The sequence below is a fragment of the Ochotona curzoniae genome, unplaced genomic scaffold, assembly GCF_017591425.1.
Source record: "Ochotona curzoniae isolate NIBS_2020 unplaced genomic scaffold, NIBS_Ocur_1.0 contig_3520, whole genome shotgun sequence".
Taxonomy (NCBI): Eukaryota; Metazoa; Chordata; class Mammalia; order Lagomorpha; family Ochotonidae; genus Ochotona; species Ochotona curzoniae.
The window spans coordinates 32,161,420-32,222,367 of NW_024465894.1; the positions used below are offsets into that span (position 1 = coordinate 32,161,420).

At 53.0% G+C, this 60,948-nt stretch overlaps 1 protein-coding gene across 1 annotated transcript; it reads left to right on the top strand.

Annotated features, from left to right (window-relative positions):
• Window positions 1-32,301: 32,301 nt before the first annotated feature.
• On the top strand, window positions 32,302-46,869 carry MAVS (mitochondrial antiviral signaling protein). The gene is made up of 6 exons (XM_040981275.1): window positions 32,302-32,723; window positions 34,162-34,336; window positions 39,586-39,722; window positions 40,066-40,216; window positions 41,548-42,017; window positions 42,850-46,869. Exons 1-6 carry the CDS (start codon window positions 32,607-32,609, stop codon window positions 43,276-43,278), a joined length of 1,479 nt encoding a protein of 492 aa, XP_040837209.1. The 5' UTR covers window positions 32,302-32,606; the 3' UTR covers window positions 43,279-46,869.
• The last annotated feature ends 14,079 nt before the right edge of the window (window positions 46,870-60,948 follow it).

Sequence of the window (60,948 nt, forward strand, 5' to 3'; positions counted from 1 at the left end):
GGGACACCACCTCTGCTTCAAGCTGCCCTAAGTCACCCTCTGACCTGGACCTCTGGTACATGTGGCCAAGCTACCAAGTATCCCACAGGCCCCAGGAGGAACCCCTGCTCAGCTGGACCTCTTAGTGCTCACTCAGGCCCAGTGTGGAAGGTTTAGCTTGCTGAACCTTAGCAAGGGGTGGAGCCCCTATTTCCTGGAAGTGGGGGCATCAGGCGTACTTGGTGGCCTTGGTTCACAGCAGGTGGAAGAACCCTACAGCGAGTGGCTGAGCCTGCAACCATCGCCGGGCCACTGCAGCTCAGCTGCCTCTGCTGAGCGGCTGCCCAGTGCCAGCATTGCTTTTGCTTTTTGCTTTAGAGATTTGTCTTTATGTGAAAGGCAGATTGTACAGAGAGCGGTGAGACAGACAGATCTTCATCTGCTGGTCACTCCCCAAATAGCAGGAATGGCCAGAGCTGAGCTGATCTGAAGCCAGGAACCAGGAGCTTCTTCTGGATCTACCATGTGGGTGCAGGATCCCAAGGCTTTGGGCCATCTTCCACTGCTTTTCCAGGCCGCAAGCAGGGAGCTAGATGGGAAGTGGAGCAAATAGGCCGGGACATGAATCAGCACCCGTATGGGATGCTGGCACCACAGATAGAGACTTAGCCTCCTGTGCCATGGTGCTGGTTCCTGTCCCAGCATTCCTTGAACCTGTCCCCCTTCTGCACTCTCCCACTTTTGTCCCAGCTCTTCTGACTAGGTTCCGCCATGACTGTCATTCTGTTGGGTCTGCCTCAGCCCTGACTGCGGAGCTGTGCCCAGGGTCTAGGGGAGACCATGGTAGACCAGTTGTGGCACAGGTCTGCTGCTCCAGCACTGTGGGTTCAGAGTGCTGTCAGCATCTGGGTTGGTATAGATGCCATGGCACCTCCCGCTGCTTCACTTCCCATCTAGTACCCTGCTAAAGGTCTGGGAAGGCAGCAGAAGGTGGCCTAAGGATTTGGGTCCCTGCACCCACATGACAGAACTGGAAGAAACTGGCTGCTAGCTTCAAATCAGTCCAGTTGCAACCACCATGGCCGCTTCCGGAGTGAATTAGTAGATAGATCTCTGTCTCTCCCTGTTTGCAACTCTGCTTTTGAAATAAAATCAATCTTTTTTTTTTTTTTTTAAAAAACACATTATCATTTATATTAGCACTCCCTCTGCCCCTGAAATGCAAGGCTTAGTTATAATTTAACTAAATAGGTACAAGATCTGTATCAGGAAAACTATGAAACTGATGACAGAAATCAAAGAAGAAATAGTGACACCCCATGGTCATGGACAGGAAGACTCAAATGCTAAGAATCCAGTTATTACCAACATAACTTACAGATTCAAGGAAATTGTAATCAAAATCCCAAGAAGTAATGTTGTGGATATCAACAAACCATTTCTGAAAGTTGACAGACAAAAGATAGAGGAATAGCCAGCTTAATACAGAAGGAGAACAAAGCTGCAGGACTGACGTGAAGGCCTCCCGTGTGTGCACAGTTGGCCTAGCAGTTATGTCACAGGATGCCAGTGGTTTCAGTGGTAGCGACTCAAGCAGCTGGATTCCTGTCATTTCTGTGGGGGACCTGGATTGAGTGCCCAGCTGGGACATTTGGGGCGAGAGTAGAAGGGAGTCGTCAGTGTGTGCGTACACGTGTCTGCCTGCCTCTCAGATAATTTTTTTTTATTACAAAATCAGATATGCAGAGAGGAGGAGAGACACAGAGGAAGATCATCCGTCCAATGATTCACTCCCCAAGTGAGCACAACGGTGCTGTGCCGATCCGAAGCCAGGATCCAGGAACTTCTGGGTCTCCCACACGCGGGTGCAGGGTCCCAAAGCTTTGGGCCATCCTCAACCGCTTTCCCAGGCCACAAGCAGGGAGCTGGATGGGAAGTGGAGCTGCCGGGATTAGAACCAGCGCCCACATGAGATCCTGGCGTGTTCAAGGCGAGGACTTTAGCCACTAGGCCACGCCTCCAGACCCCTCAAATAATTTTTAAAAACGTGAAGTCTTCTATAAAGATGAATTAGTCAAGATAGTGTGGTGGAGTGGGAGCGTTGGAGAAAGTGGAATCCCAGATTGCCGAGTTGCGATGCCTGCGTCCTGTGTAGGAAGCCGTGGGTTCGAGTTCCAGTGCTGGTTTCCTGGTGATGTGTGCTCTGGAAGGTAGCGATGGTAACAAGTGGCTGGGTTCCTGCTACTGCCGTGGGAGACCTGGCTGGAGCCCCGGCTCCTGTCCATAGCCCAGGCCAGCCCCACAGTTGTGGCCAAGTGGGAATTGAGCCAGAAATTGGGAGCTCCGTCAGCTTTTTTCTCTTCCTCTTAAATTATTTTGAAAGAAAGAAACCTAATTGGATGAGTTTATTTTTAATTTACATATTTGAAAGGCAAAGTGAGGGAGGGAGGGAGAGACAGAGTCTTCCGCCCACTGGTTCCTTCTGCAAACGGCTGCAGTGCCTGGGGCTGGGCCAGGAGCTCTCCCTGGGCCTCTCACATGGGTCAGAAGTCCAAGTGTTTGCATCAGGTTCTACTGCCTTCCCAGGAGCTTCAGCAGGAACTTGGATTAGCAATGAAACAGCCAGGATTCAAGTGGGATGTCTGTTGCAGGTGGTGGCTTAACCTGACGTGCCACACACTAGCTGTTAATGGAGTTTTCGGAAGGAAGGAAGGAAGTGGCATACAAGCAAGGGAAGGAAGGTGAACGGTACTGGGCGAAGAACAGGTGAATAGATCAGTGGAACGGAACAGAAGAAAGGGAAATAGGTACAGTGGAGAAAATATAAGTCTTTACAAAGTTATTTATTTTTAGTGGAAAGTCATATTTACACAGAGGAGAGATCCCCATCTACTGGTTACTATCCAAATGGCTGAGCTGATCTGGAGCCAGGAGCTTCTGGGTCTTCTTCATGGGCGCATGGTCCCAAGGCTTCGGATCAGTGCAGCTCCAGCTATTGCAACCACCTGGAGAGTGAATCAGCAGATGGAGGATCTTCCTCTCTGTCTTTCCTCCTCTCTGTATATCTGACTTTCCAATAAAAATAAATGAATCTTCTAAAAAATTTTTAAAAAGAAAACTCAATGGACAGAAGACCAAACCAGATACTTTATCAAAGAAGATACCCAGTCAGCAAGCAGGCACATGGAAAGATCTTCACATCAAATATCGGCAGAAGGGTGTGAGCTAACCCTAACCCTCCACACCCATTGGGATGGCCAAAACACTAACTACCAGGTGCTGGCCAGGGTGGGGGCAGCGGGAGCTCGCCTTCATTCCCGATGGGAGTGCAGAATGCTGTGGGCACTGTGGAAGGCAGCTGCCCATTTCCGACAGAACTGAACACACCCTTGCCCTGTTAGCCACAAGATGTTCTTGGTATGTCCCCACAAGAGCTGCAGACTTACGGCTAAAAACCTGCACACGAAGGCTCCCAGCGGCTCTGGCCAAACTTGGCTCTCAATAGGGAAATGCATAAGGAATTGTGCATTGTTCAATGAACCAGTTTTCGGCAATTTTTAGACATTATCCTTGGGGGTCCAGTGTGGTGGTATAGCAAACTAACCCTCCTGCGGCATGGATGCTGGTTTGTGTCCTAGCTGCTCCACTCCCTGCTGCCTGGGAAAGCAGTGGAGATGGCCCAAATACTTGGGATCCTGCTCCCACGTAGGAGATCTGGAGGAATTTCCTGGCCCAGCTCTGGCTACTGTGGCTATCTGGGGAGTGAACCAGTAGGTGGAAGATTTCTGTCTTTCCTTCTCTCTAAATCATCCTTTCAAATAAAAAATAAAAAAAAAAAAAACCAATTTGAATCCATGAAAAGACATGGAGGAAGTTTAAATCCATATTACCAAGAAGCCAATCTGAAAAGGCTACATGTTTAAAATGTGAGTGAAAAATATAGGAAATCTTACTTATTTTCACCTCTTTAGAAGAAATAAAAGATGTTTCTCATATCTTCTCCAGTTCCTGTTAGTGTCTTTGGCAAATTGATAATCGTTGCACAGTGGCTGAAAAGCATGAATACTAAAGATACAGGAATATATGCAGATGTGTGAGTGTATACAGGTGTGTATGCTGGTTCTGGAAACTGCCATATTTTGTTCCTAGCAGAATCAACTCACTGTTTAAGACTACAGATGTATTAAAAAATAACACAAAAAGTTAAAACTCGTTGAACTGAACATTAATTAACTAAAACACTGCATGCTGATTCCAGCTCTGGCATTCTGGAGGTGGGGAAATCACGTTGGGGCAGACACTGCAGAGGAGTGCCAAGGATGTGTAGGGTGGCGAAGATCCCAAGGCACACTTGCCAAGACCCATCAGGTGGATCCCAGGGTGGCCTGGTGCCAGTTATGGACTAGACGGTAGCCATGTACCAGCATAGGCCCATCAGGTTCACATGCTGGAAGTGGAAACACCTATATGTATGTAGGGGGTGCATGAAAAATTGTCTTCTGCTCAATTTTGCTATGAAACTGAAACTACTCTTTAAAAATGAAGTCTATTGTAGAGCCAGCAGTGGGGGGGTCACGGGTTAAGCTGCCACCTGCAACACTCACACCCCTTGTTTGAACACTAGTTCAGGCCTCAGCTGCTCCACTTCCCATCCAGCTCCCTGCTAATGTGCCTGGGAAGGTAGCAGGAAGTGGCCAGTGTACCTGAGCGCTTGTCATCCACCCAGCAGACCCAGCTGGAGTCCCAGGCACCTGGATCCAGCCTGACCCAGCCCTGGCTGTGGCAGCCATTTGGGGAGTGAATCAGCCAGCTGGAGTTTCTCACCTCTGTTACTGTGGCTTTCAAATAAATAAATGAATTGTTCTTAAAAATGAAGTTTATTTTTTAAAAAGCAAAATATCAGGCTACTTAAAAAAACTTGAAAAAGAAATGGAGAAACAGAAATCTTCCACCCACATTAATATTTTTTTTCTGTGTCTGGGAAAGGGAAGAGATAAAGGGAAAAGCCCCACCCAGCCTCCCACCCATCCCAGGTCCCCAGCGTGGGGCTTGCTCTGAGGGTCCTGCTCAAGCAGTTTTGATAGTTCAACAGTTCTGAATTACTGCTAATCTCGCTGCTCCAAGCGTGATCAAATCTTTTCAGAATCCACTGGCTGACATAGTCTCTTCATGGTTGGGGTTCTGAGATCATCAGTTAAGTTGGAGGGATCCCCAGAGAAACTTTGAAGTGATCCCAGACCTGATTCTTGTGTGTGCTTGCCAGTACAGTCGGTCGTCCCAATCAGCTTAGGCATTATGCTGCTGGTTGCAATTGCTGGGTCAGTTCTGTTTCCAGCCCTGTCTTCCACTGGAACCAATGGTGTTGCAGTCCAACCTGATTCTGCCCAGCACACACTTGGCCCTCACATAAACCAGTGGGAGCTGCATCCTAGTTGGGGTGACTCCCCACAACCCCCACCAGGCCTGCCCCTTCCCTGGTTCCCATGCTTGCCAGTATGTACAGCAGACTTGTTCTGTCTGTCCCACATCCCATTTAGCTCTCATACGTATCAATGGGCATTGAAGCCTAGTGCAACCCAACCTGCCGTATTATCCAGCCCACCCACATGCTAGTGGGTGCTATTCTGTCTAGCCATATCCTGGTTTTCATGCTCTCCAGTGGGAGTGGTAACCCACCAGATCAGTTGGTGTAAGAGCCTAGCTTGGCATGTGCTCCATCCTGATTTGTGCTCTTCCTTGTGAGTTGAGGTTTGTTTGGCCCTGCCTGGTCTGCCCCCTTCCAGTTGCAGCTCGGCCCACCTCACATCCTGTTTGAGGATGCACATTTGGGTGCTGCTGCCTTGACCTGCCCAGACTGTTGTCAGTTCCTTTACCCATAAGTGATGGCAGGTTCCATGATCACACCTGGCTCAGCCCATCACCACCCTAACTCGTGTGCTAGCCAGCGGGAGTTGTATTTCCACAGGGTTCGGCCCACATTTCCCCAAAGAATCTACCCCTGGATCTGGTTCTCTCACTGGTTAGTGTCCTGACCCTGCCAAGTTTGACCCATCCCCTGTTCCGCCACTCGGTCAGGTACTGGTACCTAGTCCTGCCAGATAAGCCCCCAGCCAAAGCTTTCGTGTGGACTGGTGTGTGGCAGTCAGTGATGCTCCACACTAACAGCCCATCTCGGTATTCCCATGTGGGTTGGGGAATCAGTCTGGCCCAAATAGAACGGATGGAAGCTCCCTTCCAAACCCTCAGATATCAGTCCCCAGGCTTGCAAGCAAGTTCTGTGGCCCCATCGCTAGGAATCATGCAGAATTCATTCCTCACCTACACTCACACTAGCCTCATCCCTCGATGTCTCTTGGCAGCAATTACATACCCCCAAAACCCTAGAGCTTGCCACCAGGCGGCCAGCAGGCAGGACTCAGTCACCACGTGGTGACAGTGCCCATGGGTCGAGTCCTGGGCATTGGATCTGACCTGGCTTGGGTATTCTCCACAAGTGGGTCGCCACCATTGCAGAGGGTTGCTGTCACCCGAGCCACCAAGGTCGAGCTCCTATTAGCTTGAATCTTAACAATCTTGCTATAATAGCTTATCTGTGCAAGTAATTATTTTGTTGCTGTCATGGTGGTAGCACTTGTTTTTATTTGTTTTTGGTCAAGTCTTTTCAGTTTTCTATGTGTCCAGGGACTGCCAGTGGTGTGATGTGGTAATGCAGTGTTGAAAGGAGACAGTTTGGACTTGGGAAAGCGTCTGGGTTTACAGCCACATGTAGCCACATGTATAGGGTATCAGCAAGGAGGGGGGCCAGGGCTGGGGCCAGGAGCAGACTCGGGTTTCAGAGGCTGTCCCACGAGGGCTTAAGTGTCATCGCTGTATGCGGGAGGGGCCCCAGCACCAGGCAGCCGAGACAGCTGAACAGGACGCTGAAACCTGAATAGAAGGATCGCCCCCCCAAACTCTTGCTGTGAGCACACTGGTTCCCTGCTTCTCAGGCAATTTCTTCAGGGAACTCCTGCCTTTCCACCGCCTCCTTTTCCATTTGTTTTCCTTTGTCTTTCCCTCCTGCCTTGCTCTTCTTTTGAAGATTTATTTATTGAGGCTGGCACCATGGTATAGCAGGTTATACCAGCTATATATACCTGCAGCACCAGCACCACGTATGGATACCGGTTCCAGTCTCAGTTGCTCCAGTTCAAGTCCAGCTCTCTGCTTATGGCCAGGGAAAGCAATGGAGGATGGCCAGAATCCTTGGGGCTCTGCACCCATGTGGAGACCCAGAAGAAGCTCCTGGCTTTGAACTGGCTCAACTGCATTTGTTGTGGCCATTTGGGGAGTGAACAAGGGGATACAAGATTTCTGTAACTTTGTCCTTCAAATAAAAATAACTAATTTTTAAAAGATTTTATTTTTACTGGAAAGTCAGATGCACAGAAAGGAGGAGAGATAGGAAGATTTTCCGTCTGCTGATTCATTCCCCAAGTGGCTGCCACAGCCGGAGCTGCACCAATCTGAAGCCCAGAACCCAGAGCTCTTCTGGGTCTCCCAGGTGAGTGCAGGGTCCCAAGGTTTTTGACCATCCTTGACTGCTTTCCCAGGGCACAAGCATGGTGCTGGATGGGAAGTGGAGCAGCTGGGATACGAACTGGCACCCACATGGGATCCTGGCACGTTCAAGGCAAGGATTTTAGCCACTAGACTACCGTGCCAGGCCCAAAATAACTAATAAATCATACATATATATATATACATACATATATATATATATTTTAAAGCAGAATGATGGAGATAGGGAGGGACATGAAAAAAGAGATTTTCCCAGAGCACCCCTGCCTTCTGGAGCTGAAGCAACTTCCTGCACAGATGGGGTGTGGGGAATGGCCTGGTTGTGAGCAACCAACTGTGTGTGGGGACCAGCCCGGGTGTGGGGAATGGCCTTCCTCATCTCTTTGGGGGTGTGTGGCTTTCTGTGCTTTGTCTAGAAAAAAGAGAAAACTTGACAAGAAGTCTAGTCCTCTGAACAACTGGAGAAAAGTTCTCAGACCTAAGGTTGAACTTGTCTGTGGGAGCAGCTTGGCTAGCATACCCACCCCTTCCTGATTGCACAACTGCTGTTTCCAGGAATTCTGGGGTGGGTGGGGTTTCCAACATGGCTAACCTGGAGGCCCAGTCAAGCTGCCCAGAGAGTAACTTGGCTCCCCGGTAAGGGGCCAGCAAGAGGCCACTAGCCAAGTTAGGGTCTAACCAAGCTGAGGGAGGGACCTTGGAGGTGGGAGTGGCCAAGCCACCCCCAGGAAGAGGGCCAGGGGCAAGAACCTGACTGAAGATTGACAGAGCTCTGGGCATTCGATTGGCTGGTCATGATGAAATGCAAATCTACCCAAGAGATAAAAAAGAGGAGGAAAATGTGGCTTTTGCTTAACACTAAAGCCAGGTAGCCTGTGTTGAAAGTCTCTCTCTCTCTCCTCTCTTACACACACACACACATACACACACACAGAGTGTAATATTGAAGGCCTGTCAGTGACAGGAGTTAGAGTTTTTGGGGGGGTCTGAGCAAATCCCTTGGAGGTGGGGTGCAGGAGGCAAGCAGCAGCCTAGGCTGCTGGCCTGTCCTGTGGGTGGTTCCTGTGTGTCCTGACTCACTCCCAGGAAGAGACCTGCTCCTTGCAAAGGAGTTCAGATCAAGGGGAAGTGGAAATTTCAAGGAGCCAGTTGGAAGAATTCTGGGCTCCTTTTCCATGAGGAACCTGCAGATTCCAAAGCCAGTCGAGGAAGTATTGGAGCTCAGCTTAACCCCGGGTCAGGTGGGACTCACTGGCCGTGCTCCACCTGGGAACAGAATCGTGAAGCAGACAGATCTGCTCTGGGATCAGGCAGTGTCCTCCTAGCTCTGAAGCATCAGCTGAAGTCCTGCTCATTTGAAACAGACTCTTCAGGCAGGGGTTGGTCAGGCCCTGTAGGCCTCCTGTGCCAGACCTGGGCTGCCTGTTAGGAGGCACCAGACTGGTGGGGTGCGGTGGTACAACAGCCTAGGCTGCCACTTGCACTCCTGTATCACGATTCTGAGTGATGTGCTTCTGATCCAGCTTCCTGCTGTTGCGTACCCTGGGAGGTAGCAGGTGGTGGCTAAGTCCTTGGGTTCCTGTGATCCACAGGGGAGACCCTGCAGTGTTCCTGGCTCCTGGCTTAGTCCTGGCTCAGCTCCCGTTACTGCAGGTCTTTGGGGAATGGACCAGTGAACAGAAGATTTCTTTGTCTCTTCTCCTTTCTATGTCATGTTATGTTCCAAATAAATAATTAAGCAACTAAATAAGTAACTAAATGAATAAATATTTTTGGAAAAGAAATGCTAGTCTTATAAATACAGTTCTGTATAGGAGTTGCTGAACATGAATAAAGCAGCTTAAGACATTCATCCCATAATACCCAAACTCTATATTCTGCTGGCCCATTTGCCAGAAACAATAAATATTATGGTGTCTTTTTTTCAATAGATTTATTTATTTATCTGCAAAGCAGAGTTAGAGAGAGAAATGTTCACTCGCCAAATGAGTGTAATAGCCAGGACTGGGCTAGGCTGAAACCAGGAGCCAGGAACTGTGTCTAGATTTCCCATGTGAGTGTGGGGCCCAAGCACTTGGGCCATCTGCTTTCTTCGGCCATTTGCTTTCTCAGGCCATTAGCAGAAAGTTGCATTAGAAGTAGAACTGCTGGGACTTGAACTGGTGTCCATATGGGATGCTGGTATCTTAGGCAGAGGCTTAACATGTTGCTATGCCAACAGTGCCAGCTCCAAGATACATTCTTTTATATTCCCTTGGACCCTGAGACCCAAGAGCTATTTGCCTCTTAGTGGGAAGACCCCAGAAGTGACCTAAAATGGCAGTATTGCTGGCCTATTCCACCTCAAGGATTTAAAACACTACAATGTTGAAATTGTGTGTAGTGAGTTGAGAGAGCTACAGGTAAAGGAAGCAGCAGCATGAGAGCAGCACATGTGTGGTGTTCTCGTCACTGTTGCCCGCCCTCTCCAGGGACCCTTAATGAGAGCAATTCCATTCAGACTCTGCAGTGTCTGGCACAGTAGGGTGTCAGATATCAGAAGAAAAGGCACACATTTCTACAGAAACTGAAAACTAAGTAGGGCTTCTAGCACCCCAGGGACCACTGGGCCTGCCCCAAGACCACAAATCGGCAGTCTGTGCTTGGCTGTACCCAAGGCCTGGAAACAATTCTAAAGATTCCTGGGAATGGCTGGCACTTCTTGGATTTGGGCCCGTGCGTAACAAGGCAAAAGGAAGGGAAACTGACCCCTTTGAATGGGGAAGCAGTGGCAGCAGGGTTTGGGAGATGCTGGAGATGCTCCTGCTGAGCGCCCCACTGTGGGACTGCAAATGTCGACAGAGTCGCAGCAGGGTCGAGAGCAGCCATGGGGACCTTTGAAACGAGTGCTGGACAGTTGGATACAGTGTCCTGCGGACGGTCACTCTGCTTGTAGGTAGTTGCAGCCAACTGTTTGTTGAGCTGGGAAGCAGAAAAACTAACTGTGGGACAGCCCCTAAGTGTCTGCCCCCCACACAGGTGGAGAATATTCTGGAAACAAAAAGGCATCATTGGTGGACAGGTTGTCAGAGGCCATGGGGATCAAACCTGGCTGTAGGCTCTACAGAAGCCACTCTGCAACCCCATCAGACCCTGTGACCTGCAGCAGGGCTGCCAGCGTCTCAGGATCCCCTACCAGGACTGCTTCCAAGAGGAATGGTGCAGGAAGGAGGCCTCTGCCTCACACAGGAGTGCCGGCGGCAATAGCGCGGAGTAAATGGCCAGTCCTGGCAGGAATGGCAGATTTACAGAGAGAAGGAAAGAAAGATCTGTCCACTGGTTCACTCCCCAAGTGGCTGCAATGGCTGGAGCTGAGCTGATCCAAAGCTAGGAACCAGGAGCTTCTTCTGGGTCTCCCACACAGGTGCAGGGTCCCAAGGCTTTGGGCCGTTCTCGACTGATTTCCCAGCCCACAAGCAGGGACCTAGATGAGAAGCAGGGTGGCCGGGATCCATAGGGGATCACAGTGGTTGCAAGACAAGGATTTAGCCATAAACCATCAAAACGATTTATTTATTTTCGTTGGCAACTGTGTGTTAACATGGGTCTGCTAAAGATGAACATCTCTCCTGGGATGTGTGTAGAGGAGGCAGGAAGAACAGCCCTGAGTGCAAACTGTTGGGACTGGCGCTGCGACGTAGCAAGTTAAACTGCTGCCTGTGGTGCCAGCATCCCAAATGGGCACCAGTTCAAGTCCTGGCTGCTCCTCTTCCAATCCCACTCTCAGGTGATTGGTCCCCTGTTACCCACATGGGAGACCTGGAAACAGCTCATCACTCTGGCTTCAGCCTGGCACAGCCTGGCACAGCCTGGCTGTTGCAGCCACTTGGGGAGTGAAGCATTGAAAGCAAGATCGGTCTCTCTCTTTCTCCAACTCTGCCTTTCAAATAAATAAATAGATCTTGAAAAAAGAAACAGCCGGAGAAGCCCATGTTGATGCTGGCTCCAGGTGTGCTCGTGGGGCCATCTGAAAGGAAAGAACCCCCTGATGCCAAAATGACTGAGGCGGCTCGAGGCACCAGGAGAAGTGAAGGTGGTGGCTTTGGACATTGCAGAGGCAAAAGAAGATGATGGTGCAGCCGGGGGGGAGGGTGGAGGGCAGGAGGCTCTGCGGCCCCAGGCACCTTCCCCCTCCCTTTACAAGTCAGAGCCTGGGTGCTATCAGGCAGGTGCACAGGATGCTGGCGTGGAGCGTGTGTTTGGCACCGCATTAATAGGCCACTCGAGACACCTGATCCACATGCGTGCCTGGGTTGGAGTCTTGGCTTCACTCCCAGTTCCACCTTCTGCTAACACGCACCCTGGGAGGCCGCAGGTCCCCAGGGTGCCTGCCACCCACATGGCAGACCAGGATTGCCCTGGTTCTGGCATGTGGGCATTAAGACAGTGAGCCACTGACTGGTAAATCTCTGCCTGCCTTTCAAGTATATCAAGATGGATTTAAAAATGTTTTAAAAACCTGCTAAAGGACTCAAGATTTGGTCTGCTGGGGCTGTATGAGGTAGTATTAGGCTGGGATGTCCCCGGCTTGAGGGCTAAGTTGCACATTGATGCCAGGAGATCCCAGTCAGCCGTAGATACTGGAAGAAACAATCAGATCCCACAGGTAACCTTAGCTTTACTTTGCCAGGAAACTCATGAAAAACAAAGCTCTTATCTGTGCCTTAATATGCAGCCTCAATAGGCCCGGTGGTGAGGCCTAGCAGCTAAAGTCCTTGCCTTGAACGCGCTGGGATCCCATATGGGCACCAGTTCTAATCCCGGCAGCTCCGCTTCCCATCCAGCTCCCTGCTTGTGGCCTGGGAAAGCAGTCGAGGACTGCCCAAGGCCTTGGGACCCAGCACCCTGCATCCATGTGGGAGCCCTGGAGGAGGTTCCTGGCTCCTGGCTTTGGATTGGTGCAGCACTGGCTGTTGCGGTCACTTGGGGAGTGAATCATCAGACAGAAGATCTTCCTCTCTGTCTCTCCTCTATGTACATCTGACTTTCCATCCTCTGCTGCTTTCCCAGATGCATTAGCAGGGAGCTGGCTAGGAAGTGGAGCAGCTGAGATTTGAACCAGTGCTCACATGGCATGCTGGTGTCGTAGGTGTTAGCTTTGGTAATCAAGAATGCAGGATTCAGGCCCAGCGTGATGGCCTAATGGCTCAAGTCCTCGCCTTGCATGCCCCAGGATCCCATATGGATGCCAGTTCATACCCTGGCTACTCCACTTCCCATCCAGCTCCCTGCTTGTGGTCTGGGAAAGCAGTCAAGGATGGCCCAAAGCTTTGGTACCCTGCAGCTGTGTGGGAGACCCGGAAGAGTCTCCTGGCTCCAGGCTCCTAGCTTCAGATTAGCTCAGCTCTTGCCTTTGCAGCTACTTAGAGAGTGAACCTTCAGATGGAAAATCTTTCTTTCTTTTGCTCCTTCTCTCTGTAGATTGTAGATCTGCCTTTCCAATAAAAATAAAAACAAAATTCAAAGAATGCAGGATTCAGGCGTAGAGGGCATAAGGACAAAGGTGGAAACCCCTTAGTGGTTGTTTTTCAGAGAACAAGCTGGCAACATGGCATGGGGAGAGCTGGGAGGGGCACCAGCCAATCAAGAGCTGCAAGAAACTAGAGTTGTATTTGTTTTATTTCTTTGGAAGGCAGAGCAACAGATGCAGGGACAAAAAGGAGGGAGAGAGAGAGATCATCAGCTGGTTCACTTGCCAAATGCCTTACAACAGGCAAGGTTGAGTCCAGCTGAAGCCAGGAGCCCAGAACTCGCTCTAGGCCTCACACATGCAGTCAGGGAGCCAGCACTGAGGTGTCGTCTACTGCCTCCCAGCGTGCACGTGAGCTCTAGCTGGCTGGCTCGCAGAGGGGCTGACGGGAGACGCATGGGTCTCAGGCAGAGTCTGAGCCAAATGCCAGCCCCAGAGTTAGATATTTGTTCAAACATCTGTTAGTTTTTACTGGAAAGACAGATCAGATTTTTACAGAGAAAAGGAGAGACAGAAAGATCTTCCATCTACTGGCTCCCTCCCCAAATAGCTGCAGTGACTGGAGCTGAGCTGATCTGAAGCCAGGAGCCAGGAGCCTCTTCATGATCCCACACAGGTGCAGGGTCCCAAGGCTTTGGGCTGCTCTCGACTGCTTTCCCAGGCCACAAGCAGGGAGCTGGATGGGAAGTGGAACAGCCGGGACATGAACTGGCATCCCAAGAGGTTCTGGTGCTGGCAAGGGTGAGGATTTAGCCACTGAGCCATGCTCCCACGCACCCTATGGAGGTGTTTGCTGCTTGAGCAGGAGCACCCCTCCTGCTCCCCCTCTCCTGCGCCCAGCCCCTCCACTATACTCTTGTAGAAGAGCTCTGGCAGACTCCTTTCTCAGAGAGCAGCCTGTCTTAACAGCGATGGCTTCTCACCAACTCTGTTATTTAGGATAATACATAAAGCTTTCCTCTGGGCTCCCTGTGCTTGGGTCTGCTGATGCAGTGACAGCCCAAACAGATGGAGCCTTTGTGTCCACACACAGCTCCCCTCCGCTAAGTGTGCTGTCTGCCTTGGGCTCCACAGACGCTTCTGACCAGGTTGTAGACGCTCCGGTCCTATCCCCTAGTTCTTTTTACAGATGGCCACTGGATTTTGGCAGACTTCTGCATCTACTGCTACAGTCATGTGATCTGGCTTTGCTTTCTTGTGTTTGTGTTAGATTACATGACTTGATTTTCCAGTGTTGAGCTGGCCTTGCACACCTGGGGCCACATGCCCATGGCGCACAATCCTTTTGTGTGTAGTTGAGTTTGTTTTGTCCTGTTTTGTTGAGGATGTTCTGCCTGTGTTCATGGGAGAGAGCAGTCTAGTTTCATTTTTCGTGTCATATTTTCATCAAGTTTTGATGTGGGGGTCATGTTAGTCTCAGAATGAATTAGAAAACATTTCTTCTTTCTATCTTCTGCAAGAGATTGTAGAGAATGAGTAATAATTTCTTCCTTGTAAGTTGGGGAGAATCAATAATGAGTCTCTCTGGGTCAAGTATTGTCTTTTTAACACGTTTCGTTTAAAATTTTTAGTTTAAAAAAATTTATTTTCCAAATAAATAGTCTAGAAATAAAAATGGTAAAAAAAAATTTTCACTAAAATGTTGCTCTCAGCTTTGTTCCAACCCCTCTCCACCTCCAGGGATACAAGCTTTCTAGGTTTTCCGGAGCCCATATTCCTGCTCGGCTTCCTGCTCCAGCAGGCACAGGACCCCACACTGGCTGCTTTCCGTTGCCAGGGTCGTGGGCCACCTCTGTTCACAGCACCCTGGAGGCTGCGTTCTCCTCCTGCTGTTCTCTGATCCACTTCATCTAACCTGACTGGCCATTATTATGATGGCACCACCTTTACAAAAAGGTACTAAGTAACAGAATGACCAACCAGCACCCAGACCCAACCTGAGGAGGAAACCACAGTGGGAATTTTTTCATTTATGGTTTTTTTCACAAACCTCCTCCTTCCCTCATAATTAGGGTGGGGTTTTTTTTTTTTTTTTTTTGCTTTGTATTTTTTTTTTAATTTTACTTTTCAAATTTTGTTTCTGATGATTTTTAAAATATTTGATTAGGGTGCCTAGGTCAAGGGCTAGAGGAAATTGGGTAAGACCATTGTTTTACATTCTCTTCTTTCATTACTGTTTCTGGGAGGCGGGGAGAGGAGAGACAAGGGGAGAAGCCACACCCAGCCTCCCAACCATCGCAGGGTCCCCTATGTGGGGCATGCTGTGAGGGTCCCGCTCAAGTGGTTTTGATAGTTCAACAGTTCTGTAATCGCTGCCAATCTCACCACTCCTATCATGTTGAAATCTCTTTAGAATCCACTGGCTGACATAGTCTGCCTTAGAGTCTCCATTTTGCCTGGGTATTTACTGCCAACTCTCGGCTGGGGTAGTTGATCACGTTGTTCAGTCTTCCATTGTCTGTCACGGTACCCAGGTGTCCTCTGCAGGCTCCAGTGTACTGCATATCCTCCATACGCATCTGGATATGCTGTCCAGTGCTCTGTCCGAGTCACTGAGGAGGCCCAGCTCTGACACATGCACCTCACAGTCAGACCATGGAACCTGTAATTCTCTCCATGGTTGGAGTTCTGAGTCCGGCGATTCAGTTGGGGGCATTTCCACAGACACTTCATCTGAGGTGATCTCAGACCTGGTTCTTGTGTGTGCATGTCAGTGTAGAATCCGGTCCATTCTGTGACCTGGATCTACTGATGTGCACAGTGGTGGTTGCAGTTACCGGGTCAGTTCCATCTCCAGCTCTTTCTTCTACGCAAACTAATAGGTGTTGCAGTGCAGCCCAATCCTGCCCACCGCACATTTGGCCCTTATGTAAACCAGTGGGAGTTGTAGCCTAGTTGGAGCGACCTGCAATAACCCTGACCAGGCCTGCTTCCTACCCTGGTTTCTGTGTTTGCCAGCATGTATGGCAGACTGGTCCAGTCTGTCCCACTTCTCATTCTGCTCTCATACACATCCATGGTCATTGAAGCCTAGATCACCCCAACCAGCCTCACTTTCCAGTCTACACTGGTGCAGGTGGGTGCCACTCTTTGTCAAGCCATTCCTACCCCTAGTCCTGGTTTCCAGGCTCACTAGTGTTAGCTGCAGCCTATCAGAGAGATTTTTTTTAAAAAAGCAACTATTTCTTTTTGTTAGAAAGCCAAAATTACAGAGAGAGAATAAGACAGATATTCCATGTGCTTGTTCACTCTCCAAATAGCTGCAGTGACCTTAATTGGGTCCATCCAAAAGCAGGGGCCAGGAGCAGGGCTTAAGGCTTTGGGCTGTCTTCTGCTGCTTCCCAGGCCATCAGCAGGGAGCTGGATAGAAGTGGAGCAGCCAGGACTTGGCCATAGGTGATGCCGGCTTGACAGAAGGAGGCTTAGTGTACCACACCATGACGCCAGCTCCAATTTTCTCCAAAACTCTTTGAGGGTACTTAATTCTCTTGTTTTGCATCTTTAGAAATTCTTATCAGTCCTTGGGCTATGAATTTTCTTTGGACCTGGGCTTCAGCTGGGTCACTGGGCAGGACACGTGATGTTTCCCATTGATGCTTTCTAGAGAGAGGGCTTCAGTGTTTTGCTATTGCACAACTTTCCTTTTTGCATGACTTCATGAGAATAGTATTTCTGAGATTTTGAATGTTAAAAAAAAAGTTTCCTGGAGACTTTATATTTGATATTTTTGCTTGAGTGCCCCAAAGGGGTCCAGTAAGAACCACAGAGAAAATTTCCATTCTCAAATTCACTCCCCTGATACGCACAACTGGCTGGGCTGAGAGCCAAGCCAGGAGACAGGAGCACAATGCCGGCCTCTTACATGGCTGACCCAGCGTGTAGAGAGAGCTGCTTCTTCTCAGGGCCTGCACTGGCAGGAAACAGGACTGGAAGCAGGAGCCAGGCCCCATGGTGTGGAATGTGGCCTCCTCACCACACGCTAAGCGCTCACTCCGCCGACAGCAGGAGCAATCCAAGAGAGAGCTCGGAGCACAGGGATGCTGTGACTTCTCCACGTGGCATTTCCCCGAAGTAGGTCTTCAGGCGGCTGTTTGCAGTCACCTTGTTTTCCTTGCCTTCCGGGGTTACAGCTGTGCCCGAGTTGGCTTTCCTTCTGCTGTCCTTGCTGTGTCCTCCGCACTCCTAAGCCCCGGCCCCACCCCAGCCCTTCCACTGCCGCAGATCTCAGAAAGTGCCAGGAAAGAGCCTTCACCCCTGGAAGGTGCAGCTCATTCTCACTGAGGTCAAGTACAGCTCTGCAGTGCTGACCCCGGTTTGGCTGAGCCAAGGGGAGCCCCCCCGCGGGCAGGGAAGTTCCCAGGGCTCACCTGTGGGGTTAGGACTTGTGCCTTCCAGGTGACCCGCCCTCCACAGAGTTGATGCAGTGCTCATTCAACCGCGGTCCCACCGGCAATGGCACCCCCACAGCACCCCGTCATCTCTGACTCCCAGAGGCCTCCTCCCTCCCTCCCAGGCATCACTTGCTCTCATCGTCTGCCCCATACCTTGTCTCCCGGCCCTTCTGTCAGCCTTGCTGTGTCCATGCAGTGCTCTTTCCCATGACAGCACCGAATCCAGGTGTCTGCTTAGCTCGCTGCACATCATCGCGTGCCCGACTGAGAGCCACTGACCGCGCTCTCCTGTGGGCTCTGCGTTTCCCCGATTCTTGCCCCTTTTCCCCGTTTGTACTGGATACTTCAGGACTCCCTTCCCAGTCTATCCTGGTGCTAGGCCTACCTTTCGCTGCTGTGTTAGCCCTGCCTGCTACAGAGAGGAAAAGGGACTCTACCTTGAGCAGCACAAAGCACACTGGGAAGCTGACAGAATAACACAACAGACTGTGCCCTTCTCTCTCCAGCACGCTTCCCTCTCCCAGGGAGACAGCAGCACATGCCAGTTGCCTGCTGCCAGGCTCCCTGTGTTCCCACGGGAGTGTCCTTCCCTTCAGCGTCCTGAGAGAGGGTAGGGCTGCAGCGGGGGTGAGCACAGGCCCAGGAAAGGTGAGTGTACCAGCAGCCAGACCTCCTCCCGGCTCTGATCCTCAGCAGAGGTCAGAGCCACACCCCAAGTACACTCCCCTGTGGCCTGGCCATACCAGCTGGGGGAGCCCAGGCGCTGAGTTGGCCCCATCTCAAATTAGAGAAGCAACAGTGCTGCTGTGTGAGGGCTGCTTGCCATTGACATTGATGGAAAATGAAAGGACATTAAGTAAAAGTCTTGGCAGGGCTCTGGCCCACGGGGACTGCAATGGCCTTGTGATGAAAGTCCTTCCCCGAGGGAACAGCCTTCCCTGACCCAGGGTATCAGACAGGTGCTGCCAGACTGAGTGCTCAGACCCCTGACTCCGGCAGGTGTTTGGCACTGTGGTTAAATGTTGCCTGGCACCCTCGCGGCCCATGTCGGAGTGACCAGAATAAAGTCCTGGCTCTACCTCCAACGCAGCTTCCTGCGAATGTGTGCTTGGATGTATGGAGGCCCACGCAGGGTCCCCAGCTGCTGCCCAGCCTGGCCCAGGCCTCACTGAGGTGGGTACCGGGCAGCGAGGCTGTGCATGCAAGATCCAGCTCTGCTTTTCAAATAAGATGAAAACAAATATAATTTCCGGTATCTGCGAGTAACGAGTTGGGGAATGTGATAAAGGGGCGATCCAATAAGTTTACAGACAGAAAGGAAGCAGGACATCTTAGGACTGGGACAATGTGGGGACCCAGAACCCAGAGACCTTTTAGGAGAGTCTGCAAGCCTGGGTGTGGAAGACAGCATCTTCCTTTTGCTAATTACTGATTGACATTAACATCTCCCTCCTTCATTTTTTTTTTTTTTTAATGTAGGCCAGCATGTGGTGTAGTGGGTTAAACCGCTGTCTGTATACCAGCATCCCATGTGGCCACCGATTTGTGCACTGACTTCTGTACTTCCAGTCCAGCTCCCTGCTGGCATGTCTGGGAAAGCACAGTAGATGGCCCAAGTGCTGGGGTCCTGGTGTTCAGGTGGGAAACCTGGAAGAAGCTCCTGATTCCTAGCTGTGCTCTGGCCCAGTCCTGGCTGGTGTAGCCATCTGGGGAGTTAATCACCACATGGAAGAGCAATCTCCCTTTCTCTCTGTAACACTGCCTTTCTAAGGAATAATAATAATTAATAAATACATCTTAAAAATATTTAAAAATGATCTTGAAACTGTTATAATTGTACGAGACACAGTTGACACACAGCTGCTGAAAGGGTAAATCAACAGGAAGTTGTTTTAGTTGGATAAAGTGGAGGGTCTGCATTTCCCCTCTCACAGGGGAAGCTGCTTCGTACTGCAGGTAAGTTGCTCCTTGACATTCCTGCAACGCATCCTGGAGTTCTTGGGGTCAAATCCTGGCGCCTTACTGATGGGCAGCAGGAAGGCAGCAGGTGGTGGCTCCCTGCTGCCCACCAGGAAGCTGAGCAAGTTTTGGGCTCTGGTCCCACTCTGGCACAGCTGGGCATTTGCTCAGGAATTAAAGATTAGGCTCTGGGTGTTATAATATAGGCTCTCAGACCTTCTAACCCTTAGGACTTTGTTCTCTAAACTTCAAAATTAACTCAGGAGTTCTTGTGATGTGGATGGGACAGTGTCTCGTGGGACATTCCTTCATGTCCAGAAATGAGGAAACTTCGCTTGTCCCTCCCTCCCTCCCTCCCTTCCTTCCTTCCTTCCTTCCTTCCTTCCTTCCTTCCTTCCTTCCTTCCTTCCCCCTTTGCTCTTTCTTTCCTTCTGATTTATTTTTATTGGAAAGACAGGTTTACAGAGAGAAAGAGAGACACAGAGAGCAATTCCATCCATTGCTTCACTCCCCAAACAGCCGTAATAGTTGGAACTGAGCTGATCTGAAGCCAGGAGCCAAGAGCCTCCTTTGGGTCCCCCCACATGGGTGGCAGGTACCCAAGGACTTAGGCTATTCTCCTCTGCCTTCTCTGTTCATAAGTAGGGAGCTAGATTGGAAGTGGATTAGCTGGGACTAGAACTGGCATCCTTATGTGGTGTCCATGCTACATGTGGAGGATTGGTGAGCTGAGCGACTGCTCTAGTCCTTATTTATTTGTTATTTATTTTTTCATATTGAAAAAATTTTTAGGGTCTGGTGTGGTAGCCTAGTGGCCAAAGTTATTGCCTTGCATGTGCCAGGATCCCATATGGGTGCTGATTTGTGTCCTGGTAGCCCTGCGTCCCATCCAGCTCCCTGCTTGTGGCCTAGGAAAGCAGTCAAGAATGGCCCAAAGCTTTGGTACCCTGTACCTGCATGGGAGACCCAGAAGAGGCTCCTGACTCCTGGGTTTGGATCAGCTCAGCTCTAGCCGCTGTAGCTATTTGGGTAGTGAACCAGCAGGTGGACTACCTTTCTCTCTGTCCTTTGTTCTCTCTGTAAGTCTGCTTTTCCAATAAAAATGAATAAATGTGTAAAAAGACAGAGTAACAGAGAGATGTCTGAAATCCAGCCTTAAATGTCCACAGCAGCCAGAACTGGCCAGGCAAAAGCCAAGAGCCGGGAACTCGATCTGACCCTTCCACATACAGGCCAGAACCCACATCCTGAGCTGTCACCTGCCACCTCACAGGCTGTACGTTAGCAGGAAACCCAATCAGACATGGAACTAGGACTTGACGCCAGGGATCCGGGTTAAAGCTGTCCCCATGGTGTTGTGATGCTGTGCCGAGTGTCCACCCTGACCCAGCGGCTCCCCTACCCCCATGTCTCTGTGATGCGCCTTGCCGACCCAGCAACCCCCCCACTGCCTGCCTCTGAAGGTGCCATCCAGTGGGTGTCAGGATGGAGAGGAAAGACTACATTCTCCAGACTCCTTTGCAGCTAGGATTATGAATGCAAACTAGGACCTGATTGTAAGATGCCCTAAGACAGATTATTGGCGCAGCAAGGGCCACCTTCTTTGTGTCACCTATGTTGATGATAGGATTAGATGAGTGAGGGGTTAGAGCCAGTCAGCTCCCCGAGTCTTGCTCCTCTAGCCACTTTTTGCAGTTTTTGCAGTTGATTTCCCGCACTGAACTCCTTGCTGCAGGACGGGATCAAAGCGCGGCAGCTGGAGGTCTCGGCACTGCTGAGAGTGCCGTGTGGCACAACTTGGGAGAACTCCTTGGATGCCTTCAACAAAGCCAAGCTACCAGGCCCTGCTGCCGGCCATTTACTCCTCAGCGAAGAGGAATGAGAACATAGCTTCACAAAAAGACCTGTGCTGAATGTCCATAACAGTTTTATTCCTAATGGCATCTGGAAAAGTCTGATGTTCCATTAAAAATAGAACCAGGGGTCAGCATGGTGGTGCAACAGGCTGATCCTCTGTTTGCCAGCACCAGCATTCCACATGGGTGCCGGTTTGCATCCCAGCTGCTCCACTTCTCATCCAGCTTCTTGCTAATGGCCTGGAAAGAAAGCAATGGAGGATGTCCCAAGTCCTTGGGCTCCTGCACCCATGTGGGAGACCCAGAAGAAGCTCATGGCTCCTGGCCTTGCGCTGGCCCAACTCCAGTCACTGCCACCAGCTGGGGAGTGAACCAATCAACAAAAGAACTCTCTTTCCTTCTCTTTGTATAACTCTGCCTTTCAAATAAAATAAAGTTAAAAGAAAAAATCACAATGAACAGACAGTCCATGTCATCTTCATGTTACAGAGTTCTACTCTGCAGTGACAGGGAACAGCCATATGCAATGACAAAGATGGACATGCAGAGTACACGATGCCAGGCAGGAAACAGACTGTACTGTGTGACTGCATGGTGCTGAAGAACAGGCTGAACTGCTGTGATAAAATCAGAGAAAGCGGGGTCCGGTGGCTGGCCTAGTGGCTAAAGTCCTCGCCTTAAACACGCTGGGATCCCATATGGGCACCAGTTCTAATCCCAGCAGCTCCGCTTCCCATCCAGCTCCCTGCTTGTGGCCTGGGAAAGCAGTCGAGGACTGCCCAAAGCCTTAGGACCCTGCACCCGTGTGGGAGACCCGGAAGAGGTTCCTGGCTCCTGGCTTCGGATTGGCGCAGTACCGGCCTCTGTGATCACTTGGGGAGCCAGTCATCAGATGGAAGATCTTCCTGTCTCTCCTTTTCTCTGTATGTCTGACTTTACAATAAAAATAAAATAAAACTTTTTTTAAAAAATCAGAGAAAGGACCATCAGAGGCCTTCCTGGGGAGGTGGAGATAGTCTAAGATTGTCAACTGGGTGCTGGTTTTCCCTGGCGTTTCCTGGCTGGAAGTCAGGGCCTGCACGTCAGGTGCGTGTGCTTCACCGAATGCAAGCTGTGCTGCAAGAGACAAAGGCTTTCCAAACCAAAATAACCCCGGATGGCGGGAGGGTGGGGTCTATTCCTGTGAGAGAAGTCCCCTCCCACCTGCCCCTCCACGGCCAGCCAAGGGACAGCTGGAGGAGGGGCCACTCCTCCCCCCACCCCCCGCCCGTTGTCAAGGGACTTCCAGAGGAGAGGAAGCAGCGCTCCAGCTAGGATGGAGAGACAGTCTTAGCCAGGCAAGGGACTCCTGCTGGGGGAGCCACACAAGGTGGCAAGGCAGCTCCTGCCCACTGATGGCTTCCCAGCCACCCCTGCAGCCTCACGGGGGCCAGCCACTCCCAAGCGACCTTGTGATTCGCAAGAAGGCAGGCCACCAGCCACACAGCGCCCCAAGGCCACAGGGGCCAGTTCAGTCCAGCCAAGACTTCTGAGAGATCCTCAAAGCTCCTGGCTGACCCCATCAGGTTGTCGTTCACGACTAGCACCATGGCTGTTCAAGGTCAGCAAGCCTGCAGACCAGCCAGAACATTCAGACAAGGAAACCTGGACAGTGTGCCAGCAGTGACCCCTGGCTGGCAGCATTGGAAGTATGGTGTTGGGGCTCTCCAGCAAGTGTGTGTTTTCCCCATATCAGTGGGATAAAAATACGTGCTTACACATATATGTGTGTGTGTGTGTGTGAATAAATGCATATGCACATACATGTAAAATTATATGTGTAAATACACACATATCTATATACATGCATAAATACATATATGTAAGTAAATTGGCAGAATAAAAAACAGTTGGAAGACTGTGGGCTAATGGAGACTCCAGGTGGGTATGTCGACCAGTGGACTTTGAAAGGATTACCTCACCATTGGATTAGTGAGAGCGGCAGCACGTTAGAACTATCGAAACCACTTGAGCAGAAGCCTCGGAGCACGCTCCACATCGGTGACCCTGGGTTCTGGGGCAGTTGGGAGGCTGGGTGTGGCTTCTGTCCTTGTCTCTCTCCTTCCCCCAGATACAAGAAGAAAAAAATGAAAAATTCGGAACAAGGTCTCACTCACTTTCCCCAACACTGGATCGTTTTCACCCTGATCAACTATGTAAACATCATTAAAACAGAAAAAAAAGAAAGACCACCCGTGTAAAGCATTACTCACAGCTGTGAAGGCAGGGTTCCGTGGGATTGCCTCACCTCGACATTGTTTTTCCCAGAGGCCTCAGAGCCGACAGAGCGTCCTTTTGGGGCGCCAGCACTTGCTGGGGCTCTGCCCTCCACGTTTTGCTCTGGGGGGAAACATGAGCTGCTGGTTGCTGAGTTGGGCAGGGAGCCTTGGCCTGCCTTGGGGCACCCTGGCATGTAAGTCACTTTCAGCACTTGCCCCTCCACCAATAAGTGGACATTGATCTGTGAATTATATCCACAACATAGGGTGGAAAGGAGACAAGCCATAAAATAGCAAATGATATCAGTATCCAGATAGGACCAAAAGATGATTTTTTAAAAAAGTTTTTACTTTATTGTTTTGCAACTGTTTCAGTCTTATAACACAGTTGCAAAGATAATAGAAATGTTTACATTTTGTATAGCCACAATGCAATGATCAACCCAGGACACTAACCCTGACAGCACATGGTTAACTAATCCACAGCCCAGTGCCGATTTTGTCCTGCGTGCTCCTAGTGGCTTTGTTGCGGCTCAGGGCTAGGACAGGATTCCACGGTGGTCTCTCGGTTCTTGGACCGTCCCTCAGCCTTCCGTGGGCTTGCCCCACCTTGACATTGTATGTTGAATTTTATTACTTCAGTGCTGTGCAGTGCTGTGCAGTGCTGCTGCTACAACAGAAGTGCCCTGTGTTATCCAACGTGATAGCTGTTAGCCAGATGAAAATGGCATTGCACTTGCTGCTGCTGCAGCTCAGTTACCGACCCTTTAGAAAAACTTATTTTTCTTTTTTCTTTTTTTCTTTTTAAATTGATTATATTGCATTATGTGACACGGTTTTATAGGCACTGGGATTTACCCCTCCACACCCCAAAACCCGCCCCCCCCCATGGTGGATTCCTCCACCTTGTTGCATTACCACAGTTTAAATTCAGTTGAGATTCTTTCATTGCAAGCATCTACAAAGCATAGAGTCCAGTGTCTTATTGTCCAGATGAGTTCAATTGCTTCTTGGGGAGACCATCTCTGGTCTGAAGGTAGAGCTGAGAGTATCATTCCCAATCAATTAAAAGCCCCGACATTACATCAGTAACAATTTATAACGTAATGGAATTAGTTGACATGGTATTGAGTAACCAACATGTTAAAAGAAAGAGAGAGAAAAAAAAAAAGAGTGCAAGTTCTGAACCACATCCTATGACTTCTACATTGACATTTCAATTATTAGTTTATATACAACTGGGTTCTATACACCTTAAAATGGCTGTAGATTACTATTCAGCTGTCTCATGTCTATTTTAATTTTAGTATTTAGCAGTTTATAGCTTTGAAGCGTAATTTTGCAGAACCTGGCTGTTTTTCGGGTAGTCTAACTCTATAACTCTAACAAGGCATATGTCAACAGTTTAGGTGAACAGTTTTAGGAGTGGTGTGCAGAGAAATCTTCAATACCCTAGTGAGGAGCAACTAATCTTTGTGTCCCACCCAGTGAGTTATAAGTGCATCCCCACTGCCCGTTTCCTGTCTGTTTCTAAGCTTTCCTTGCTGTTCTCTATCTATTCTAGTTTTTTGTTTGTTTGTTTGTTTGTTTATTTGTTAGTTTGTTTTGAGGGGTTTCTGGAGCGATCTGATGGTCATTACGAGAGAGGGTGGGGACCCAAAGTCAGAACCAGGCAAGGACCAGAGAAAGCTCCTCTCCCTAGTCCCGAAGAAAAGCATATTTTTCATGTATCTGAAAGGCAAACACAGGGAGAAAGAGAAAGAACACACACGAGCTAGCTAGCTGGTTGGTTGGTTAGTTCCTGGGCGAGTACTGCAGCCAGGATGCAGCAACTCCATCTGGGTCTCCATGTGGGAGTTAGAGGTGGAGCCCCTGGGCCATGTTATGGAGCCACGCCTCCGCCTCCATCCACACATTCCAGCCGGTGGCTTCACTCATACCCGCATTTCCGGTCCCAGGACCTGGCTTTGGAATGTTAAATTCAGTTTTAGGGACTAGTTCTGCTGCAGTTCGGGTCAAGCCACCACCTGCAAGCCAGGCACTCCATTCCGTATGGGCGTCAGTTCGTGTCCTGGCTGTTCTGCTTCTGAGGCAGCTGGCTGCGGATGCCCCGGGTCGGCCGCCACTCAGGCTGCTGTGGCCACCCCTTGTGTGGGGACACAGAACGCTTCTGCTTGCTGTGGGTGCCTCGCCAGGCCGCAGTCCAGCCCGGAGCTCACGGAGATGAGACCTCTCTCCATGGGTTACTTCTGCCCTGGTTGGAACTGGATGTGCCTCGAAGCAGGATGCATTGCCTTGCGCTCGGCTCCATTGCCCGAGCACTACAGAGCCATGGTGCCCATTCATCGGTAGGGAAATTAATCCAGAGTGTTCCATCCAGATCTCTCAATAGTTTGTTCTCAGGGCTACTGTTGGGGTGCAGTGGATTAAGCCACCGCCTGGGGTGCCAGCATTTCATATCAGAGAGCTGTTGGAATCCTGGCCCCAACTCCCACCCAGCTGCCTGCTAACGCTCCTGGGAAAGCAGCAGAAAGATGGCCCAAGTACCCTGACCCCAGCTACCCACATAGGAGACCTAGATAAGGTGAGGTCCAGGCTCTTGGCTTTGGCCTGGCCATCGTGGCCATTTGGGAAGTGAACTAGCAGCTGTCAGATCATCAATCTTTTTAAAAACTCAGTTGGTCTTCTGACTGTTGTATACTATTGCACCCTGAACAGTCCATTTATCTCCATGAGCTCCCTGGTGGACATCTGAACTGGCCTGCTAGGAATCAAGTCAGCAGGAGCTTCTCTCTGTCTTTCTCTCTCTCTCTCTCTCTCTCTCTCTGTGTGTGTGTGTGTGTGTGTGTGTAGGCGGCTGTACGCTCAGGAGTGGAGTTTGGCCCGTGTAACTTTCCTGGGAATCATTAAGCACTTCCACAAAATTTTTCGTCTGTCTTTAGGACCGGAAGAGTAAGACTTCTCTGCCTGATATGGAAGAGAGGACTTCACGGCCCCGTTAGGCAGGCAGGAGGCTTGAAGCCCAGACCTGGAGCCGGGTGGGCACTCATGAGCAACCCGCTGAGCGCTCGCGTCTCCCGTACTGTCACCCCCGGGGGCTCTGGGCTGGCGGCGGGGCTGCCTCCTTCGGGAAGTGTTGAGGCTGGAGAGGGGAGGTTCCCAGCCCGCTGGGAAGTCCCCGGGAACGTGGCCCAGACGAACACGGGCAGAAAATACCCAACTCCCCAGCCTGGCTGCGGAGGGCGGTGCCAGCGCGCCCAGGCCCGCCCACGCGGGCCGCGCAACTCCGCCCTCGGGGCCGGCCAATGCCGCGCTCCTGGGCCAGGCCCGCCCCAGCGCGCCTTTCTCCGTTCCGGGCTGCAGGCTGCTGTCTGCCGGTCGCCGGGTTGTGGCTACCCGAGGTAAGGTCACCGTGCCCTGGTCGTCCGGCGCTCTCGGGTCCCCGAGCGCCGACGCCTTTCGGGGAGGTGGGCTGCGGCGGCAGAAGTGGACTCGGAGTCCACGGGGGGACGCGAGGGGCTGGCCATGCAGAGCCCTGGGCCTAAGGATCGCGGGGACCCTCTTTGGGACAGAGCGCGCGCGACGTGGGGTTGGGGTACCTCGGGCCCAGCGTGCCGCATGGAGTGCCCGGGCAGAGGGGCACAGGGCGCAGGGCTTCTGCTCTGTCCCTGGAGGAGGTTGGGCCGGAAGGAGCTGGGCCGTGATCGGCGAGCTCCTCCCGCAGGCCCAGGGTGACCCCTGGTAAAGGCCCAGCCCGGGTGCGCCGACCTGTGGTGGCCACCCTCCCCTGGTCTTGGCAGTTCTCGGCGGTGACACCTGCCTGGAGCAGCCTCCCAGCTCTGTGCAGACCTGGGCCACCATGCCCAGGAACCTGCAGGGGACTGGGTCAACTCCTACCCAGAGAGGTGGCCGGGTGTTTTCTGGGGATCCTCTGAACTGGTCAGGTTGGAAACTTTGCTGCTTCGTTGAGGACACTCCCCCGCCTCCACCTTATCTTTTCTTTTAAACAATTATTTATTTTAAAAAATATTATTATTTTTATATAAGCAGAGAGGGAGATCTTCTGTCTGTTGATTCACTCCCCAAGTGGCCACAATGGCTGGAGCTGCGTCGATCTGGAGCCAAGAGCCAGGATCCTCTTCTGGGTCTCCCACGTGGGTGCAGGGCCCCAAGGTTTTGGGCCATGCTCTACTACTTTCCCGGGCCACAATCAGGGAGCTGGATGGGAAGTGGAGCAACTGGGGCATGAATTAGCCCCCGTATGGGATCCTGTGCTTGCAGGCAGAGGACTAGCTAATTGAGCCATTGTGCCAGCCCCTCTGCCTGGCCTTACAGACCGACAGGAAGAAGGTGAAAATGAAACTCAATGTAACAAAATGCAGTGCATTCTTGGATGGAAGCTTCTAGACCTCAGAAACACCTGGCAGGATGAAGTGGTGCCCAGATCCTCTTTGGAGGGGCTAACTGTTGGTCTCTGGGCAGTGAGTTCAACCCCTTTCTGGGCTTGAAGGTAGGAACCTCTCTGCTGGGCAGGTGCAATGAGGTGGCAAGTCCTGGGATGAAATTCCACCCAGGCCCTAGCTAGCGTTGTGTTCAGTGTCGTTAACTCCCGCACAGGGCTTGAACGAGAGGAGCCTGGATGCAGCATCTCTGAGCTGTGTGCCCTGGGCCACATCGCCGCCCCTCCCTGCGCCTCAGCTGCCTCCTGGGGCCCTCCCAGGTGCTGGGAAAGGAAGGAGAAGGACTTCTGTTGCCCTTTGTGGGGTTGTGCTGTGTCCCTCCACAACTTGAAAGGCTCAGAGGACCTCTGACTTTCCTGCCTGGTGTTCCTGGACAGGCATTGGCACCTGCCCTGTCAGGAAGGTGGCAGGTGGCACAGGCAGGCATGGCTGCTGCTCTGTTTCCTATGATACAAGGCCCTGGCAGCCTCAGCAGCTGCGAGGTGGTTCTGGGCCCTGCAGCAGCAGGTGTCACACGGGCCTGGTGTCCACTCGCCCCTCTCCTTGCACTCCCACAGGCCTGGTGTCCACTCACCTCTCTCTCCTTCCGTTCTCCCATAGGCCTGGTGTCCACTCGCCCCTCTCTCCTCCCACTCCCACAGGCCTAGCGTCCATGCTCTCCTCTCTCCCTCCCATCTGTTGATTTGTTATTTTTATTCCTTTGAAAAGCATAAGCAGCTCTCCTGATTGTTGTTGCTTCCCACATATGTGCAGCAGCTGGGCGGGGTATAAACCAGGAAACCAGGGGCAGGACGGAGCTCCCCGTGGGCAGAGCAACCTGCCATGTCCCAGGGCATCAGCGGGAAGCTGGGATATAAACCAGGCGCTGTGTAGGGGTGCTGTGTCCCAAGCTGCCTGGCTAGCACGGGGCCTTTTCCACCTGTTTGCTACCTGGTGGCTCCCCGCTTCCTGGTCGCCCCAGACTCTCTGGCCTGCTGGCTGGCTCATTTCATTTCCCAACACCCAAGGAGTACCCCTCGCTTCTCCACCTTCATTAGCCACAGGACACTGGGAGGACATCCACCTTCTGCTGCCTCTGGGGCTGCTCTCCTGGCCATTCCCATCATGTCTTCCCTGCTGTGGCATCCCAGCCTGTCTGTCTGCCTTCATCTGGCCCCTGAGCATCCCTGTGCCAGAGAGGTCCGGTCTAACAAGTACGCAGAAGGCAGAGTCTCTCACACACAGAGCGTGCTTCCATTGCTCATTCACTCCCCTGGATGGCCACGGGAGCACAGCCGGGTGAGGAGCCCAGGGGCCAGGGAGTCCGTCCCGGTCTCCCACATACTTGGCAGTCAATGCAGTGCCTGAGCATCATCCACTGTCTTGCTAAGCGCAGTGGCAGGAATGTGGACCAAAGGTGGAGCAGCTGGAGCTCAGATCCACGTAGGGCACTGAAAGCCGTGACTCACCCCACCGTGCCACAGGGAAGTCTTAAATGTGAATTACATCCTCTCCCTTGTCCCTTGGGCCTCCCAACAGTTCCTTATTTCACTCAATAAAACCCAAAGTCTTTAATGCAATGCCCAGTGTGAGTGACCACTGCCAGCCTCCTTGACCTTCATACCTTTCTCTGCCCCTTCATACCTTTCCATTTGTTTTTGCTTTTGTCTTTTTTAATATTTATTTATTTTTATTGGAAACTCAGATATACAGAAAGGAGGAGAGACAGAGAGGAAGATCTTCCGTCTGATGATCCATTCCCCAAGCAGCCACAACAGCTGGAGCTGAGCCAATCTGAAGCCAAGATCCAGGAACTTCTTCCAGGTGTCCCACATGGGTGCAGGGTCCCAAGGCTTTGGGCCGTCCTCGACTGCTTTCCACAAGCAGGGAGCTGGATGGGAAGCAGGGCTGCTGGGATTAGAACCGGCGACCATATGGGATCCCGGCGCATGCAAGGTGAGGACTTTAAGCACTATGATATCGCGCCGGGCCCATCCATTTGTTTTTTAATATTTACATTTTTATGTGAAAGGCAAAATTACAGAGAGAAAGAGAGTGCGTGTGCAAGGGAGGTCTTCTGTCCCCTGATGCACTCCCCGAGTGGCCACACAACAGCCAGACTGGGCCAGGCTGAAACCGGGGTCAGGCCTCTGTCTTCCACGTGGGTATGCGGGGGTCTGAGCTCTTGGGCCATCTTGCACAAGCACTTTATCAGGGAACAGGATTGGAAATGGAGTGCTTGGGACTCACATGGCGTTCATACTGGTGCCTGAGCACTGGCCCCGACCATGTTTCTCTAACTGCCAGCTGGGGGAGGCAAACAGGCAAAAAGCCACTGCATCCGTCTCTTAATTGTGACCTTGCTAGACTGCTGCTGAGGCAAGGACTTGCATTTAAAAATTGTAAGCATAGGAGATCGAGTGAATACAGTGTTAAAACACGCTCCTGGGGCCATGGGAAGAGCAAGGGGAAAGATGCGTAATGGATCCTGGATCACGCGGCACGTTCTGGGCGGTGGCATGGGGTCTGCCCTGGAACCCGTGCACGTGGCAGCTGGAGCGGTGGCTTGCAGTAATCCCAAAGCCCCAGCTCTTCGTTCTTCACATCCAGCAGCCTCCCAACTTTCTTGCTGCCTCATTTTCCCTGTCTTTAACATCAGATGATCATGTGGTTATCAAATTGGCCTTCTCTGCCTCCACCACGCAGTCTAGCCAGAAGAAGCCTCACATCGAGATGAGGGATTATGGCTGTTCTTGGAAGGGCTTTGTAGCCGGGAGCCAGAAGCTCACAGCTGTGGTACCCTCACCCGCACCCACAGCACGCCCTGCCCGCATGTGTGTGCAGGGATAGCAGCACACACTCCCCGTGCTCGCTCACACACACACACACACACACGCAGGGATAACAGCACACACTCCCCGTGCTCACACACACACACACACACACACAGAGGGATAACAGCACACCCTCCCCGTGCTCGCTCACACACACACACACACACAGAGGGATAACAGCACACACTCCCCGTGCTCGCTCACACACACACACACACACACACACACGCAGGGATAACAGCACACACTCCCCGTGCTCACACACACACACACGGATAGCAGCACACACTCCCCATGCTCACACACACACACACATACACACAGAGGGATAACAGCACACACTCCCCGTGCTCTCTCTCTCACACACACGGATAGCAGCACACACTCCCCATGCTCGCTCACACACACACACACAGGGATAACAGCACACACTCCCCGTGCTCACACACACACACACACACACAGAGATAGCAGCACACACTCCCCGTGCTCACACACACACACACACACACACACACACAGGGATAACAGCACACCCTCCCCGTGCTCACACACACACACACACACACACACAGGGGTAACAGCACACACTCCCCGTGCTCACACACACACACACACATATACACACAGAGGGATAACAGCACACACTCCCCGTGCTCGCTCACACACACACACACACACACACACGCACACGCAGGGATAACAGCACACACTCCCCGTGCTCACACACACACACGGATAGCAGCACACACTCCCCGTGCTCACACACACACACATACACACAGAGGGATAACAGCACACACTCCCCGTGCTCTCTCTCTCACACACACGGATAGCAGCACACACTCCCCATGCTCGCTCATACACACACACACAGGGATAACAGCACACACTCCCCGTGCTCACACACACACACACACACAGATAGCAGCACACACTCCCCGTGCTCACACACACATACACACACACACACACACACACAGGGATAACAGCACACACTCCCTGTGCTCGCTCACACACGCACACACATGCAGGGATAACAGCACACACTCCCCGTGCTCACACACACACACACACACACACAGGGATAACAGCACACACTCCCCGTGCTCACACACACACACACACACATATACACACAGAGGGATAACAGCACACACTCCCCGTGCTCGCTCACACACGCACACACACTCAGGGATAACAGCACACACTCCCCATGCTCACTCACACACACACACACACACACACACACACACGCAGGGATAACAGCACACCCTCCGTGCTCACACACACACACACGGATAACAGCACACACTCCCCATGCTCACACACACACACATACACACACACACAGGGATAACAGCACACACTCCCCGTGCTCGCTCACACACACACACACGCACACACATACACAAATAGCAGCACACCCTCCCCGTTCTCTCTCTCTCTCTCTCTCTCTCACACACACACACACACACACACACACACACACACAGCAGCACACCCTCCCTGTGTCGACCATCTGAGAAAGCCAAGGGCCCAGCATCCTCTGGATCATTTTTGGGTTTTTGGGTCTTCAGTTCATTGTTCACTAAACTTGTTGAGAGTGCCTGGGATCCTGGCAGTTAAGATGTTAAGAGCAGCCGAGAGGTCAGGAGCCGTGGAAGTGCTGTGGTCAGGCAGCCTGTTGTCTGGCCCCCTGCCAAGCCTGTTACACTGCTTTTTTTTTTTTAAACTCTGTTTTCCTGCCCAGTCATTCCCACATCTCCCACTCCCGTCGCCCTGGGCGCAGCCGGAGCCCCCCGTGGAGCTTGAGCAGTGATGATGTTCGCCGAGGACAAGACCTACAAGTTCATCTACCACCAGCACAGCAGGTTCTGCCGTGTGGATGTTCTGGAGATCCTGCCTCACCTGCCCTGTCTCACGGCCAGTGACCAGGTGAGCCTGGGGAGTGGCTGCACCCCAGCCAAGGCCAGCCCCTTCCTCTGTCCCTGGAAGGAGCTTCAAAATGTTCCTGGTGAAGGCATACTCTGAAACGACCATGCACGCGTTCCACAACTTTTGTGCCCAAATAAGCCAAATAAGCCCAAATAAGCGTGTCCTGCTGCTTGTCCCTGCTCCAGCCCTAACTGGATGTAACTGGATGTAACTGGATGAGGTGCGCTGGGAGCTGACTCTGCTGCCTGTGCGCCACCCCCTCGGACCCAGACTCCCTCTTGTGTTGGATTCTGTGTAGTGCCTGGAAATCTGGCGAGGGCCAGCTGTGGCCTCTGGCTCCAGTGTTACAGGCATCGGCCCTTCCTCTTGTCCTTGCCTGCTCCACTTTGAGTCCCTTCTCTGTGGCACAGGACCGAGCCCTGTAAGGGATCCCTGGGGCTTGTTCTGAGTACCCAACCCAGGGCAGTTCCCACTTGAGCTGCTGTCTCAGGCAGGAGCCCTGTGCTGTCCTCTGGGGCGCCTGTCCTGGTGTCTGAGGAACAGCACCTGCCCCTGCCCCTTCCCACACTGACACTGGGGCTGCTGGGGTTGGGTTGCTGGGGTTGGATCCTCTCTGTCGTGTTTTGCATGCTAAGGGTCCCTGTCCCATGGCTTAGTAAGCGTTTTCTGTGGGCTCTGTTTTTTCCTATCCAGATTCTTCTTTTGTTTTGTTTAAAGATTGATTTATCTTAATAGAAAGGCAGATTTACAGAGAGAAGGAGAGACAGAGAGAAAGATCTTCCATGTGTTGGTTCATTCTCCAAATGGCCACATGGCTGGAACCAAGCCAATCCGAAGCCAGGAGCCTGGAGCCTCTTCTGGGTCTCCCAAGGCTTTGGGCTGTCCTCAACTGCTATCCCAGATGACAAGCAGGGAGCTGGGAAGGATGTAGAGCAGCTGGGACACAAACTGGTGCCCATATGGGATGCTGGTGCTTGCAAGGCGATAATTTAGCCACTGGGCTGTTGCTCCAGCCTGCTAGCTGGCTTCTTGCTTTTGCCCTGGGGCATGTGTAGGTTTCTGTAATCCCAAGGCTTTTATGTGAGAGAAGCTGGCTTCTGCTATGCATCCTCCATCAACAAAGGAGAGACAAGAGTAACAAGAAATGAAGCAGAGAGCCTGGGCCACCGCGGGCCTGCTCCCTGGCTGCTGCCTTTACTGCAGTTGCTGCAGCCTGCGGACGGCCTGCTCTGCCTTTACTAAAGTCGCTGTTGCTACTTGCTCTTCCTCAGGAGTTCTTGGGTCCTGACCCTGACCCTGTCCCAGGCTGGGGTCCAGTTTCCAGGTTGCTGCTTCCCACTGGGGTCCTCTTAGGTCCCCTCTCTGCAGCTGTCACCGCCAGGACAGAGAAGGGGCTAGACACCTGGCTTGAGCAGGCTCTGGGCGCTGTGTCTTCCAGGACCGACTGCGGGCCGCTTACAACCGCCTGGGCAACCGGGACACCCTCTGGGATCTTTTCAACACCCTGCAGCGGCGGACCGGCTGGGTGAACTACTTCGTTGAGGCCCTGAGGGTCTGTGAGCTGGACGATCTCGCTGACCTAGTGGAGCGCGAATACCGGAGCCACCTGCCTCGTGAGCTCCCTTCCCTGGCCTTCCCTGGAGACTCTGCCTGCTCACCCTGCCTTCTTTGCCTCCTTCTCCCCTTCCCTGTAGCACCTCACCCTCCCTCCTGTCCCTGGCCTGGCGTAGAGCCTGGCTGAGCCTCTGTCTTTTGCTCTGTGCAATGGGGCTGACTGCAGGCCAGCCACCTGTACTGAGTAGGTATGGCAAGATGGCGCACTCTCCTGCAGTTCTGGTGGCTGGAGGGACTGCCCTGTCCCTCACCTCCTTTCCTGGGGAACTTCCACCACACACGATCGGTCGCCTTCCCTTCACTTCTCTTCCCCTCCTGCTCTCTTTCCCCTCAGCTCCCTCTCAGGGCACCTTCCTGCTCAAGAGCCAAGGGTGTTTGTCAAGGTCAGGCTGCAGGAGCAGGCATGCGGGAAGCCAGCCTACCCTGTTTATGCCAGGGCACTTCAGAAGGCTTGTGGGAAAATCAGTATGAAAGACATTTATTTGGGTGCAAAAAAAGTCAAAATCCATGAAGTTTTTCCTAACATTATTTTTGTGAAACTTTTATTTATGTAATTTTAATTGTGTAAGTTTTATTTTTGATGATTTTTACATATTTGATTAGGGTGCAAAGGGTCAAGGGCTAGAGGAAAGTGGGTGAGGCCATTGTTTTCCTATTCTCTGTTTTCCTTCCTGTATCTGGAGGGAGGGGAGAGAAAAGGGGAGAAACCACACCCAGCCCCCCAACCATCGCAGGGTCCCTGATGTGGGGCATGCTCTGAGGGCCCTGCTCAAGTGGTTTTGACAGATCAACAGTTCTGTATTGCTGCCGAGCTTGCCATTCCAGTCACGATGAAATCTCACCAGAATCCACTGGCTGACATAGTCTACTTTAGAGTCTCCACTTGCCCAGGTATTTACTGCCAACTCTCGGCTGGAGTAGTTGATTGATTTGTTCTGTCCTCCATTCTCTGTTATGGTACCAAGTGTCCTCTGCAGGCCCCTGTGGACTGCCATGTCCGTCCTCCATGAACATCTAGATATGCTGTCCACTGCTCCATCGAAACCACTGAGGAGGCCCAGCTCTGACACAGGCACTCCACAGTCAGACCATGGAACCTGCAATTTCCTCCATGGTTCAGTGGTTCAGTTGGGATTCCGAAAGAAACTTCTGACCTGGTTCTTGTGTGTGCATGCCAATACAGGGTCCGGTACAGTCTGTTGCCCAAATTGACCTATACGCACGATTTTAGTTGCAATTGCTAGGTCAGTTCTGTCTCCAGTCCCGTTTCCTATGGAAATCAATGGTGTTGGAGTCCAGCCCAATCCTGCCCACCGCACACTCGGCCCTCATGCAAACCAGTGGGAGCTGGAGCCTAGTTAGAGTGACCCACAATAACCTCCACTGGGCCTCTCCCTGCCCTGTTCTCATGCTTGTCAGTATGTACCGCAGAATGATCTGGTCCAGTCTGTTCTACATCCCATTCAGCTTCTGTACACATCAATGGACATTGAAGCCTAGTTCAACCCAACCAGCCCCCCTATCCAGCCCACACATGTGCCAGTGATTCCTACTCTCTGTCTGGCTTGCCTGTCCCAGACCTAGTCCTCATGCTCACCAGTTAGAATGGCAACCCAAGAAGGAGGTGCCCACTGTTTCTCTCCCACTCCTGGATCTTGCACTCTCCTAGTGGTTCTGCAGTTTAGCTTGACAGAGTTTTCCCCCATGCCAGCATCTGCTAGCTGATGCTGCAGCAAAGCCCAACCAACCCCCATCCACTCTGGCTTATGCATGTACCAATAGGTTCAGTATGTTCAGCCTGGCTTGTCTCCGATCCAGCTTACATGCAGGCCAACAGGTGAAGTAGCCCTACCTGGCCTGGTCTGCCCCTGATCCCAACTCTCATGCTCACCAGTGGGAAGAGTGACCCTGCAACCCCCCTGCTGGGTTCACCTACTCTCCACCAGATCTCACATGCTAGTCGGGTGCTGCAGCCCAGTCTGGTATGTATGGGCCGCCTCATCTCAGCATTTGCCAGTGGGTGCTGTAGTCTGACCCAGCCCGGCCCGCCCCCAGTTCCAGCTGATGCTGGTGGGGACTACAACCTAGCCCAGCCCAGCCAGCCCCCTATCCTGGTCCTAGTATGAACTGGCTGGTATTGTAGCCCTACCTTGCATGACCCATACACCATTCTGGCTCTCAGATTTGCCAGTGGGTGATACGAACTGGCCCAGTCTGGCTTGCCCCAGACCTGAGCCAAATGTAAGCCTGTGGGTACCGTAACCTAGCTTGGTCTGGGCTGTTCCCTTTCTTGGTTCTTGCACTCGCCTGCAGGGACTGTGTCCCAACAGAGGAGTTCCCCCAAGATCTTCCATCAGAACTTCTCCCAGTGCCAGATCTTGCAAGCACCAGTGGTTCTGTGGGCCAACCCTACTTAGTCCACCTCCCATCCTAGCAGGAACAGTATCCTTTCCTGACTGGCCCTCACCCATTCTGGTTCTTACTATTGGGTTCTATAGCCCAACCAAGCCTAGTCTACACCCAGACACAGCTCACACATGACTCAGCAGAGGCAGAGACCTAGCTCAGCCTGTCCCACACCCACAGTGGTTCTCACAATCACCAGTGGGTGCTGGAGTCTAGCCCAGTCTGGCACACCCCAGACCCAGTCCACACCAGTGCCAAGAGAGACTGCAGCCATGTCCAGACCAGATCACATTCCCCACTCTGGTCCCCATGCTCACCAGTGGGAACCAGTGCTGGAGTGTGGTGGTCAGCCATGTTCCATGCTAACAAGCCCAACCCAGGACTTTCATGTGGACTGGTGCATCAATCTGACCCAAAAATATCTTCAGGTCTCTCCCCTCCAAACCGCCAGGTCTCAGTCCTTTTGCTTATCTTCAAGTACAGTGACCCTGTTGTTGGGTGTCCCTCAGGATCCATTCCTCACTTACACGTACAGTGGCCTTATCCGTGGATGTTCCTAGGCAGTAATTCCATACTCCCCAGACCCCAGAGATTGCTTCTGGGTGGCAGAAGGCAAAGCCTGGTGCTGGTTGGCTCTCTGGCTACCCACAAGCCCAGGACCCTCCCCCTGCTCAGCAGTGGTGGATGGGAAGCTAGGATCCCCAGCAGGTAGCCTGGCACAGCACAGGTTCCCCCAGCCACAGTCATGCAGCTGGGGGATCCAGACACCCAAGCCTCTGAGCAGACTCACCTGGACTCTAGCCACCAACACGGTCCTGGGCATACCTAGAGCTGTCCAACTTCCATCCCCAGCATGGTCCCTATGGACGGAGGAAATTCTCGGACAAGCCCAGGACCCTCCCCCGCCCAGCAGTGGTGGATGGGGAGCCAGGATCCCCAGCAGGAAGCCTGGCCCTGCGCGGGTGCCCCCAGACACAGCCATGTAGCTGGGGGATGCAGACACCCGTGCCGCTGCTCAGATCTACCTGAGCTCCACCTACTGTGAAGCTTTTATTTTAAAAAAGTATTTTTGAAAGAATTTTTATTTATGTATTTGAAATAGTTAGAGAGAAAGATCAGTCTTCTGTTTGTTGTTTCACTCCCCGATGGTTACACTTGCTAGTGCTGGGCCCTTCCAGAATGCAGGAATTTTTTCTGGGTCTCCCATGTTGGTACAGGCACCTGAACACCTGGCCATCCTCCATTGCTTTCCCAGGCCGAGGTAGGGAGCTGGATTGGATGTGAAGCAGCAAGGACTCAAGCTGGCAGCCATGTGGGATGCTTGGCATTGCAAGTGGCGCTTTTATGTGCAATGCCACAATGCTAGCTCCTGAAGTGGTGTTTGTTTATTTGTTTTTAAAGATTTATTTCTTAGGCCTGAATATTATTTGTTTGTTTTTTAAAATTTATTTATTGGGCCTGGAGAGGTAGCCTAGTGGCTACAGTCCTTGCCTTGCATGCCTAGGATCCCAGATGGGCACCAATTTGTATCCCAGCAGCTCCACTTCCCATCCAGCTCCCTACTTGTGACCTGGGAAAGCAGTTGAGGATGGCCCAAAGCCTTGGGACCCTGCACCCACGTGGAAGACCCAGAGGAGACTCCAGGCTTTTAGCTTTGGATCGACTCAGCTCCAGCCATTGTAGCTACCTGGGGAGTGAACCAGAAAATGAAAGATCTTTCTGTCTTTCCTTCTCTCTGTAAATCTGCCTTTCCAATAAACATAAATAAATCATTTTATTCATTAATAAATCATTTATGTTTATTAGAAAGGCAGATTTACAGAGAAGGAGAGACAGAAAGAACTTCCAACCACTATTTCATTGCCCAAACTTTGGATTGGAGCTGAGCTGATCAGAAGATAGGATCCAGGAGCCTCTTCTGGGTCTCCCACAAGGATGCAGGCCCCCAAGGCTTTGGGCCGTCCTCTATTGCTTTCCCAGGCCACAAAGCAGGGAGCTAGAAGGGAAGTGAAGCAGCCGGGATACGAACTGGTGCCCATGTGGGATCTTGGTGCTTGGAGGTAGAGGATTAGCTGGTGGAACCATCGCTCCCCCACTCCTTTTTAAATATCTTTCTCACACACACATATATACATAGCGGTATCTTCCATCCTTATTCACTCCCTAAATGTCCATAGGCTGATCTAGGACAGCAGCTAGAAGCTGGAATTGCCACTCGAGATTGGCACGTGTGTGGCAGGGGCCCAGTTACCTCAGCTGTCACCACTGCCTCCCAGGGTTTGCATTAGCAGGAGTCAGGAGCAGGAGCTGGGAGTTGAACCCAGGCATGGGCGGCTGGGCTACAGGGCTCCTGAGCAGAGACTCACCTGTTGGCGTGATGTTCAGCCTCGGGACGTGCCTCGTGGGCCTTCCCCTCTCCTGTCTCAGTCAATCTCTGGGTTGGTGGAGTTTGCTGTGACCCCCTGAGTGTTAGCAGCTACAGGGGACAGGGATGAATGAGACAGGTCTGTGATTGACAGAAGCCATGAGGATGAGATCACCACTGGGTCCCAGCATGTCTGGGCACAGAGGAGGGGTGAGTGCTAAGGCAGTCGAGGCGGTAAGAGGCGCAGAAGCTCCCCACCCCCCAGCTTCACTGTCCCTCTGCTATCTGCCCTCGGCTTCCCCTGCTCCCCCTCCTTTCCTGCTCCCACCCCTCCTTGGGGATATGTGGCCTCCCGGGTCTGTACCACACATGGAGCTGTGGGAGGGGGCTGGGACCCCAAGATCAGCCAGGCGTCACCCGTCAAGGTAGCCCCCCCAATTCCTTCCTTCCTGATCCCATTGTGTCTTTCTCCTGCAGGGACCCTGAACCATCCCAGAGCCACGCGGGAGGTGCCGGCACCTGCTACACCTGCTGCAGACCACGATGGCAGCAAGCAGCAGCTGAGTTACCCACTGCCTGTCCAGGACACCCAGCAACCCAAGTCCCCAGGACAGGCGCGTGTTCACAAGCCACCCCACTTCTGCCTGGCAGGAGCCTCTCTGTCCCTCAGCCCACGTAGTGTCCTGCCCCCTAAGCAGGGGTCTATGTGTGGGGGGGGTCACAGGGACGAGGACTCTGTGCAGGACCACCCGCGGACAGATGTCTGCCCTCGAGATGCTGGGTGCCTTCTGTGAGGTTAAGGCAAGGTTGCCCATGGACACAGGGTCCAGCTGTGTCTGGAACTGAGCTAGGGCTCCCTTGTCTCCCGGACCACAGGGTGTGGCTGAGGCGTTCCCAAGGGGCCTTGTACGGGAGTTGCTCTCAGGGCTAAATCATTGCCCATTTTCCCTCTTGCAGAGCCCAGAGCAGGCACCTCAGAAACCCAGCTCTGAGCCCGTCCTGAGGACATCCCCGGTGCCCCTGGAGCCCTCTTGCGACCGGGCAGCCATCAACCCTCAGGTGACTACCAGGCCCCAAGACGTGAGACCAGACAGCATCCTCACTGGAGGTACGTGTGGGACTTGATGTCGCAGGGAGGGTGAAGGGCAGAGGGTGCCCTCAGCCTTCCTTGGGCTCAGAGTAAAGTGAGGATGGAGGAGTTTGCTCCATGTAGCCCACCAGCTCCTTAGCCAGTGATGTGGTGGTTGAGGTTGCTGTGGAGTGAGCTGTTACTGGCTCCTAGCCAGCAGATCAGCAACACCTCTCAGCTGGGGCCGGCTGGACCTCTGCACTGCCCCTCAGGGACTGGAGCAGGTCCACCCTGAGCCCCCAGGCCCGTGTCCCTCCATAGCTGCCCCAGGCATGTGTCCCAGGCTGTGTGTTCCCCAGGTGTGTGCTCCAGGACGCTGAGCCTGACCGTCCCAGTGGCACCAAGCAGCTGAAGGCAGGGAGACACCACCTTAGTGCCCCCACTGCAGCCACTTCCCAGACTGCCCCAAGCACCTGTTTTGCCCTCTGCAATGTCACCTTATCCTCAGACACCCTTCAGGGGCTGCTGCTGGGATTTGCGAGGACAAAGGCACTTAGGTTTCAGCACATTCATGGTCCCGTGTCCTGGGCAAGTCTGTGCCATCCTATTTGAGAGGAAGGCACATCGGAGACTTCCCTGGGGAGCAGGTGTCTGTCCTGGCAGCTAGGACACTCGTATGCCATGGCCAAGTTCCTGGGCTGAGTTCCTTGTTTTACCTCTCACCTGTACTGACTCCACATGCAACACCTAGGTAGAGTTCTTGGCTCCTGGTGGGTTTGTCCCTGACCAGCCCCAGCCATGATGGGCACTTGGGAAGTGACACAGATGGGATGTCTCCATATGCCTCTCAAATAAATCAATGTAAATATTCAAAGTCGCCCCTGGTCTGTGTCAGGCACGGGGTCCGGCGTGTGCATTCTCACGGACCTCCACGAATGTCACCACCTGGCCCCTCCTGCTTCCTCCTGGGGCAGCTTTGTCCTTGGCCCCTGGAGGCTGGTGGCTTCTGGCGCCAAGTGACCAATGGGACTGCTCAGCTCGGGGAAGCCTGATGTCCCTTGCCTGGTGCAGGATCGTGCTGGATCCCATCTGGATGAGGAGAAAGTAACAGAGATAGATGCCCGGGAGGAGGGGCTTGTCCCGAGCAGGAAGAAGAAAAAGCAGGCGGAGTGATGGACAGTGGTCTCCCAGGTCCCGGGTCTTGTTCCCGAGACAGACCATGCAGTGCCTGTGACAGGACAGACGTGAGGTTTCAGATTGGGGACAGAGACCAGAAGGCCCGTGGGAGGAGCCTGGGTGGCCTGAGTGCTCAAGGGGACCCTTTCCTAGCTCTCAGGGTCACAGTCTCCTGCATTTGTGTCCACTTGCAGGTACTGTCTCCAGTCCCATGCCGCCCCAGGGACCTGTGTCTCCGTCCGTCTCCTTCCAGCCCCTGGCACGCTCCAGAGCATCCCCTGGACCTGCCGTATCAATTTCCTCTACTGGTACCTCCTGCTCCTCTGGCCAGGATGGGGGAGCCCAGGACGAGGCCACTGTGTGCCCCAGTGATACAGTGCCTGCTGGCTCTGGAACCACCATCCCGGCATCCTCCAGGGTACCCAGCAACTTGATGTCCGTGAGCACAGTGCCTTCGGGAGCACCCGCCAGCCCAGCACCTGCCAGCATGGTGTCTTCCAAGTCGCCTGCCAACCCCAAGATCCTTGCTGCCACACCCTCAGATGTACTTCCCAGTCTGGCGCCATCCCAGCTGCCCATCGTCTCTCCCACAGATGCTGCTTCCGTGTTGCCCAAAGTGCCTGCCTCCCCACTGCCCACCAGCAGGAGCAGCAACAGAGCCCAGGTGAGTCCCAGCCCCGCAGTACCTGATCCCCGCCCCCATCTCCAGCCTTGGCTGGTCTGCTACCTCTCCTTTCCTGGAGGGCTAATTCCTCGGGCGGGATGCAGCATGCTGCTCACTCCTTTAGGCCTCAGCCTCAGCTCCAGGAAGCTCAGCAAGGCTGCATCTGTATTTTTTTTTTTTTTTTAAGATGTATGTATTTGAAAGTCAGATGGCTGCTGGGTCTCCCACATTGGTGCAGGGATCCAAGTGTTTGGCTATCCTCCACTGCTTTCCCAGGCTATAAGCAGGGAGCTGGATTAGAAGTGAAACAGCCAGGACATGAACTGTTGCCCACATGGGATGCTAATATCACAGACAGACGTCTTACCCTCCTTGCCACAGGGCCAGCCCTTAGAAAGGCCATTTCACAGATGAGGGCCTCAGTGCCTTGCCCTTCACCACCAGTAAAGGGTGTCTGGCCTGGCATTGCATGAGCAGGGTCTTACCCACAGTCATCCCTGCCCACCAGCCTGGCCCCACTGCCCCCTTAGCTGCCCCCTGTAATCCCTCACATCTGACTCTGTTGCCTAAGTCCGTGGGGACTGCTCACCTGTGGCTGCCCCGCCACCCTCAGGCCCAGAGACGCTGATGGAGGATGCATTTGCCCTCCACCATGAGCTCCTGAGTGGAGATCAGCTCACCACAGGCCTGATGGCCTAGATTACAGAGGGAAGGAGGCTTGGGAATCGAGGAGCTGGACTGCCTGTGCTTGAGCTTGCTTGGGGAGGGGGCGGCAGGCCAGCTTGGCTCCCTATCGTCGCCGCTTCCTTGAACAGTTGCCTTTCTTTCCTAGGAGACCCCGATGGCTCCAGCACCCAGAGATGCCCCAGGAGAGAGCTTGCTCTCGGGGCCAGAGCTGAGCAAGCCCAATGTGCTGCTCTCCCAACCTGACAGCCAGCCTTACTCGGGCTGCTCAGCAGACCTGGACATCAGCCGGAGCAGCTCCCTGGCCCCTGGGGCCAGCCACGGCCCGGAGGAGAACGAGTATGTGTCGGTGGGCACTTTTGGGGTCCATGTGGTGGAGGAACCCAGTGCCAACCTCCTGACAGGCAATCCCAGGCCCAGCGTCTCCCCGCACCTCCAAGAGAAGGAGGAGGAAGATAAGGAGGAGATACAGTGCAACTGGGTGGCTCCCTGGGCTCCGTGGTTTGGGGCTGCCATAGCCACTGCACTCGTGGCCACCGTCCTGGCCATGCTCTACCGGCGGCGCGCACTTCAGTGACACCCCTGGGACTGCCTGCTGTGCACCTGCTCAGTTCTCTTGGATGCTCCCTGCCCTCTGGCCCTTCCTCAGGGTTGCAGGGCTGGGTCCCTGAGAGCTGGACTCTACACTGGGCCTGCTAGGAGAGCCAAGATTGTACCCTCTGCAGGTCCCTCTCTGTCCTCAGCTTCCTGCACCGCACCGTGCCCACCTGTGCCTGTCTACTTGTAGTCCAGGTTGTCACTTCCTGTGCCAGGCTCATGTTTGCCCAAGTCTGCACATCACAAGGTGCAAGACTCACCCTATCCTCGTGCCGCCAGGCTGGAGGGCAGGTGTGCTTGCGGGAGACCTCGTCCTGGCTCCCTGCCCTGACAGTACAGCCCCTAGACAGCCCCCAGACACCCTCACCCACCTCTTCACCCCCACCCAGGTCTCAGGGTTGAGGTGCAGGTCACCTGGCAAGCATAGGTCAGCCCAAGGTCCTGCTTCAGCACACCCCTTCCTAGGCTGGGAGGAAGTCACGGTGGTCTGACCACGGTCTCAGGTGCACAGCAGGTGGCTGAGATGGAGCAGATGGGCGATGGCCCAGAGTGGATGACCCCTGAATACTTCCCTGCTCTGCTGTCCAGGCGTGAGGGACAGAGTGCACAGTGGGCTGACAGTTGTTTTGCAGCCCCCACTTCCCGGCCCTCCCGGGCTTTGGGCAAGCTCTTACCATGTAGATGCCTCATGGTCTCGTCTGGGAGAGGGATTGAGTGTGGATGTGTATGTGGCCTCCTGGCACCTGGTGAGCATGGAATGTGTTCATCTGTGCCGATTGTGCAGTGGTTCCTAGTGTTTTCTGAGAGCTGGGCACAGCTGTGACCTCCACTTGCTGTGGGAGGACCTGTGCCTTTGGTTCACCTTGGGGACAGAGCCGGGCTCTTAGCTTGGCCTCCCTCCTTCTCCTTGTTTGCCCCTTCTTCAGCCTGTGCAAGAGGGTGAGTCCACCAGGCCAGCCATGCGTGATGAGGGCTGGGGCCTCCTCCCCCACGGCCACGTGGGTCCCGTGGCCCTGACCCCAGGCCAGCCAGCCTGCTGGTGGGAAGACTGGCTGTGTTCATACTAGAAACACATCAGGGGTATCTCAGGACTCTGTCGACGTGGCTGTTGCTGGACAAGGCACAGGCATGGGAGCCACCTCCGTGCCAGCCTGCAGCTCTGGTACGCTGGCTTGGCTGCCAGGGTCGCTCTGCATGGTCCCAGGGACATCAATAGCCTTGACTCTGACCTTCACTTTACCTTGAACTTTGGTCCTCACCGTCCAAACTGTGAACCTGGGGAAGACCCCTTCTCACATTGCCTGCACCCCTGCCCATCCACCAAGCCTGCTCACTCAGCTTTGCCCACTCCCAACCCCTCTCGGGGGCCTGCACGAGTCAGCTCTCAGGAGTCTTCCATAGGATGTGGCCTTCAGCTGTGTGCTGGAGGCCAAGGCAGGGTCAGTAGCTGCCACTCCTGGGAGCTCCCTGGCTACTGTGCTTGGGGCAGTGTACCTCTCCTTGAGGGAGGTGGGACCAGCATCTTCCTTAGCACTTGGGGCTAGACCCATTTGCAAACTCGCATCTAAGCCTCAATGTGCCTTGTTTCTCTAATGGGAGCATTTGCCCCCGTCCTGAGCTATCCCCACTTCTGTCAGGGCTCCGCTTGTGGCCCATCAAGGCTGGGTGGGCAGTGCCACTTCTCAGAGTGAGCTGAGTGGCAGCAGCTGCCTTTGGATGACGCAGCTAACTGTGGCCTATTTGTGGAGGCCACGTGCCGGCTTCAGTAACCATGTTTGCGGCTGGCTAGTCCGTCCCTGGGGGCTGTGGAGCTGTGTTGGAACTGACACCCACAGAGGGCCCCAGACATTGGGAGAACTTTGTGTCGAGGGCCTTACGTTTTCTGCACCAGCACTGGGTGTCAGGGAGGCATCTGTCACTTGGTTCCTCAGCCTCTGAGTGCAAGCAGTGTAGGACTTGGGCTCAGGGGCAAGGTCCGCAGGGGGCTCCTTGAAGGGGCCTAGCTGTTGCTGTTTCCCTTGTATTACAGGCTTCCAAGACCCTGTCATGAGCCCTCAGCAGGCACAGGCGGAAGTGCCCAGGCCAGGCAACAGTCAAACTCCATAGCATGTCTCCTCTGGTCCCTTAGGAGTGGAGGCCTTGAGGTCTCACCCATGGTGGGCATGCTGTCGGGAAGGTGATGGCTAAGAATCCTCCTCCGTCTCCAGGGGCAGGAAGTCTAGGGCGTGAGACCTAGTGTGCCTGTGCTGGAACTGACGGCCTGTCTGCCCACCTGGCTGCACGTTCCCTACTGAAGTCCATGCCTGGCGCTGGACAGGACCATCCTGAGCCTGTTGCCACCAGCAGCAGCCACCTTCCAAATGCCAACTCCTGCAGTTCCTGCTGTGAGCTGGTTGGGAAGGCTGGGAGGGGGTGAGTGCTGGGGGTAGGGGCGCAGCAGAGGAGAGCCTGGGGCCGGGGGTTTGCATCGTGCACGGATCTTGTCTGCTCGCTTTAAGTGTGATTTTTCACATCAGCGCATCCTCACCCAGGATGCCAAGGATCACCACCTGTTTTAACAGAGTGATACACTAGCACAGAATGAATCAATAGCATCTCAGGGATGTGACAACAATGTGATTGTAGTCATTGAGTGTGTGCCCACGCTCAGTGGGCTGCGACAGGGCAGCCAGCTGGGTGGAGCAGACACTGGTGGGGACAGGTGTCCCATGCGCCAGGCCCCAGACCCAACAGAAGGACGACCCAGAGAGTGCCTGCGGGTGACTGGGGACCTTGGTGGTATGTGGCACAGACCTCTGGGCTCTGTCCCAGGTGGCTATCTTGTGTGCAGTGTGAACACTGGCATGGGCCTGGAGAGCCTGAAGAGTATGAAGGGACTCTGCGAATTCATGGAAAATGAAATTAGAAGGGAAGTTGATTTTGCTGGAAAAAAAAAAATTGAAATCCCTGCGTGTGTGTGTTGTAGGGGCGAGTTTTTCAAAAAGTCCATGAAAAACATGTGTTATTAAAGAAATGCATGGGTTTCAAGTTTTTTGCACTAGAATGGACGTATACCTAGAATTCCATTTTCCTAAGCACTGTGGAGTCCCCGCTGTCTGCTGTACACTGAGAGTGGCCTCGTCTTTCTGGAGCACGGGGTGGAGGACTTGAGTCACATGTTCCTATCAGCTGCGCACTATTAATTGTTATGATATTGACTGTAATAATCCGATCCAGGCAAGAAGTATCACTTGGAACTCTGACAAAATCAAATGTTGGCAAAACTAGGCAGCAAGTGAAACTTGTAACTCCAGAAGGAATCTGTGGTAGTTGGTACTGTCGCCTGACTCTCTGTGTCCCACTGGAACCCATATGCAGACACCGAACGTGGTGGTGTCGTTGTGCGGCTATGCAGAGGTGGTCGGGGCATGGCATTGGGGGCCCCCATGAATGGGAGGGGCCGCTTCCACTGGGTGAGGGTGCAGGCTGTGTTTGCGCAGGGTGAGCTCCCACTGGACACCAAGTCCACTGGCACCTTGACCTTGGTTTGCCCGGTCTCAAAACTGTGAGAAATAAATCCCATTTGTCTGTGCGTTGCCCAGTCTGAGGCATTCTGTTCAAGCAGCTCGAATGAGCGAGAATGGGTGGTGCGAGCCTGGGGGGAGAAGCTGAGTATGCGTGGAACCTGCATCCCAGTGGTCCACTCCTGGCAGCACACAGCTGCGACAAGGGCCATGCCACCACTGCTCAGCATAGCCAATACTGGAAACAATCTGAAAGTTGATGCATGGCAGAGTATTAGCAGGCAGCAATGAATACAAAGTGAAAGTATCGCGAATCGCACAGTCTCACTGGTGAACAGAAAAATCAATAAGGGGGCACGGTATTCCACATTGCAGCACCTGATTTGAGCCCTGGCCGCTCGGCTCCAACTCAGCTTCCTGCTTAAGTGCCTGAGAAGTGAGTGGATGATGCCCAAGAATGCTCCTTCCGCTCAAACACTTGGGCCATCCTTTTGAGCTGGTCTTAGAAAGACTAGCATAGAGTTCTGGCTGTTCAGGGAGTGGATCGGCAGATGGGAGATCGACCTCTCTCTCCCTTCCTCTCTGTTGTTCTGGATTTCAAGTAAGTTATTTTTTAAAAAAAAAAAATGAAATTGGGGCTCAGTATTGTTGTAGCCCACCTGTAGCCCAAACATCCCACATGGACGCTGGTTCGAGTCCTGGCTGCTCCACTTCTGATCCAGCTCCTGCTAATGTGCTTAGGAGCAAGCAGAGGATGGCCCAAGTGCTTGGGCCCTGCACTCACAATGGAGACCTGGAAGAAGCTCCTGGCTGGGACCTGGCCCAGTGCCAGCCCTTGCAGTCATCTGGGAAGTGAGCCAACCCATGAAGATTCTCTCTCTGTCCCTCTCTCTCCCCTTCCTACCTGCCCTTCCCTCTCTCCTTGCGTTTCTGTAACTCTGACTTTCAAACAAATAAATAAACATAAAGGGGCAAAAAAACATCTTTAAAATTTTGGTTCTAGTCATATAAAATTACAGGAAAACAAAACAAAACTGGGCTTGCTGATAGAAATCAGGAGAGTGGGCAGGGGCCTTCTGGGGTGCTGGCACTTCAGGTTGGGGCGCTGCTGGCACATGCAGACTCCCTGTTGGAGACGTGGGAGGAAGTGATGATCATTCTGATGAGAACGGACACACTGTTGCCCCAGAGCCTGAGGCAGGCCCAGCCCTGGCACTGTGTTGGCCAGCACTGGGGCTGGCAGTCACTGGGACACTTGCTGGTCGAAGTGAAGGAACGGCTTTGGCTGTGTGTGCTGCGATGGCTGGAAGTCGGCATGGAGGCACCAGAGGCACACCAGACGCAGAGGGGCAGCTCGTTGTTTGGGGGACTTGCTGGGCTGTCTGTGGTGGTCCCGAGTCGGGAGCGGGGGATTGGGAAGCAGCCGGCCATTGCCGGTCAGCCTGGCTGTTTGGGGCTGAGGACTGCCCAGGTTTGGTTTCTGCTTTAACGGGCCTCGTGTTCAGTCTCAGAGGGAAGGGATGGGCTTCAGGAGGGGCCGCATCCCTGGAAGAAGAGGAGTTCCAGGCATACTGTGTTCCTATTGCTCCCTGGAGTCAACAGGGTTGGTGTTAGCGGGAGCCTGGGTGCTAGAGGACTCTGTTCCAAGTCACTGACTGGTGACCACGCCTCCTGCCATGGTCTGAATGTGGCTTGCTCCACCAGGACTCATGAGTTTACTTTTCAGTGTGGTAGTGTTGGGAGGTAATGAGGTTGAGTTGGCATTGTGGCTCAGTGGGTTAGGTTAGGTGCCGGTTCAAGTCTCAGCTGTTCCACACCCACTCCAGCTCTTTGCCAGTGTGCCTGGGAAAGCAGCAGAGGAAGGCCCGAGTACTCGGGTCCCTGCGGCCACACGGGAGACCTGGGCCTTAGTTCTGAAATCCTGACTTCGGCCCAGCCCAGCTCTGGCCAGTGTAGGCATTTGGGGAGTGAACCAATGGGTGATAAAAGATCTTTTCTAACTTTGCCATCCAAATGAAATAAATCAAGAGATAATGTGGAGTCCAGTCACAAAATGGAGTCACATTGTCCCATGATATTAAATAATAACAAAAACAGAACACCCAGACAAAATAAGAAACGAACGAAACATGGGAGGGCTAGAGAACTTGAGGCGCTAACGCCGTGGTGGCCACCTGGACTTCATACAATTTTCATAGTCCTTACCTGGAGCTTCCTGAACCAAACCAGAAGAATCCACCGGTGTCCCAGCTAGAGTCCTGACTTGGGGCAACACGTTGCATCCAGCTTGGGCCTCTGAGTCCCAGTGGTGCACCTAGACAGACAACCTGCTCTTCAAGGGACCTTGAGCCTTTCCTGCAGTGGCTCAGTCTCCCGTTCCACACTTCCAAGGGAGGCTGGATGGTGCAACGGAGGCAAAATTCCCAGCCAACACACCAAATGTTGCATCCGACTGGAATCTCTCCCCAGGAAGTGCAGCCCAGACAACTCTGCTAAGCAACAAAGTTGATTGAGGAGGCAGATGAACACACCAACCGGGTGGGGTCAGCTCTCCTTTCCCTCAGGGAATGACCCCAAGGTGAGGGTTCCAAGGGTTTTTACAGAGTGAGTGAGTTGGGCTGCCATGGGGGGCCGCCACGGAGACAGTGGGTGAGTTGGGCAGGTGTGGGAAGCAGCCACGGAGACTGTGGGTGAGTTGGGCAGCTGTGGGAAGCAGCCACGGAGACTGTGGGTGAGTTGGGCAGCCGTGGGGGGCCGCCACGGAGACTGTGGGTGGGTGAGTTGGGCAGCCGTGGGGGGCCGCCACGGAGGCTGTGGGTGAGTTGGGCAGCCGTGGAGGGCCGCCACGGAGACTGTGGGTGAGTTGGGCATGGGGGGCAGCCACAGGAACCAGAGTCATTGGCAGGACATGTTACACCTTGTGCTCTGGCCCAAAGAGCAGGAAGTTGGCAAAGCATTTTATACAGAAGCATAAAGATCAGGTTAGCAAACTCAGGCAGGCCTGAACCAAAGTGACTCCATTTTGTGACTGGATTCGGCAGTAATGAGGTCACTAAGTGGGATTCTTTCCTTCCTCCGGGGAGTTCTCGCTCTCCTGAGACTACACTTGCAAAGAGAGCAGTGGTGACAATGCCAAACTGCATGCCCCGTGGGCACCTGCCTGCTCCCTGCCTTCTGCCCCAGGCTGTCCCGTGCCCGCCCTTGCCACATGTGGCTGCCTGGTTTCAGTGTGACCCTCTTTCCCTTTTCAGTTTCCCAGCAGAATGAGGACCCTTTGTTCTTCCAAGGGCTATGTGGATGTTCATAACCTTAGCTGCAGGCTCTACAAAATGACTTCAAAACCAGCCTGCTGCAGAGGAAGTGAATTTCGCGTCTCACTGCAATTGCCATGGGGGGGCCAGACCAGGTGATGCCATGGGCTGATAAAAAACCACAGGCTGGCGGGTCAGGATGCCCACCCAGCCCCAGTGTGTGCCTGAAGGCCTGGCTGGAAGCTCCACTCCTAAGGACACAACCTGAGTGGGCATCTCTCACTAGGCTTCTGCGCTTCCTTGGCCTACCTTAAACCCTGCTCTGATCTGTGCCAAGTCTGACTGCTCTACCTACATTTTATTTATTTTTTAAAAGATTTATTTACTTTTATTGCAAAGTCAGATATACAGAGAGGAGGATAGACAGAGAGGAAGATCTTCCATCAGATGATTCACTCCCCAAGTGGCCGCAATGGCCAGTGCTGTGCCAATCTGAAGCCAGGAGTGAAGAACTTCCTGCAGGTTTCCCAAGTGGGTACAGGGTCCCAAGGCTTTGGGCCGTCCTCGACTGCCTTCCCAGGCCACAAGCAGGGAGCTGGATGGGAAGCAGGGCTGCTGGGATCAGAACCAGTGCTCGAATGGGATCCCGGCGCATTCAAGGCGAGGACTTTAGCTGCTAGGCTACTGTGCTGGGCCCTCTGCCTGCATTTTAAAAGATGAATATTTTTACATCTTCCTTTTAGTTCCTCAGCACTATTCTGTTTACAAAAAAGAATGAAAAACCCACAACTGTTAATGGACATATAAAATTCAGACTCTGAAGGGCACTCAGAGACAAGTGAGGGGCAGGGGTGGGAGTAGGAGAGAGAAGGCCGAGACGGGAGTGAGGAGGCGAGATCTGCGGCCAACGCTCGGCACCCCGGCCGGCACGTGCAGGTCTGTAAAGCATGGGGCTGGGCAGGGCTGGCAGACACTGTCCCTGCTCAGCCCTCGGGGTCCTTGCAGAGGGCTGCCCGGGCTGCCCTGCCTTCCTGCACCGCCGTGCGCCCCTCCCCCATCCCAGCTGAGGCTGCCTCCGGTGAGTCGCTGGTTTTCCGGCAATCAGACGCTCCCTTCACTCCATCAATCCACTTATATTTAGCAAAAGGAGAAAGAAAATTTTCTCATTGCTGCGTACAGCTGCAAATGAGCCGCTTGCAGGAGGCCCATCCAGAGGAATGGAGCAAGAGAGAAACCGGTCATTGCTGAAGGGATGGTTTTCATATTTTCCTACTTGCTGTCACCACGTCCTTGGAGTCCTGAGCCCGTAGACCTTAGTGTGAGGAAATTCTGGAACCCCTTTTCCAAATCTTATTTCTTTCTACTTCATTTTAAAGGTAGGGATGGGGGAAGGGAGGGAGTTTGTTCTCCCGTGTGCTGGTTTGTTCCCTAAGTGCCTGCTACAAATCAGGGCTGGGCTAGGCTCGGGACAGGGGCCCAGAACTGCATCTGGGTCGCCCACGTGCATTGCTGGGACTCAAGCACTTGGGTACACTAGCAAGAAGCTGAATTGGAAGTGGAGGAGCCGGGACTTGAACGAGGCACTTCTCAACATCCCACATGGCCATTGCTTTGTGTCTCAGCTGCTCCGTTTCTGATGCTGCTGCTGATGCTGCTGCAGCACCTAGCTGAGCCGTCTTCCATGGCTTTCCGAGGTGCGTGAACAGGGAGCTGGATCGGTAGTGGAGCAGCCAGGGCTCAGGTGCGACAGCATGACAGGTGGCACAGTGAGCCCTCTTTGAGCAAAGATGAAGTACAGCGACTTAGCGGCCTTGGCTCCCCTCCGGTTCTGCTGTCTTCCTGTGGGTGTCACCACCTTCCTGTCTGTGTGTCCCTCTGTGCGGTTCCCGCCATGAACCACGGGGTCTCCCGCTTGGCTTGGAGCTGGGACCTCAGAGCAGGGCGGTGCAAGGTCTTCAGCCTTCCCCCCCGCACGCTCCCCTCAGCTCCCTGCAGCGTCCCACCAAGTGTTGCCAGGTTGAACTGAGTTTCCTTCCTATCACAGTCCAAACAATCCAGGCCCTGCTTCAGCTGAAGTCCCTCTAGTTCCGTGTTCCTTTCGCTGTGTGCGGGAGGAGCCGCCAGATCACAGCAAAGCCCAGCACAGGCTACTCAGACTTCCACCTCCTGACGAGTCATCACCTTCTCAGCATCCTCCAGCCGCATGCTGACCACACTCCTGGATTCCTTATTTGCCGGGTAAGCCACAGTGAATGTCTCACAGCTTCTCTGGGTCATCCTCTAAGACTGCCATCAGGTTGCGACTGGGCGATGGCCATCCAGAGGCTGGACATGAGCGTGGGGAGACATGCTTCCTAGCTCACCCACTGGTTGTTGTAGGATTCAAGAGCCGGCTCCTGGCCATCTGTGTTTATCAGAAATCCAATTAGGGGCGCCTGGTGGCGTGGCCTAGCGGCTAAAGTCCTCACCTTGAACGCGCTGGGATCCCGTATGGGTGCCAGTTCTAGTCCCGGCAGCTCCACTTCCCATCCAGCTCCTTGCTTGTGGCCTGGGAAAGCAGTCAAGGACGGCTCAAAGCAGTTTAGCTCTAGAGGTTGCAGACTGCTCTGAAGCCAGGAGCCTCTTCCAGCTTAGGGTTCCAAGGCTTGGATCATCCTTGACTGCTTTCCCAGGCTACAGGCAGGGAGCTGGATCGAAAGTGGAGCATCTGGGATCCAAACTGGCGCCCATTTGGGATCCCGGTGCATGCAAGGCGAGAACTTAGGCACTCCGAGGGATTCTTCCATCATTACTGACCTCTCCTTCTCAAGCTGGCTGGGCGCAGTGGCTGATCGGCATTGGAGTGACCTCTAAGTAGAGCAGCCTATGGCCAGATGGCACCCTCAACCCCAGTAACCTCTCTGCGGTTGGTTCTTTTATGCCCGGGGCCTGCTGTGTGCAGTCACCTGGGCCAGGCCAGAGGACACCGGCAGCTGTCACAGGTTCTTTTCTCGAGGTATATACACAGCCCAGCTCTTTTCCTCCTTGAGGTCAGCCTCGGAAACCACAAGATGAGTGGAGGCGGTGTGAGGCTGACAGGCCAAAGCGCTAGCACCTTTCTGTTTCTTTTTGCAACAGAGGTGGAAGTCAGTGAGTAGTCGAAATAGCATCTAGTTACACCTTGCAGGCCGGCCACGGAGGTGGCTTTGGGTCCGTGCCTTAGTGTTCAAGCTCTGACAGTCTTGCCCACCTGTTCCCAAGTGGCTGTGGAGCCCTCAGGCTCATCTGGTTCCCACCCGGCAGAGCGGCTGGCATGTGGTCCACAGGGAGGCAGCTGGGGTCCCGAAATCATCCCCTTGCATCAGAGTCTCCCATTGGATAATGCCTTCTTCGTGCTACAGGTAGAGAGGGCCCTCACCCGTGCATCAGTGGCACGAGGCCACATCCAGGGCCAGCTGACCAAGGGGTCCCCGGGCTCTCATATTCATCCATCAGCTCCTTAGAAAGCCATGGTCACTAATAGAGCCCTTGGAACGTTCAACCCTTCCGTGCAGGAATTTTGGAAGGAAATTTCTACGCATTACTAGGTATTTTGGTCATTTTGTATCTGAGGCCTCAGCCTCTCTGAGTCCCTAGATTTTACCTTGCAGGATCTTCAAGGAGTAGGGGTTTGGCCTGGTATCATACGGTGGGGCAGTGCCCAGTGTCCTGGGAAGGTGGGCCCTGGCAGGCAGCGGGCATGGCTCGAGCAGTCTTATCTGTTACCCACGGGGGAGGTCTGGTTGGTGTTCCTGCTCCTGGCTCCAGCCTTTGGCCCAGTCCTGGCTCTTCTGGGTATTGGAAGGGTAGTACTCTGTGCCTCTCTGATTCTGCATCTCGAATGAATACAGCTCTTTAAAAGATTTATTGATTTATTTGAAAGGCAGAGTCACGCACAGAGGAGAGACAAAGAAAGAGATCTTCCATCTGCTGGTTCACTCCCCACATGGCCACGACAGTTGAGACTGGACCAGTCAGAAACCAGTGGCTTCCTCCAGGTCTCCCATGTGAGTGAAGGGGCCCAAAGACTTGAGCCATCCTCCACCGCTTTCCAAAGCCATAAACAAGGAGCTAGATGAGAAATGGAGCAGCTGGAATATGAACTGGCACCCATATCGGATGCCAGCGCCTCAGGAAGGGGCTTAGTCTACTATTCCATGGCTCCAGCCCAGAATTATTGATTTATCTCATTTGCGAGAGTGCAAGCCCCCAGGCTGCTGGTGAATCCTGCAAACCTGGAGCTAGGAATTCAACCCAAATTTCCCAGTTGGTACAGGGACCTCATTTACTGCTTTCCTGAATGCACATGAACAGGAAGTTGGAACTAGGAGTGGAATCAGGACTTGAACCCAGGCACTTCTGTCTGGGAACTTCTGCCCAAGCCTGCTCTGGGTATGACAAACTGTACTGCAATCAAGGTGGTTCACATGCATGTGGGGTGGAGAGGAAGCAAGTATTACAGAGAGTCAACGGGCTGTGGGCAGGTGGGTGAGTGCCATCTCCGCAGGGACGGTGAGGGGAGTCCCTGAGTGACAGGACATTTCAGCTGAGCCGTTGGAGGATGGGGAAGAGGAGCAGGCTGAGTTGGGGACAGCGTTTTCCGGGTAGGGGGAGGAGTACGAGTCAACCACAAAGCTTGAGCTTCGACCCTCGTCTCCTGAAGACCAGGCAGGAGTCGTTTGGCCTGCTTAAGGTAACCCAAAACTTGAGGCAGACTTGAGCCTGCACACATGAACAACTCCTCACAACACGTGGCTTTCATCAGTCCAGGGGCCCTGAGGAGGACTTGCTAAGCCACTCATTGTAGTCACGTGTGAAGGCTTGAGGGTCAGACAGCAGCTCCTTTGCCACCCAGGAACAGAGCTGTCTGTTCTCTTGCGGGGACTCTGGTTGGCCCAGGGCCCAGTAAAGGGAGCCTTTTGGAGAAGGGCTGTCACGGCTGGGCTTGCCAGATGGGGACAGGCTTGGTGGCCTCTGCAGCTATGGGAAATGTGAGGATCCCTGAGAGATGAGCTCTGCACCTTCTCACTAGGAAAGCTGGGATTCAAGGACTCAGGTCACGCAGAAGGCAGAGTAAGTGGCCTTAGCCCTGAAGCTTTGGTCTCTGGGTGTTGGAATCCAAGTAGCAGATCAAGGAGGTGTGTGTGTGTGTGTGTGTGTGTGTGTGTGTGTGTGTGTGTGTATTGGGGGAGCATACTTAAGAAATGCATTTTAGGGGCTGGTACTGTGTCTCAACAGGCTCATCTACCTGTAAACATCAACATCCCATATAGGCACTGGTTCATGTCCCAGCTACTTCACTTCCCATCCAACTCCGTGCTTGTGGCCTGGGAAAGCAGAAGAAGACGGCCCAAAGCCTTGGGAGTCTACACCCATGTGGGAGACCTGGAAGAAACTCCTGGCTCCTGGTTTTGGATTGGCTCAGCCCCAGCCGTTGTGGCCATTTAGGAAGTGAAACAGCAAATGGAAGATCTTTCTGTTCTTCTTTCTATAAAGCTGCCTTTCTAATAAAAAATACATATATTTTAAAGATTTCTTTTTTGGAAAGTCAGATATACAGAGAGGTGGAGAGACAGTGAGAAAGATCTTCCATCCGTTGATTCACTCTCGAAGTGACCGCAATGGCTGGAGCTGAGCTGATCTGAAGCCAGGAGCCAGGAACCTCTTCCGGGTCTCCTATGCGGGTGCAGGGTCCAAGGCTTTGGGCCATCCTTGACTGCTTTCCCAGGCCACAAGCAGGAAGCTGGATGGGAAGTGGAGCTGCTGGGATTAGAACCGGCGCCCATATGGGATCCTGGCACGTTCAAGGCAAGGGCTTTAGCCACTAGGCCACCACAGCAGACCCTCTAATAAAAACAAATGAATCTTAAATATATTTTAACATTATGGGAGGAGTTGTGCCATCTGACGACAGGGATGTGTGTGTGCAGCCTGGGTGAAGCTTGAGTGAGCACACCATGTCCTTGCCATGTCCTTGCCTGGCCCACTGTGTGTGCCTGCCATCCTCGGGTCTCTCTGACATATCTGTCACACAGGGCATGTGTCATCACACTGAGAGAATCAAGTCTTCAGAGGTGGGATCATGCGATGCAAGCATGTTTGTTGGGACCTCTTCCTCCTCCACCTCTTTTTCTTCTTCTTCAAAGATTTATTTGAAGGGCAGAGTTACAAAGAGAGCATAGACATGGCTCTTACATTCACTGGCTCACTCCCCAAATGGTCACAGTGGCCGGCACTGGGCTAGACCAAAGCTAAAAGCCAGGAGGAGCTTCTTTTGGGTCTCCCACATGGGTGCAGGGGCCCAAGGCTCGGAGCTTGGGTAGGGGCCCGAGAAGCAGAGGGTGGCTCCAGTCCTTGACTCCTGTGCACATGGGAGTCCCCAGAAGAAATTTCCAGCTCCCAGCTTTGGCCTGAGCCAGTCCTGGCTGTTGGCAGTCATTTGAAATGTGCAATAGGAGAATAAGCAATAGATTTCTTTCTCTGCCTTTCAATCAAAAAACTTACATTTACAAGGCCAGTGAGCTGTCATCAGACGGCTCTGATGGGGCCTTGGCCTTGGCCCCGAGCTCCCATCATAGGCACTGGCTGCACAGAGCCTCCTGCAGAACAGCAGCGCAGCGAGTACTGCAGCTCATGTCTGGTGGCTCTGGCTAGATGAACGGCCCTTCAGTGGTACGCCCGAAGAGACCCACGAGAGACCACCTTCCCACTGAAGAACAAACTGCGAGGCGTGAAGGACGCAGGCAGGCATTCATTTAACACATTTTTTGTTGTTGTTGTTTTCTTTAGAAGGCAGAGTTGGTTCATTCCCTAAGCGGCTGTTACTGGAGCTGTACTGGGCAAAGCCAGGAGCTTCCTCTGAGTGTCCCATGCTGGTAGGGGAGCCCAAGCACTTGGGCAATCTTCTGTTACTTTTCCGGGGGCATCAGTAGGGAGCTGGAGAGGCTGGGAGTGGAACCAGTGCCCGTGTGGGATGCTGGCAGTCCATGTGGGACTGACGCCAGGTGCCCTCAGGAAGTTAGCTTCTTCCGTACTTGCTATGCCCCAGTTTGTCATTAGGTGAGACATTTGGCGATCCAATGGAGATCAGACGTAGTGCTAATGCAAGGAGAGTGAGCGATGGGTTTGGGTGTTACTGGGCCGACAGCACAGGGGTACAGGAGTTTAAAACCTGTTTATTCTGAATAATTCCAAGAGCTGGTGCCTGAGAGAATATATGACACACACCTGTGGTTAGGTAAAACAAGTGGTGCAAGAACTGCTCAGTAACTCAATACTTGATCTGCGCTGGGGTTTTCCATCAGGTTTTCTCCTCTACTTCCTGTGCAGCTGGGACTGTGGGACTGTGACACTAAAGGAAGAGCTAAGTAGCACTAAGGTGTGCTGAGTGATGGACGAACCAAGAGAAGAGTGTGTTAAGCAGTAGGTAAACAGTACTAGAACGATAGCAGTAAGACTAGTATTAGGGAGTAGTGTTAAGAAATAGTTCAATAATAAATAAAAAAGAAAAAAAGCAAAAAAGAAAAAGTTTTTCTTTAAGATTTATTTATTTTTATTACAAAGTCAGATATACAGAGAGGAGGAGAGACCGAGAGGAAGATCTTCCATCGGAGGATTCACTCTGCGGTGTTGCACCAATCTGAAGCCAGGAGCCAGGAGCCAGGAACCAGGAACCAGGAACCTCCTCTGGGTCTCCCATGCGGGTGCAGGGTCCCAAGGCTTTGGGCCGTCCTCCACTGCTTTCCCAGGCCACAAGCAGGGAGCTGGATGGGAAGTGGACTTTAGCCAATAGGCCATGCCGCCAGGCCCAGAAAATAAAGTTAATGACAAAACTATGTGTTAAAAGATAACATTAGGTAATTATAGAGATTAAGGTTAAGAGATAGCAACTAGTAGAGAGTTGGATGAGTAATGGTGATTAGAATGTAGGATAGATGATGTTAGAATGATGTGGATTGATGAATTGTTAAGCTGACTGCTAAGTTTGCATCTGTAATGAGAGTTTTGCTTGCTGCAAAGGAAACCGAAGTAACGCCATGACAGGCCTCGCACAGGCTAGGCCGAAGTGTCAGTCCCTAGAATTGAGGCACCTGCTTCCCCGAGGTGGGCTGCCACACACCCTGGACAGAGCCGACCAATCAGAGGAGACTTGGAAGGTCCCTAGTCATCAGGTGGTCATGGTGATGGAGGCTGACCACTGGGGTGGGCACGGATAAGAGAGACTGACCACCTGAGTGGTCACGGGTGATAGAAACTGACCAATCACAATCTTGCCAATGCCTGTTCGTAGAATCAGCGAGTGGCCCATTCCCGGAGTTGCAGCCAAAACACTTTATAAACTATGAGAAATGTATGGTCGGGGTCCTTGTCAAGACTCCACTGCGCTGGGTGAGACTTGGACCCCAGCGCGCTAGCAATAAAGTTCCTTTGTTGTTTTTTTTTTTTTTTAAGATTTATTTATTTTTACTAGAAAAGCAGATAGGAGAGATAGAGAAGAACATCTTTCATCCGATGATTCACTCCCCAAGTGACCATAATGGCCGATGCTATGCCCATCCAAAGCCAGGAGCTCTTCCAAGGACTCTTCTAGGTCTCCCATGCAGGTGCAGGGTCCCAAGACATTGGGCCATCCTCGACTGCTTTCCCAGGCCACAAGCAGGAAGCTGGATGGGAAGTGGAGCTGCTGGGACTAGAACTGGCACCCATATGGGATCCCAGCGTGTTCAAGGCAAGGACTTTAGCTGCTAGGCCACCACACTGGCCCCTCCTTTGCTTTTGCATTATCCTGTGTGGAACTCCTCTGTTCAAGGCAATGGGATAAATTCCGTACCCAAAAGGACCAGACCCTGATGTCACGGCTGTGCTGAGGCTAAGCTGAGTTGTTGTGAAAGCGCACCCTGGGGTCAACCCTAGAGCTCTGAGAAAGGCCAGCAGGCGAGCTGTGCCTCAGTGGCCCATGTGCAGGGACAACTGGGGACCTGGCTCCAGGCCCTGGCCTCCAGAGGGTGGGGCAGCCTCAAGGCTGGCCCGTTCAGAGGCCCAGGCAGTGGACAAGCCTAGGCTTACAGACGGAATCCTCTGTTTTAGCCCTATGGGGCTGCACTGGCTGCACTGGGCCTGGCGGGACACCCTCACTGCCCCGCATCCTGGCTGCTGTTCCCAGGGAACCTGTCTGGAGCACGTCTTTGCTGCTGCCTGCCCTGCATGTTTTCGGGACAACCAACAGTGTTCTTCCAGCTCAGGGGAGTGTGCAATCAGCTAACCGCATCCCTGGAGCCATCATCCTCATCCGTTCTGGTCATTTCATTATTCAAAAGCGGCCTAGTGCCAGGCCTACCTCAAGTTCTTGCACTGGTTTGAAGAGTGAAAACTCAACAAACGCCTCTCCCAGGTATCCTTGTTCAGAGGGGAAACAGGGGCTGGCATCGCTTTAGCTGCCACACAACGAAGCGGTGACTTGGTAGAGGGGCGGGGAAAAGAGTGGCGTATCAGAGAAGATGCTCTTTGCTCACAGTGCAGTGAAGGAAGACCCAGGGGAGGACGCTGCCTGGACTGTGCTGTGGAGGTCGTGTTGGGGTTTAGCGAGCAGAGTAGGATGGCCAGCAGGTGCAGAGATGAGGGAGCGAGGTCTGGCTGGGAGCTGTGAGAGCGGCTTTGCTGGGACGTGCTGTGTGAGCACGTGGCAGGAAGGGCGCAGAAGCGAGAGGAGGCCGGAGGGTGGTCGTCCTTGCGTGTTGATTTGTTGGAGCTTTAGTTTAGTTGTGGAAGCCACCAGAACGTTTCCAATGGGGGCAGGAATGTACCTGTAACAGTCTTTACTGCGATGAGCCTGAAAGCCACGGGCCTGCCGAGGCACCGGAGACAGAGCTAGCATTCGGGGGGCAAGGCCGATGGAGAACCTACTGTGACAGCTGTTAGCATGCACGCCATCGGCCGCTTGCCAGATGACTTCCGGCAAAATGATAATATTTTAGGCCTGCTGAATGATATGTATTAACTCTTGTTTTTTCTTCTTAAAAATGTGGCTACGGGCGGATACCAAGTTGCACATGTGGTTTGTGTTATGTTTGTCTTGCACAGTGCTGGATTCCAGGAAGGGGCCATGCAAGAGGGAAGGATCAAGTTTCAGCGACAGGAGGGCAGCATTCACAGACCCAAGGAAAGTGTGCCAGAGACACGAAGCGTTTGTCTTCCATTGCGATTAGACCGCTCGGCCATGCTACGGTAGCTTTCGTCTTCCAAAGGAAATACTTTTACATCGGGGTTTGTTTGGGAGTAAAAATGATGCCAGTCATCCAGCTTCCTTTTCTTAAAAAAAGATTTATTTATTTTTATTGGAAAGTCAGATATACAGAGAGGAGGAGAGACACAGAGGAAGATCATCCATCCGATGATTCACTCCCCAAGTGAGCACAATGGCCCATGCTATGCCGATCTGAAGCCAGGAGCCAGGAACTGCTTCCAGGTCTCCCACATGGGTGCAGAGACCCAAGGCTTTGGGCCATCCTCCACTGCTTTCCCAGGCCACAAGCAGGGAGCTGGATGGGAAGTGGAGCTGCCGGGATAAGAATCGGCACCCATATGGGATCCCAGGTGTGTTCAAGACGAGGACTTTAGCCGCTAGGCCACAGCGCCAGGCCCTCTCTTTTTTATTATCATTATTATTATTATTTTATGATATAGTTCTATAGACTCTGGGATTTCCCTTCTCCCCTCCTCAAGTCCCCCCCACCCCACTGAGTTTCCCTATATTGTTACTATAGTATAGTTCTCCATAAACAGTCATATGTCCATCATTGTGAGCATGGACAATGGCAGAGAGTCCAGCATCCTATTGTCAAGATATAATCAAGATATATAGTCATTGGAAGTCCATCT

What these genes read in the sequence shown, in the direction of transcription:
- MAVS (XM_040981275.1), top strand. Translation starts at nt 32,607, where the DNA reads ATGATGTTCGCCGAGGACAAGACCTACAAGTTCATCTACCACCAGCAC. An exon ending in AGACAGCATCCTCACTGGAG is followed by an intron (nt 40,217 to 41,547) that starts GTACGTGTGGGA and finishes GTCCACTTGCAG; the next exon opens with GTACTGTCTCCAGTCCCATG. An exon ending in GGAGCAGCAACAGAGCCCAG is followed by an intron (nt 42,018 to 42,849) that starts GTGAGTCCCAGC and finishes TTTCTTTCCTAG; the next exon opens with GAGACCCCGATGGCTCCAGC.